Consider the following 72,089-nt stretch of genomic DNA (forward strand, 5'->3'; position numbering starts at 1 on the left):
AATCAACGACTAAATACCCAAAAGTTCACTAGTCAACAAAAATCGACCATTTTGAGTTGATTCCAACAAAGTTCCACCGAAAAATAACAATAACTTTTATTTCAGTCGACTCCTGCCGGAAAAATAACAACAACTAGTTGACCACTACTCATCTCCTTCCACCTCGCCAAAAAACACAACCCAACTAATCTTCTTCATTTCTATCTCTAACAAAATTCATCGAAAAACGACTTCAATTTCAATTTCATTCTAATTTTTCAAATCTATAAAGATAGTTTTAAGTTTTTCAAATTCAATTTCATTCCTTTTAAACTAATCTCAATGACACGACCCGAACTAGGGCCTAGTAGTGTCGGGTACCTCAAGCCCCATCGGGGACCGGAGACCACCCCTAACCATTACCGCCCTACACCTTATGTCGGATGAATTTCAAATATATATAAAACAAGACAGAATGGAACAATCATAAATCAAATACATCCAAACGGTGTTAGCCTCAATACCAATACCAATGCCAAGGCTGACACCAATACCGACACCGTCTATGCCCATAGTAATCACACAAAGCCTTTATCCAAAAGTAAAATAATATTCGGTCAGGACATGCCCCCGACTATAGCCAAAACCAGTGTCCAAGTAATAACAAAAGTATGTAGAGAAATCCATAACATGAAATGGAACCTTTCAGAGTGTGGATGCATACCACTTCAATCTAACACAAGTTGTCTCCAAGTCCAATCAATGAGCAGGAGGAGTAGTATGTCCGGTTCCTGCATCGTATAGAGATACAACACCTGAAGACGGGTTAGTGGATAAATGCTAGCATGTACTCAGGAGTAAGGATAAAATAATGCCAACATTTAAAACCAAGCAGATATCCAAATGCAATTACATTCATACATATATATATGTATATATATATATATCAGTCGGGAAAGGGAACCGGTTTATTATGCATTTAAAACCTTTAACCTGGGATTGTGTAACTTGATCGTCCTAAAACCACTCATGGGCTATATGGGTTCATCTCCCCTTGCTGAAAGGGACCCGACGCGTGTTAGCCACACAAACCAAAAAAAACCCTGAGATGACTAGTACATCTCAAAAATATAAGTGTGACATCATACACATGGTCACTATGACCAAACCTCATATCGACAAATATGAATTTCTTATTTTAGTTCCCCCGGGACTGCCTCCTTTCACGATTTTACTAACACATCCCTGTTTAAGCCCATATTAAAACCATTCACACACAACCAAATAATTACCAAGGAGTTTTATTTATGAGGCATTAATCGTCGGTATCGTCATACCAACACTAGATTTTCAAAGTTTATCCATTTATGCCATACCAAAGCCATTAAACCAATATGACTCCAAAATTCCTAATTAACCATTATAATGGCCACCAAGGCCTTTCAAATCTATTTAAAACCAACCAAACCAATTTAAGTTTCATTACCATATTATACAATGCAATAGTTTCAATAATATTCAAACTATGTGATAAGAACATTCATATAAGCATTTTAACAAACATGTTGAGGGCATAAGATTTTCAATACCAAAACCAAGTACCAATTGACCATTCCCATGCAATCACAAGTCCAAACCATAAATATAACATGAAAAACTATAAGTAAACCATGAGAAAACATTATCCAACCATTAGTAACAAAAACCCCCAACAAATATTTCAAAACCCAAACAATACAACAATAAAACCATGAAAACATTCCATGAAAGCATGATTTTTATTTGAACTAACAATGAGGGAGGAGTAATATGCGTTTGATAACAAAGAAAACGGAGAGAAACCACCCTTTAGAGTCTTAATTGCTTGACTTGAAGAAAACCCTAGCCTTTTTGAACCAAGAACTTGAAAGAGATTTGAGAGTGTTTTTGATTGCGAATAATAGGGTAAATGAAGTCCCAATAGTGTTTTAAGTCTTGGGGTCCAAAGAAGTTAAGAGGGAAAATATCCAAAATACCCTTAGCTTAAAAACAAAAAAATGAACGCAGGTGGGTATGGTTTGGGTACCTCACTCGTACTGATCATACGAGTAGTACCCCTAAATCATACCCTAGACAGTATCTCAAGGGATTGAGCTGTTAATCATATGACTTGCCCTACTTTTCTCGTACCATATTTATACAACTTATATGGAGCCTAGTCGTACCTTGGATAGTGAATGACCTACCATACCCTGATTATCATACGACTTGGGCTACTAAGTTGTACCCACATCATACGACTAGTAAGCTTGAGTCGTATGATGGCCAGAGAGTTCAAAACCCAGGAAATTTCTAAGGGTCAAACTCAAAGTGTTTCAATTATCCCCCACTTGGATCATTCATCCCTGAATGATGGAACAAGACAGTACAAGCATGATTTACGTCCCTACACGTCTCTACTCTTACCTGCAAGACAAAAAACAAAGATGCACGCATATTAATTTTTTCTTTAACTTAGTTAGAAGAAAAAGATGCTATGAAGAACACATACCTTCCGCATGAATTTTTGAAGCAGAAAATAGGAACGGATACTTGGGCTTCATATCCTCTTCCGCTTTCCATGTAGCCTCTTCCACCTTGTGGTTCCTTGTGATTCCTCTATAGAACCTTTATCGAGGCCACATCCTTGGTCCGCTATCGATGAATCTGACGATCCAAGATCTCAAATAGGATCTTATATAAGATAGAAAATCTGAGATACCAATATTCTTGATATGCATAACTTGCGACGGATCAGTAATGCACTTCCTCAACATCGAAATATGGAATACCAGGTGAATGGTGCTCAAACTAGAAAGCAATTCCAACTCACAAGCCACATTTTCAACCCTTATCATTATCACATAAGGACCCATATATCGGGGACTGAGCTTCTTCTTCTTCCCAAACCACATCACTCCCTTCATGGGAGACACCTTTAGGAACACCCTATCTCTCATCTCAAACCCCAAATGCTTTTGCCTAATATCCGCATAGGACTTTTAGCGACTTTGGGAAGCCTTAAGCCTATTTCGAATCACTTTCACCTTCTTCATAGGTTGGTGAACCATGTCTGGGCCAAATATATCCGCCTAACCAACGTCGAACCACCCAATCAGATACCTACAGCTCCTATCGTACAAGGCCTCAAACTGAGACATATCAATGCTGGAGTGGTAGCTATTATATTAAGAAAACTCCACAAGGGGAAAATGCTCAATCCAACTACCAACATAGTCAATCACACACACACAAAACATATCTTCCGATGTTTGAATAGTCTTTTCTGTTTGCCCATCCATCTGCGGGTAAAAAATAGTACTCAAACTCACCTTATTCGTCAACCCTTTCTGAAATGACCATCAAAAGTAAGATAAAAAATGCATAACACGATCGAAGATGATAGAAACAAGTACCCATGCAACTTCAAAATCACTTGGAGGTACAACTTTGTATAATCCTCAGTCGAGAAGTTAGTTCTAACTGGCCAAAAATAAGCTGAATTTATCATTCGATCCACGATGAACCAAATTGAATCAAATTAGTTCTGAGACCGAGAAAGACCGGTAATAAAATCCATGTTGATTACCTCCCACTTCTATTTAGGTAGCTTAATTTCTTGACACAGTCCTCCTGGCCTCAGGTGCTCAAACTTTACTTGTTGTCACATTATGCACTTGCCAACAAAATTAGCCACATCTCTCTTAATATTATTCCACCAATACATCTCCTTAAGGTTATGATATATTTTTGTCAAACCAGGATAACAATATAGCGTAAGTTATGTGACTCATGAGCCTCAGCCAAGATCCTCTCTCGCAAAGTATCTACATCAGGAACGCCTAATCTTCCTTGATACTTCAAGGTACCATCACCACTAATATCAAAAGTCATCACCTTCTTCCCACCTACATCACCCTTGATTTTTATCAAGATAAGATCTAACATCTGCTTCTCCTTGATCTCAGTACCAAGAGATGACTGTACCACTTCCTGCACAAATACTTCACCATTCTTGGAGTCCAATAGTCGAACTCCAAGGTTAGATAAATGGTGAATGTCCTTCACCAACTCCCGTTTCTCCTTATACACATGAGCTAGACTTCTTATAGATAACCTGCTTTGAGCATCAACAGCCATGTTAGCTTTACCTCGATGGCAGTGAAGACTCGTGTTGTAATCCTTGAGAAGCTCAAGCCACCTACTTTGACTGAGGTTAAGATCTTTCTAAGTAAATACATACAACAGGCTCTTATGATCGAAAAAAATATCCATATGTATTCCATACAAATAGTGACGCCAGTTTTTAACACAAAAACCACAGCTAGCAAGTACAAATCATGAGTCGGATAATTCTTCTTATGCACCTTCAACTGTCTGGAAGTATAAGCTATCACCTTTCTATATTTCATCAAAACACAACCAAGCCCCATACGGGACGCTTCACAGTAGACCACAAACCCATCAGTGCCTTCAGGCAAAGTCAAAACTGGAGCCGAAGTTAGCTTATCCTTCAACTTTTCAAAACTCCCCTCACAGGCATCAAACCACAAAAACTTTACCTTCTTTCGAGTCAACTTAGTCAAAGGGGAAACTATAGTAAAAAAACTTTCCATAAACCTCCTGTAGTAGCCAGCTAAGCCCATGAAGCTCTGAATATCAGTTGGAGTCGTGGGTCTAGGTCATTTCTTCACCAATGCAACCTTCTGTGAATCCACCATGATCTCTTCACTAGAAATGATATGACCCAAAAAAGTGACAGCTTTTAACCAAAACTAACACTTCGAGAACTTGGCATACAACTATTGCTCCTTCAAGGTCTACAACATAATATAGAGGTGATCGGCATGATCCACCTCACTCTTAGAATACACCACAATATCACTAATGAAGACACTGACAAACAGGTCTAGAAACTAATGGAAGACCCTATTCATCAAATCCATAAATACCACAGTGACATTGGTCAATCCAAAAGACATAACCAAAAACACAAAGTGCCATACCGAGTACGAAAGGTAGTCTTAGGAATATCAACCTCCCTAATCTTAAGCTGATGATACCCGAATCGAAGATTAATTTTGGAGAAGAACTTAGTACCCTACAACTGATCAAATAAATTATCTATCCTTGGAAGAGAATACTTGTTTTTAACCGTCACCTCATTCAACTGTCGATAATCAATACACATCCGAAGGAAAACATCCTTCTTACGCACGAATAACATTGGTGCACCCCAAAGGGGCACACTAGGACTAATAAAACCTCTATCTAAAAGATTCTTGAGTTTCTCCTTAAGCTCCTTCAACTTAGCTAGAGCCATTCTATACGAGGGAATAGAAATTGGAAGTGTAATACCCCGAGAGTATATCCTGGGTGCTACACGGTGCTTACGGTCACAAGTGACCACAAGCTAACCCATGAGGTAGTACCTGCTGAGAGCACAGAATAAAACTGATGACAATAAAAACATATGCGAAAGAATAACTGATTAGCCATAAGGTTTTAAATACAAAAATAATACTGAATCGAATTACTGAAACATCTATCTGAAAATAATATTGTAAGACTGTCAATAATAACTGATAACTGAATGACTAACTGAGAGTGTCTAAAAGCCTCTAATTGACTAACTGTAGAGTTGATGGGACAAGTCTCCAACTAGCTCCGACTGACTACTAAACTAAACTGAAATAAGCATAAATAGTCCTCGGTATATGAGGACTAACCACTGTTGCTGCCGATGATGCTTTGGAATGTCTAACCATGATCAGGAACCTAAGCGTCCAAACCTATGATATGAGACAACATAGCACAAGAAACGAGTATGGGGTCAGTACTTTGAATGTACTAGTATGCTAAATGAGTTTAGGCTAATATATATGGGTTCATGAGCATGAGTGATAACTGACTAAATGCATAACATGAAGTACTGAGTAAAAATACATGAAATTTGTAAATACTGAGAATGCATGACCATGCATAATAACATGAGTCTGAAATAGTTTGTAGACTAAAATACTGAAGTACTAATGACTAGAAAATTGATATCTGTATGCTATGGTCAAGAAAACCTAAGACTGAATACTAAATTGGATACTGGATTGAAACTATGGGAGTTATCATCTAACCGACATGCCCTAATAAGGTGAATTAGGGTCCAACCTGTAACCCTAGTTAGATGAGTGTTAGTACCGTGCCATGGGTACTAACACTAGCTGTGTGGATTCACTAAAATGTTGTTCCGAAGTACTAAGGGTCACCCTCAACTCGAAGTGCCCTAACAGATATGTGTCAACCCTTAATTGACAGGTTAACGTCTCAACCTATGCTAGCTACATAGTTTTGGAACACAGGGACTGCTGCTAAAGGTCTCACCCTCAACTGGCAGGTGAGCCTCCGTCCCTAGGTTCGCTCGGTGCTAAATTCTACTCCCAATTAAAAGGCACTAGATACTGGACTGAACTATGTTTACTGTTTATGGTCACTAATTAAAATGATAGGACTTGTACCTATTTTGAAATTATTCAGTAGATATTGAAAACTAGGTAAGCAACTAATTTTTGGGTATTCAAACTCCACGACTCGAAGGCAATAATAGCAAGATCATAATAAAACTCTAAGGACATGATGTGTAAACATTTATTCAAAACTCATTCTCGTAGGCATTTCATCAAACACTTAAAATTCATAGTATAAGCTAAGCATGGAAATAGTTTAAAGCTTGCGGTAAAAGCATTATTTCACTTCTAAAATCACCAATTAAAGTTAAACTCAGCGAACAACACCATTCAGCGTGTGGGATTAATAATAACAACAATTTTATGTAAACATAGTATAGAATGACAATTCATGGGGATTCATGGTTAAAATCACAATAATTTGTAAAAATCATAACTTTGAATTTGAAATTGGATTCTTGGACTCCATGGGTGAAAAAGGGCCCATGGATGAACATCTAACATACCTCAATTGAAGAATTGTTGAAAGTTCTTGGTGGAATTTGGGAATTGATCTTGAAAGGTGAAGCTTTAGGGTTTTCTTGGAGAGATATTTTGGTGAATAATGAGCGTACTAGCTTAGAATAGGTTAAATCTTTAGTTTTACAAATTAGGGCGGGGGTAATTAACTTAAATACCCTTCCGAAACATAAAACCACGATTGGAATCCCGATTTTATGCCTTGGCGCGATGCGGTGCTATCACATTGCGTCATTGGAAAATGGATGAGTGCGAATTTACACTTCAGTGCAATGCGGTGCTATTGCATTGCATCACTAAAAACGGACGAGTGCGAATTTCCACTCCAATGCAATACGATGCTATCGCATTACATCACTAGAAAACGAACAAGTGTGAATTTTCACTCCGACGCGATGCGGTGCTATCGATTGCATCACTAGAAAATGAACGAGTGCGAATTTTCACTCCGGCGCGATGTGGTACCTGCTCCACTGTAATTTCTAACACGATACTGTCCAATTACGGTGAGCTACTGGAAAGGGACGAATGTGATTTTGGGGATCACCGTGACACGTCATAATCGCGGTGAGCTACTGCTCACATAAAAAGTGTCATAACTTCTCACTCGGGTATCGGATTAAGGCAAATTGGTACCGTTGGAAAGCTGACTCAATTATCTACAATTTAGTGGGTCTTGAGTTAGATAATTCTATATACATCAAAAGTTATACACTTTTAGAGTTAACCCTTGTGGAATCGAGCATCAAACTTTGGATGAATTCAAGGTTGTTAGCTCAACTTGGCTCTAGGTGATTTCGATGACATTATTTACCTAAACACACTTCACACACTAGGAATGAACTGAACTAAGAAAAGTATGGGGTATTACAATATCTCTCCCTTAGAAACATTCGTCCTCAAATGAGCCTAGTTAAGCTGAGGATACTCAGAACTGAGGTTATACCCTGAATATGCATAATCGAGATATGATCGCATGACTGAGGTTAGAATATAATACATGACTGATCTGATTCGTGAATACATGAAATGACATGATACTGATTACATATATGGGATCGAGAATAAAAAAGGAATAATCTGGGGAAGAATGTTACCTTAGAAGGAGTCTGAGTTTGTGGAGAAAAGATGAGGGTACTTGGTTCGCTTACCTATTTCTGTTTTCCAAGTGGCTCCCTCCACAAACTGATTCTGCCAAAGATCCTTGACTAGGGGAACTTCTTTATTCCTTAGTCTACAAATCTGACGATCAAGGATCTTGACTGGAATTTCTTCGCAAGAAAGGCTGTTCTGAACATCCACACTTTCTAAGGGAACAACTACAGCTGGGTCACTAATGCACTTTTTCAACAAAGAGATATGGAATACTGGGTGCACTGATGCTAAGTCTGCAGGCAACTCAAGCTCATAAGCCATCTTTTCGAAATAGCTCAGAATTCTGTAAGGGCCAACATATCGGGGACTAAGCTTCCCCTTCTTACCAAACCTCTTTACCCCTTTATGGGAGAGATTTTTAGAAATACAAAATCACCAATCTCAAATTTGAGATCCTTTCTCCTCATATTTGCATAAGATTTCTGTCGGCTTTGAGCTACCTTAAGCCGCTCCCTGATTAGCTGAACTTTCTCCAAAGCATCAAACACCAAATCAGGCCTTATCAAATCGGTCTCACCGTCTCAAACCAACCAATTGGAGATCTGAATGTCCTTCCATATAGAGCCTCAAATGGAGCCATCTAAATACTAGAATGATAGTTGTTATTATACACAAACTCAATCAAAGGCAAGTGGTCATCCCAAATGCCCTTAAAGTTAATGACACGCGCTCTCAACATGTCCTCAAGGGTCTGAATGGTCTTTCTTCCTGATCATCTCTCTGGGGGTGAAAGGTTGTACTGAGGTAAACTTAAATAACAAGACCCTTCTAGAAAGCTTTCCAAAAATGAGAGGTAAACTGAGTACCGCTATCTGAGATGATAGATAGAGAAATACCGTGCAACCTAACCAACGCTCTAATGTAGAGCTTGGCATAGTCCTAGGCTAAATAAGAAGTATGGACTGACAAGAAATAGGCTGATTTGGTCATCCTTTCTACAATGACCCAAATCAAATCATGTTGATGATGAGTACGAGGCAAACTAGTCATAAAATCCATGTTCACTTCATCCCACTTTCAAGTGAGAATACTGAACTCCTTCTTAGACCCACTGGGCTTTTGATGTTTAATCTTAACCTATTGACAAGTAAAGCACTTAGCTACAAACTCTGTAATGTCCCTTTTCATTCCACTCTACCAATAGATCTCTCACAAATCATGATACATCTTAGTGGCCCCTAGATGAATAAAGTAACGCGCCCCATGTGCTTCTACCAGAATTACTATCTCAAGTCGTCTACACATGGCACAAATAGCCTAACCTGGCAACGTAACACACCATCTCCCCCTTGGGAGAAAACTTCTACTTTCTGATCTCTGATTAAATCCTTCAGCTTCACTAGACTGGGATCCCTATCCTACTTTTCTTTTACTTTGGCAACCAAAGAAGATTCCAAACTATTCTGCACCCATACACTACCCTTAGCTGAGTCAACCAAACGAACGCCTAATCTATCCAACTGATGAATTTCCCAAACTAACTCATTCTATCATTCTCAAAGTGAGCAACACTACCCATAGACAGTCTACTAAGGGCATCCGTTACTATATTGGCCTTGCCCAGATGATACAGAACCCTCATGTCATAATCTTTTAACAACTCCAACTACCTCTTCTGGCGCAAGTTCAAATCTTTTTGCGAAAATACATACTGCAAGCTTTTATGGTCCGTGAACACATCAATATGCACCCCATACAACTAACTCCATATCTTTAAAGTGAACACAACAGCTGCTAGTTCAAGATCGTGGGTAGGGTAATTCTTTTCATGGGGCTTAAGCTGTCTAGAGGCATAGGCTACAACCTTACCCTTCTACATTAAAACACACCCCAAACCAACTCTGGAAGCATCACAGTACACAACAAACCCATCTGGTAACGTCAAAACTGAGGTTATGGTAAGTCGAGTCTTCAACTCCTAAAAACTCTTTTCACAAAAATCTGACACTAAAACTTGACTTTTTTCTGAGTCAATCTGGACATGGGAGATGAAATAGACGAAAACCCTTCAACAAATCATTAGTAATAGCCATCCAAACCCAAGAAACTCCTAATATCTGATGGAGAAATAGGTCTAGTCCAGTTTCTCACCGCTTTGGTCTTTTGAGGATTAAATCTAATACCATCACCATAAATAATGCAACTAAGGAAAGCTACTGATCTAAGGCAGAATTCGCACTTACTGAATTTGGTAAACAACTGATGGGCTCTAAGAGTCTGTAATACTATTCTGAGGTGATATACATGATCATTTTTGTTACGGGAGTAGATAAGAATGTCATCGATGAAAACTATGACGAACATGTCCAAGTACTGCTTGAACACTCGGTTCATCAAGTCCATGAAGGCTACCAGGGCATTTGTGAGACCAAAGGACATGACTAGAAACTCAAAATGGCCATACCGGGCCCGAAAAGCTGTTTTTGGAATGTCACATTCTCTGACTCTGAGATGATGATAACCGAATCTGAGGTCTATTTTGGAGAAGTAAATTCGCCCTGAAGTTTGTCAAACAAGTCTTCAATTCTGGAAAGTGGATATTTATTCTTGATTGTGACTTTGTTCAACTAACGGTAGTTTATGCACATCCTAAGAGAACCATTTTTCTTGTGCACGAATAGGACTGGTGCTCCCCATGGGGAAATGCTGGGCTTGATGAATCCCTTGGATAGGAGGTCTTTCAATTGTTCTTTCAACTCCTTGAGTTCTGTTGGAGCCATTCTGTATGGCAAAATAAAAATAGGTTGAGTATTCGGAAAAAGGACTATTCCAAAGTCAATTTTCCTTTCGGGAGAAACTCTGGGAAGATCTTCAGGGAACACATCCGGGAATTTCCTTGCTACTGGAATTGACTCAAGATTGGGAGCCCCGAAACTAAAGTCTTTGACTCATACAAGATGATAGACACACCTCTTGGATATCATTTTCCTCGCTCTAAGGTATGAAACAAGTTGGCCCGTAAGCGTTGTGGTACTACTCCTGCATTCGAGGATAGGATTATTTGGAAACTTAAAATGGATAACCCTAATTTTACAATCAACTGAAGCATAACATGAATGGATCCAATCTATGCCAAGGATGACGTCCAAATTCATCATCTCTGATTCTACAAGATCTACTAATATAACTTTCTGAGATATTATAATTGGACAGTTCCTGTATACCCACTGGGTTGTGATGGACTTACCCACTGGGGTAAATACTGAAAAAGGATTTGTTAAGGTTTTGAGGTTGACTTCGAAGTTGACAGCTATGTAAGGAGTTACAAAAGAAAGAAAGACTTTGGGATCTAGCAAGGCATAAACATGTAAATGAAAGAGGTGTAACATACCAGTAACCACATCAAGAGAATTTTCCTTATTCTGTCGGGTCTAAAGTGAAAAAAATCTATTCTGACGTTGACCACTAGTAGCGTTGGAAGTGGTACCCTACTGCATTAGGCGACTGAACTGAGCTGGGGAACGACTGGACTGACCCTACTGACCACTCTTTGGGCAATCCCTGACTCTATGGCCTGGCTTGACACACCCAAAATACAAGTCGCTGCCGGCTCTACAAACACCCTTATAGTTTCTACCATATTTCTGGAAAAGAGGATTTGTCCGAGCACTGTTCATATTACTCTGAGACTTAGAGCCTGGCGCTTTATCCCTATTGTCATTTTTGAATTTGGGTACTGGTGTACTAGCCCAAGACGGAGCTGGGACTGAATATTTCTGATGAAATTGAGGACGGTTACCACTCTCTGACCTTGGCTGAGTAAAATTAAAGCTAACTGTCCTAGCCCTCTTGTTCTCCCTCTCTCTCTCCTAGGTCTTATGCTTCTCAATCTATTGAGCATGGACCATCAGCATAGACAAGTCTATCTCCTTAATAAATATTGTGGTCCTACACTCCTTGACCACACTATCAGATACACTAGACACGAACTTGCTCATCCCATATCTATTATCAGCCACCACATGAGGAGCATACTTAGCTAGCTGAGTAAATTTAAAAGAATACTCATTCACAGTCATGTTGCCCTGTCTCAACTTTATAAACTCTAACACTTTGGCTTCTCTCAGCTCCAATGGGAAGAATCTATCTAAGAAGGCTATAGCGAACTCCTCTTATTCTATAGGCCCTGTATTTACGCCTCTATCCCTTTTCCACTGCTTAAACCAGGAATGGACTACATCTTACAACTGGCAAGCAGCCAATTTAACACTCTCACTAGAAGTCACCCCCATAATATCTGTTACCTTCTGGACCATGTCGAGAAATTTCTGCGGATCTTCTTCAGATTTGGATCCCAAAAATAGAGGAGGATTAATTCGAGTAAAGTCCCGAATCCTAGCTGAGACGGCATTGGCCACTTGGTTAGCCGGAACAGCAGCTAGCCGAACATTTTGAACCGCTACAGAGTGAGCTAGAGTAGTGAATACAGCTTTAAATTCTGCATGAGAAACATAGTCATTCAGGGGATCTACCTAAATGGGCAGAAGTGCTGGATGGTTTATATTTCTTCTTTCGTTTGTATTTTTGGGAGGCATATTCTGTAAGCGGAAAGAAGAATAGATTAGATAGAGAGTTTAACATGAGCTCATACTCAGTCACACGACATGAATATTGAAAGATAAGAATTTTTTTTAAAAAAAATGCATCGTAGCCTCTTGTCCATAAGTGTGGCATGCTTCACACCCATGCACAAGACCCTACTTGACGTAGATTATAGACTCACAAAGGAGACTTCAAAACCTTAGACTCTGATTCCAAGTTTGTAACACCCCTAGAGTATATCCTGGGTGCTACACTGTGCTTACGGTCATAAGTGACCACAAGCTAACTCATGAGCTGGTACCTGCTGAGAGCATAAAATAAAATTGATGACAATAAAAACATATGCGAAAGAACAACTAATAAGCCATAAGGTTTTAAATACGAAAATAATACTGAATCAAATTACTGAAAACATCTATCTGAAGATAATACTATAAGACTGTCAATAATAATTGATAACTGAATGACTAACTGAGAGTGTCAGAAAGCCTCTAACTGACTAACTATAGAGTTGATAGGACAAGTCCCCAACTAGCTCTGACTGACTACTAAACTAAACTGAAATAAGCATAAACGGTCCTCGGTATATAAGGACTTACCACTGCTGCTGCTGCTGATGTGCTGGAATGTCTAACCACGGTCAGGAACCTGGGCGCTCGAACCTATGATATGAGACATCATAACGTAAGAAATGAGTATGCAGTCAGTACTTTAAATGTACTGGTATGCTAAATGAGGATAGGCTAATTTGCATGGGTTCTTATGCATGAGTGATAACCGACTGAATGCATAACATGAAGTACTAAGTAAGATACATGAAATCTGTAAATACTGAGGATGCATGGCCAAGCATAAAACATGAGTCTGAAATAGTTTGTAGATTGAAATACTGATGACAGGAAAATTAATAACTGTATGCTATGGTTAAGCAAACCTGAGACTGAATACTGAACTGGATACTGGACTGAAACTGTAGGAGCTATCATCTAACCGACATGCCCTAATAAGGTGAATTGGGGTCCAACCTGTAACCCCAGTTGGATGGGTGTCAGTACCGTGCTACGGGTACTAACACTGGCTGTGTGGATCCACTAAAATATTGTCCCAAATGACTAAGGGTCACCCTCAACTGGCAGGGCCCTAACGAGATATGTGCCAACCCTCAACTGGAAGGTTAGCGTCTCAACCTACACTGGCTACGTAGTTCTGGAATGCAGGGATTGCTGCTAAAGGTCTCACCCTCAACTGGCAGGTGAGCCCCCATCCCTAGGTTTGCTCGATGCTAAATCCTACACCCAACTGAAAGACACTAGATACTAGACTGAACTATGTTTACTGTTTATGGTCACTAACTAAAATGATAGGACTCGTAACTATTTTGAAGTCATTCTGTAGATATTGAAAACTAGGTAAGCAGCTAAATTTTGGGTATTCAAACCCCCAGGACTCGATAGCAATAATAGCAAGTCATAATAAAACTCTAAGGATATAAATTCAAAACTCGTTCTCATAGGCATTTCATCAAACACTTAAAATTCATAGTTTAAGCTAAACATGGAAATAGTTTAAAGCTTCAGGTAATAGCATGATTTCACTTCTAAAATCACCAATTAAAGTTTAACTCAGCGAACAACACCATTCAACGTATGGGAATTAATAACAACAATAATTTCATGTAAACATAGTACAGAATGACAATTCATGGAGATTCAAGGTTAAAATCACAATAACTTGTAAAAATCATAACTTTGAATTTGAAATTGGTTCTTGGACTCCATGGGTGGAAAGGGGCCTATGGATGAACATCTAACATATCTCAATTGAAGAATCCTTGAAAGTCCTTGGTGTATTTTCGTTGGAATTGATCTTGAAAGGTAAATCTTTAGGGTTTTCTTGGAGAGAAATTTTGGTGAATAATGAATGTACTAGGCTTAGAATAGGTTAAATCTTCTATTTCACGAATTAGGGCGGGGTAATTAACTTAAATGCCCTTCTAAAACTTAAAATTGCGATTGGAATCCCGATTTCACACCTTGGTGCGATGCGGTGCTATCATGTTGCATCACTGGAAAATGGGCGAATGTGAATTTGTACTTCAGTGCAATACGGTGCTATCGCATTACGTCACTAGAAAACGGACGAGTGCGAATTTACACTCCGGTGCGATGCAGTACCTGCTTCATCGCAATTTCTGGCGCGATACTGGCTAATAGCGGTGAACTACTGGAAAGGGACGAATGTGATTTTGGAGATCACCGTAATGTGGCATAATTTCTGTGTGCTACTGCTCACACGAAAAGTGTCATAACTTCTCACCTGGTATTGAATTAAGGCGAAATTGGTACCGGTGAAAAGCTGACTCAATTATCTATAATTTGGTGGGTCTTGAGCTGGAAAACTCTACATACATCAAAAGTTATACACTTTCAAAGTTGACCCTTGTGGAATCGAACACCAAACTTTGGACGAATCCAAGGATCTTAGCTCAACTTGGCTCTAAGTGATTTCTATGAAATTATTCACCTAAACGCACTTCACGCACTAGGAAATGAACTGAACTAAGAAAAGTACGGGGTATTACAGGAAGAGTGTCCAGAACAAGATCAATCCTAAACTCAATCTCTCTATCAGGAGGAACACCAGGTAGGTCATCAGGGAAGACCTTAGGAAATTCATTCACTATCGAGATAGAATCTTTAACTTGGGCTAGATGATAGAGACACCTCTTGGAGATTAATATCTGAGCTCTAATATATGACATGAGCCTACCCTTAGGAGCTAGGGGACCACCCTCCCACTCAATAACTAGCTCATTAGGGAATTTAAAGACAACCTTATGGGTCCGACAGTCTAGAGACGCGTAGCACGAGTGTAACCAATCCATCCCCAAAATGACATCAAAATCTACCAAATCTAATTCAAACAAATCCACCAAAGTTTCTTTGCTACCAACAGATACCACATACACCTTATAAATACCACATACCCCCTATAGACCCTTCTAGTAATAACAGAGTCACCAATTGGGGTAGAAATAGAAAAAAGGGTCCGAAATAACCTCGGGACCAAAACCAAAATGCACAACCACAAATAGAGTCACATAAGATAGAGTGGACCCCGAATCAAGTTAATAGTACACATCACTAGAAAGGAGTTTCAACATACCAATCGCGACATCAGGCGATGCCTCAGACTCCTATCTGGTAATGAAGGTATAAAGATGGTTTCGGACAGTGCTAGAACTAGATGGTGCACCCTTTGGTGCTGGAGCTAATGTTGAAGCAACCGGAACCTTATTCACCCCCAAAGCAAACTTGGACATCGGACAATTCTTAATCATGTGCCTTGGCTGACCACAGCTAAAAAACTTATCCCTTTCTTCTTCATAAAACCCCCGATGCAATCTACCACAGAACCTGCAAAGAGGATATAATGGAGCTGAATGGACCCTACTAGCATGATATTGGGCAACTTGTTCCTTGAAGTTATCGCTATCTTGGAAACGCCTATCACCTGATGGCTTTGGGTAGGGAGCACTAGCCGCTGAGTAAGACCCAGAGTTTTCCCACCTCTTGTTGGGCTACTTCCTACCATCCCTGCCACTCTGCTGCTGGCCACTACCCTGATTAGTGAACCTGAACTTCTTACCTTGTCTCTCCCTTATTTCAACCTGCTTCTTCTTCTCTTCCTCTACCTGGTGCATGTATACCACCAACTTGGAAATATCCATGTCCTTGATCAACAAGGCAGCCTTACTCTCCAAAATCAACTCACGAGACAATTTTGAAGAGAACTTTCTCATTCGAGCCCTCATACTAGAAACCATCTCCGGAGCATACCGAGATAGCTGGTGAAACTTCAAGGCATACTCTTTGACAAATATTTTTCCTTGTCTCAGATTAACAAACTCCTCCGCTTTTGCTTCCCCTACTTCTGAGGAAAGAAGCGGTCCAGGAAAGCATTAGAGAAATTCTCTCATAGGGCTGACTCATCACCATCACCCGTCGCCTGATCTCATTCTTCGTATCATTGGTACGCTACGTCCTTCAGCTGATAGGCGGCAAACTCCACGCCTTCTACATTAGTGGAATGCATAATATAAAAGATCTTTTACATCTCATTCATAAAACCTTGAGGATTCTCCTCCACCTTAACACCAGTAAAGGTCTGAGGACTCAACCTCATAAACTGGCAAACCCTTGTGGCCTCAGAAAATGGAGTAGCGGGAACACCACGCTCAGACTGAGTAGCTACCAACTGTGCCAACATGTGAATGGACTGACGAAACTAAGCATTCATCACTTCAGCCTGAGGAGTCTGAGATAGACTAGAGGGAACCGATGGAACTCTAGGAGGACAATCAGGAACTGGACCCCTAGACCGATATGGATCCCATGAGTAGAGTGTGTCCCCATCAACATTATCCCCAGTTGGGACAGGAGAGTTTTCGTGAACATCAGATCGTTGAGGTATGATCTGAAGCGAACAAATAAGAAATAAGGACCTTAAACTCTACAACTTGAAAACAAAACACAAGAAAGAGAAACATTCCTAAATTCCTCATAGTCTCTCCCTTATGAGTGTTGCGCGCTACATACCCTTAAAAGAGACTCTACTCGACACGGCTTTATGGACTCCCATGTGGCCATGAACCTGGGGCTCTGATACCAATTTGACATGACCCAAACCAGGGCCTAGTCGTGTAGGGTGCCTCAAGCCTCACCCGAGACCCGTGACCAGCCCCAACCCATAACCATTACCGCCCTACACCTTATGTCAAATAAATTTTGAATATATATGTATATATAACAAGATAGAATGGAACAATCATAAATCAAATACATCCAAACGGTGTCAGCCCCAATACCAATACCAATGCCAATGCTGATACCAATACCGATATCACTCATGCTCATAGTAGTCACACAAAACCTCTATCCCAAAGAAAAATAATATCCAATCGGGATATGCCCCCGACCATAGCCAAATCAATGTCCAAGAAATAACAAATATATGTAGAGAAATCCATAACATGAAATAGAGCCTTCCAAAGTATAGAAGCTCACCACTTCAATCTGACACAAGTTATCCCCGAGACCAATCAATAAGCAGGAGGAGTAGTATGGCCGGTTCCTGCATTGCATAGGGATACAATGCCCGAAGACGGGCTAGTGGGTGAATGCTAGCATGTACTTAGGAGTAAGGATAAAATAATGCCAACACTTAAAACTAAGTAGATATCCAAATAGAATCACATTCATATATATATATATATATATATCATGCCGGAAAAGGGAACCGGTTTTAACATGCATTTAGAACCTTTAACCTGGGATTGTGTAGCTTGGCCTTCCTAAAATCACCCATGGATATATGAGTTCAGCCCCCCCTGCTAAAAGGGCCCTGACATGTGTTAGCCGCACGAACCGGAGAAAAACCTGAGATGACTAGTACATGTCAAAAATATAAATGTGACATCATGCATACGGTCACCATGACCAAACCTCATATTGGCAAATATGAGTTTCCAATTTTGGTCCTCCTAGGACCGCCACCTTCCACCACTTTGCTAACACATCCCTCTTTAAGTCCATATTAAAACCATTCACACACAACTAACCAATTTCCAAGGAGTCTTATTTATTAGGCATTAATCGTCGGTATCGTCATATCAACACTAGAGCTTGCAAGTCTATCCATTTATGCCATACCAAAGCTATTATACCAATTTGACTCTAAAGTTTCTAATTAAACCATTATAATGGCCACCAAGGCCTTTCAAATCCATTTACAATCAGCCAAACCAGTTTAATTTTCATTACTATATTATACAATTCAAAAGTTTCAATAATAGTCAAACTATGTGAAAAGAACATTCTCATAGGCATTTTAACAAACATGTTGAGGGTATAAAATTTTTAAAACAAAAACCAAGTACCAATTGACCATTACAATGAAACCACAAGTTTAAACCACAAATATAACATGAAAAACCATAAGTAAATCATAGGAAAACATTATCCAACCAGTAGTAACCAAAAACCCCAACACATATTTCATAACTCAAACAATACAACAATAAAACCATGAAAATCATCCATGAAAACATGATTTTTATTTGAACTAACAATGAGTGGGGAGTAATATGCGTTAGATAACGAAGAAGATGGAGAGAAACCACCCTTTAGAGCCTTAATTGCTTGACTTGAAGAAAACCCTAGTCTTTCTTGAACCAAGAGCTTGAAAGAGATTTGAGAGTGTTTAGAGTGTTTTTGATTGAGAATAATAGGATAAATGAAGTCCCAATAGTGTTTTAAATCGTGGGATCAAAAGAAGTTTAGAAAAGAAATGTCCAAAATATCCTCAACTTAAAAGCTGAAAAATGAACGCAGGTGGGTACGGTTTGGGTACCTCGTACCCCTTCATATGAGTAGTACCCCCAAATCGTACCCTAGACAGTATTTCAAGGGCTTGACACTGTTAATCATACGACTTGCCCTACTCTTCTCGTACCATCTCCATACGACTCGTATGGAAGGAGGAGAAATTAGGGGGGGGGGGGGGGTGAAGGGGGGGGGAAGGGAAAGAGGAAAGGGAGGCTTTTTTTCTTTCTCTATATATATTTATAAATATTAGTGGGTCATTTTTGCACAAAAAATCAGATTCATGCTTTTTTCTTTTCTTTTTATAAATGTCACGTCAGCCATTAGGGTTGAAATTAATTCACTATATAACTATTAAGGAGGGAAATAAATGAAAGTTTAGTTTAAGTGTTAAAGTAAGTTGAGCGGACAAGTTTAGGGGCGAAAATATGTCTTTCTCTATTATATTTGTGATTGTCATATAATGAAAAAAAAACATTTGATTATCATTATTTATGAAAGAAAGAAAAATAAAAGGAAAAGTCTTAAAAAGAAAAGAAGACAAAATAAACAACAGTAGTCTTCCTGCTTGTAAATCTGCATTAAAGTGACTTGTATGCATAGACATGACCGTTGCCTCAAATTTCAATCTCTCACTTCATTTTTTTTCCTTCGGACCAAATCATAAAAACCCAATTTCCAAATCATAGAAATCAATTTAAGTACAGTAAGTAAATTCCACAAAGATGAAGAAAACTTTACTATAAGTACAGTACAAAAAGTAGCTCCAAGATTCAACTTTTAGCGTGAATTTTGCAATAAAATTGAATTTTCATTACTAAAATCACATCAAAAAGTCAATCAACAACAATAAAATAAAGATGAATTGACTATAAATTTCTTCTTCTTTTTCTTCTTAATAATAGATTTTGAAAAGTATATTAAAATTCACAACTTTTTACACACACATTTTTTTCTTGAAGAAATTGATGACGTGTAATAGAAGTGGAGATGGAGAGTTAAAAAAAGGAGAAAGAAGATTGAAATGGGGGTGTAAGAAGAAATACAGAAAGAAAGAGTGAGGGGTGAGAGGTGAGGGGGTAGTGCATCATGAAGAAGACGGGGTTCGGGGTGGGCTATATGAAGAAGATGAAGAAGACGAGTATGGGGGGTGAGGGGTGAGGGTGGGAGGTAAAGGGGTGGGCTGATGAGGAAGATGAGTGTTTTTTAATTTTTATATATATATATATATATATATATATATATATATATATATTTGAAATAAAAGTGGGACCATGTCTATTTTCAAAAAAAGATACACATTTTTTTTTAAAATAAAAATGTCACAACAACTTTAAGGGTAATATTAATTCACTTTAAAATGTTAAGGGGGTAAATAAATGAAAGTTTAGTGTAAGTGTTAAAGTAAGTTGTGGCGACAAGTTAAAGGGTGAAATGATGTCTTTTCTCTAATTACAAACTAAAAGGAAAAATTCATCTAAGTAAGAACTATAAAAATGCAAAAATCCCATGATTCACGCGCCTTAATTAATGCAGCACTCTTCTTTTCCCTTTATAAATGTTGTGAGATGCTTCTTCCTTTTGAGTATTTGAAAAGGGATTCTTTTGAATATTCGTTTTCCTAAATTTCCACAATAAAATCAAACTCGTGATCATTCATTAAAACTTAACATTATAACCTACAACCACCACACCCTGATCTCACCTCACACCTATATTGTTTGCCTAAATTATACATAAATCCTCTTAAACAATATACATATTTTTTTGCTTACTTACTAAGCACCAGATCCCTTTGTGAGAATACACTGGGAATGTTATTTATTGTACTAAACACTAGAAAATAAGTGAAAAAGACTTTATTTCCTAGCTATGTATCCATATGATTCCCATAGATTTAACTCTATCTATATCCAAAGCTACTCTCCTAATGATCCAACCAGCTATCACTATGTGTCAGACCCTCAGCTTGATGGTTCGAACGACTCGGCTTTGACTAGAGATTTACATGATCAACCTAACCAAGACTAAATGATTCAGGCCAAAGTTAGATTCGCTTGAGACTAGTCTGTCGACATGGGCATGACAAGACTTTGGCAGTGGTGTGGTTAAGACATGCAAGGCATGTCAAGGCTGGCAAGCTAAGGTAGATCAAGGCTAAGACTGATTTAAGCTAAGGCAAGTCATGTTGCGGAGATGTAGCTAAACCAAGGCAAGTTGGGCTAGACATGACTGGGATCAAATGACTGGGGTGCTAACAAGGCAGTGGCATGGGGAGTGCACAGACGCCCAAGGCCCTGATGCAAAATTTGCACAAGTGTTGTCATGGATGTGCTGGCATTGGGTATGTGCCTTGCACATGCCAACAGTTGGACAGTTACAATCACTTTTGACATGTGATAAGCTTTGTTTGCTTTGTAATTTGAATATTGTATTTGAATTCAAATTAATCCTATCTGTTGGGATGACAACTGAAATAAGATAGGGTCATGTACTGAACATGTGTTGGGCATGTGACAGAATTCGTGACCTATAAATAGGTACAAACAGGCCATCTCAAGTCAGATTTGACCGTATTGATCAGATTTTTGTAAGACCTTTTGTCTGTTGCTTTTTTGTGGCACAAGTTAAATATAAAGTTAGGGATTCGTTTCTATTTATGCTTATGTCTGTTTCATTTCTTAAGCCTAGACAAACTAAGTGTTGAGTGGAAAAAATAAGGGTTAAAGTCATAGTAGTGTGGCTGCCGTATTGGGTTCGATCTAGAAAGTTAACCCTGTGCACTATGCCACATAATGGAAGCTCGTTTGAAACCTTTTATTCTGACATAACAACGGTAGAACTTAACAAAATATTACGACCACTTAACATACATGACAAAACTACCGACCCAACCACACCCTAAATTTTTGGATTATTTTTATTATTAAATGACATATTAGCTTCCCCCTCCCCTCCCCACATAATAGAAGCTCATTTGAAACCTTTTATTCTGACATAACCACCGACCCAAACACACCCTAAATTTTTGAATTATTTTTATTATTAAATGACATATTAGCCCTACCCCCACCCACATAATGAAAGCTCGTTGGAAACCTTTTATTTTGACATAACAATGGTAGATATTAATAAAATATTACGACCACTTAACATACACGACAAAACTACCGACCCAAACACACCCTAAATTTTTGGATTATTTTTATTATTAAATGACATATTAGCCCCCACACCCTTGCCCCGCCCCCGCCCCCGCCCCCTCCCAACCTTTAAAAAAAAAAAAGGGACAGCTCATCAAAACACCTAAAATGACCTATACTAACCACCATGAAGATCTGTTCCAAACTTCTTCATTTGGGAAAGTACAGTAAGAGAATCAGACACAAATTCATTCATTCACATTTCTGATTCAAAACAAACATAAAAAGAAAAATTGGACAAAAAAAAAAGAAAAAAGAAAAAAATGTCAATGGCTGTATTTATTAAGCTGGAAGATTCTCCTATGTTCCAAAAACAAGTTAGATTTTATTTCTTGATCCCCTTGTAATTTTTTTTTTTGAAAAATTAATTTCTGGTTATTTTTCTTTAATGAATTTTGCATCAAGTTTGATTTTTTAAGAATCTTTTTTGATTTTTTTTAGTAAAACTGCTTTCTGGGTTTTTTTCTTTGATGAATTTTGCATCAAGATTTATTTTTTGTTATTATTATTTTTTTGAATATTTGTGGAAAATTAATTTCTGGGTATTTTTCTTTGATGAATTTTGCATCAAGTTTGATTTTTTTTTTTTAATATTTTTTCTGTTGGTTTGTAGGTGAGGTCTCTTGAACAGACTACAGATGACCTAAGAGATCGATGTCAGAAGTTATATAAAGGCTGTAGGAAGTATATGTGAGTACCGAATTTTATCATTTTATTTGGTATAGTATCTTATGTTTACTGTAATAATCTTTATTGAGTTAAAAAGATGGAATCTTTGGTGTAGTTTAGTACATTTGTATTCAAATTAATGTAGTTGGCTATATGAATATTGAATCATTTGTATGCATTCTGTTCTTTTATTGGCGTAATACATAAATGTGCCCTTTTAATTGGCCTCAGTTGGCATTTATGCGTAAACCTTTAGGGCTTGTTTGGTTGGGAAACAAGTTATACCGAAATTAGTGATCCCACCCTCAATGTGAGATAACAATTACACTACAATCCTGGGATAACTAATCCCGCCATAAGTTATTATGCTGTGATTTTATTATCCCGACCAAACATGAGTAGAGTCATTCTAAAATCATCCCGTAATTAGTTATCTCTTATCCTTCATACCAAACAAACCCTTAAACTATCATAAATTGAACAAGTAAACACACGTCCTACATGGCATCTATGTGGCAATTCGTGTGAGATTTCCATGTAGATTCTACGTAGGATGTGTGTGTTTACTTGTTCAACTTTATATAAGTTCAAGTGCCTACTTGTGCATACCCAATTTGAAGGCAATAGATGTCTGGGGCCAAGTTAAAGGGCGCATTTATGTATGATGCCTTTTTTTTTTTTAATACTGTGGTGTCCTGGTCTGCTTGCGCACACCTCGACTAATTCCACGGTATACCTTCCACCTTCTGCCAACAACATGTACCCACGCTACTCAATCCACCAAGGCTAGCATAGATGAAAAGAAATCACCTGGTGCATTTTGTCTCTTTTATGAGGTTGTGTACAACAACCTTACAAGCATGGGCTGGGCCTACCTTCATCCCTAGAGGAGCCATATGAGGCTGAAGTTCCATGTACGGTTTTGAAGGCTAGCCTTTCTAGCAATGGGTCCTAGGGACCGTATGATGATTGGTTTAGAAGCCGAGCCTTTCTAGCAATGGGGCCTAGGGACTAGTATGATGATTGGTTTAGGTAGGTCGGCCGGGGATTTGAATTTGAGACCTCATGGTTCTCAACTCACTTCATTGACCATTAGGCCACACCCTTGGGTGTCATTCTTCTCTCTATAGGTCAATTTGGTTCTAATACTAAGTAATTTTCTTTCCTGGAAAATTCAGAGGTTCTCTAAAAACTATAGGTCTGCAGTCAATGATCATTTCATCTCTCTCTCTCTCTCTCTCTCACACACACACACACACACTCTCTCTGAGACGTTATTCCCCTTTCTATGTTGTTGCCAATTTTGTTGTTCTGCAAAAACTCTCATTCACTTGTTCTTTTTGAAAGTTCTGGTTTCTTCATCAGCATTTATTGGTTTAGTTAGAGGCTTTTCTTGATACTTAGTTATTTCAGGGAAGTTCTTGGAGAATCACAGAATGGAGACATCATGTTTGCGGAATCATTAGAGGCATTTGGTGGTGGTCTAGACGACCCTCTCAGTGTGTCCCTAGGAGGTTGGTTAGTTTTACTCAGTCAAACAATTACAAAGCTCTCATTTTTGCTAATTTTCTTTGCAATTGTCAATTAGTGCATCATGCGCACAGTTTGTTTTCTTGAAGAAGGTGTTTTTTTTTCTCTTCAATGTTAATGCTGGATTTTGGAATTCTCATACAAATGATCACCCTGAAGATCACATTAAGTTTGGAATTCCCGTATAAATGTTCTTCTCTAAGGTAGCATGTTCCCTAAAAGAATTCACAGCCTTCTTTATTGCTTTATGGGTAATCTCTCATTCTCTTAGGGAGCTGCTGAGTCAATATTGAGGTCAGGCTAGATACTTAAAGCCTAAGAGTTGTCAGCTTTGTAGAGAAGGTAACATTCAAAGGCAGCCTGATAGTTGTCACGTTGTGCTCATGGATGTTGAGAAGGCAACATTGTAAGGCCTTTCACGTTGTTGAAAATTCTCCATACGATGTCTCCGAGAAGCAATATTTGTTTCTCTTTGTTCCCCTCACTGGTTTGTTTTTGGTTTTCCTCTTTGGTTCCTTTCCATGGGTACGGTATGGGATGGAAGTGTTCAAAACTTAGACAACTTATATAGATGATTGGATGAAGTTTTACCTGGCTTGTATTTGTGTAGACTGCTTGTTGGTATGTCATGGAATGGAAGTTGAAACATGTTTTCAAAACATATTATGCAAGGGCAAAACCATTACATGCTAGTTTAGGGGAAACGAGCAATCAGGGGTTAAGGTCTCCTATTACCTTAATTACAAGCTAAGCACTCAGCTTCTTAACTCATTATTGTGCTTAAACTCTGTCAAATGCCTCCTATCTACATAAAAATATCCATTTTATTCACCCCTCAAAATTGAGTCTTGGCCAAAGTCAAAAGTCATCCGTTGTGCCGTCAAACCAATGGACCAAATACATTTTCAGATTATCCGTAACTTTCTAAAATACAAATATATAATTATTTTTCTAATCGAAGTACTTAAAGTGGATCAAATGCTCAACTTACCAATTTGAGGGTTTACGGCTCAATCCATGAATTTCTAAGTTCAGTCCTTCAAATCAAATCCAATTCATGTTGTAATATCATCATCTAGACAAAAATACTTACATTTAAAATCATAAATATTGATGTCCATATCTCACTTTTCAAATGGTAGTAAAAACCTCAAAGAGAACACATAGGTACTTAAACAAGAGCTAATAGTGAAGTGTCAGTAATTCTAGATTCTAAACCAGTAGGAAAATCTCTCCACCAGCCCAAGACTTATCTCACGTGGCTGTAGCAAAAGCATAGGTTTGCTCTTCTTTCATATTGTGTAAAGAGCCCAAGCAATAGCTTTTCTAGAATCTTCTCATTGGCCGTTGTCATTACTACATGGGTTTTGCCCCATTTTATTATTCTCATTCATTACTTGAAATCTCAAAACTTAGCAGCCCGGTTTAGAGAATAGGATAAGTTTGGTTACTGCTTAAAATTCACTGTATACCCACATTATTAATATCCAATAAGCTGTCGCCTATACCACCTTCTTCGGGACTTGGATTCATAAATCAGTACTTCATGTAAAATCTCACCAAATGCATATTGTTGTTGGGGAAGTGCAGCAATGCTGCATTCTAACACCAAACCAAGTCATCTAAATAGGCTATTATAGACGCAAATCGTCACATTGAGTTTCATTTATTTGCTCAATCCATCATCAAAGTCCATATAGTTCGTCGCCTAAAGTCCAAGCACAACTATTGTTACTCGTCATTATTGTAATTCCACTAGATCTCAATTCAAATCTTCAATTCCTATATCCCATACACATGTACATACATATAACTTGTCGAAGTAAGAGCTACTACACTTAAAAAAATAGTTCAAAGTCAATTCTAAATTTCTTAGGATAATTTATGGGTCTGCATAACATCAGAGAACATCAAGGGTTAACGAAAAAATTGTGTGGTCTAACCCGAAACCACTATGCAGTGATATTACACTCTAATAAATTCCCCATTGCTTGTTCGTCTTCCTATGTTCTAATTTCAATTGTTAGTTTATCTTAATTCCTTGAATCCTTGATTAAAAATGATCATAATTCCATGAAGTGTTTGTAGTTCTATTTGCAAAATATGCATGCTGATATGTGAAACTTCAAGCTGTAGTTCTGTTGTCACGTGATGGAGTTGATATGGGCAGTTGATCTGTTTTTTTCAGGAAGACAGCAGTTTGTCTGTTACTTACTCCATTTATATTTCCAAAGTATGATTGCCTAATGTAATTTGCTAATGCTGTCTCCATGCCCACATTGTGAAGCTTATAATTACTAGAATCAAACATTAAGATTATATAACACTCTTAAATGCATCCGTATGTTAGGTCCAATCATAACAAAGTTCATCTCTGCATTGCGTGAGCTTGCTACATACAAGGAACTTATCCGCTCCCAAGTAAGTGAATGTGTTGTAAATATTCACTATAGTTTACACGTGAACCTTTTGTTAGAAAATTTGAACTCTTCTATAAAGCCTATTGCTCTGTGTATGGCACCCTGTTCTGTTTTATTTACTTGAATACACCCATAAAAGTCATTTTGGTGCACTAAACCTGTGCCAACAACTCATGGAGTGGGATCATGAACGTAGATAAGTAATTAATGGGATGAGTTCCATATTGAGAACAATTCAAGGTGTGTGGTAGTGGAAAGATTACATTCTGATACGATACATGGCTGAGACGTACAGTAGTACACCCTTGAGGAATCGCCAGGTTTATACAACTTTGTCTCATATCCTGAATCAATCATAGCTCGGTGAAAATCTACTAGTGGTTGGAATATTAGATTCATGAGGAATTGTTAGGGACTGGGGGAATGACTGGCTATTATCATAAACATGACGAAAAGAAAAGATTCCCTGATGAACTGAGATAAAAGGGCATTCTTCACAGCGAAGGCCTGCTATTACACATTCTTGAATATTTGGAAATGCTCAAATCGGTGGTCTTGGCAAATTCCCTAGAAAATCATAGCAGTCCTTAAAGTTGTTTGTTTTGGATGGATCACAAGCTTGTATCCCTCAGAATAATCTGGAAAAATGGAATGTCATTTTTGTGTAACACGTGTCATATTGTGAAAAACAGTTGGAATATCCTAAAAATCTCTTTTTGAATCCATACCATTGAATGGTGGAATACATTTCTAAATTCATTTGGTGGTCTGGTAATGTCTAAGACACTAAGGGGTCGTTTGGTAGAGTGTGTTAAAAATATAATGCATGCATTAATTTTTGTGTGTTAGTATTACCTTGTATTGTCCCATTTTTCAAACTATGCATAACTAATACTTGTATTAATTATACACTCCATTGTGTATTGAGGTGTGTATTAGTAATGCACACCATTTTATATGTATTAGTAATGCAAGACTTTGAACACATGTATTAATTTGTTAAATGACATTATTATCCCTAAAATTATTTTCCTACTTTCTTTTTTCCACCATATCACATGGATTATAGTAAGAAACCTTTAACAATCGACCCCATTTTCAGACGTCCTCTTGTTCAGAGGCTTGGTGCTATTGGTTTTTACCTAGAGCGCAAGTTTGGTTCTCTGTTCCTTTCCCACTATATCACCATTTCAGAGTTGCTTCTTTCAGATCTATAATGGGTATTCACAAAATTTCTCAAATAATGAAGTTTTTATCTCTAGGCATATTTATCGGCTTATTTGGCCTAAAGATTATGTTTTTCATAGAGATGATATTTGGTAACAGTGATTGAGTTGGCAATTTGGAGTGGAGTATCGGGAGTAGCATGTCTACTCCATATGTTTTTCTCCTCATTGCCGCCTCTTTTATCTCCTTGTCTGATGTTGTGGTTAACAGTGATTGAGTTAGCAATTTGAAGTGGAGGATCGGAGCTGCTGCTAGTTTCATCTCTGTTTTGAAAACAAATTGTACAAGGGTTAAAGGAGGGTAATTCGGTAAATGAGTATTTCTTTTTAAAAATTATATAAAATATATATTATCTTTAATACATCAAACCAAACAATGTGCAAAATTAATGTATGTGTAACTAATACCAGCATTATTAATACTTGCATTAATAATACAAGCATTACTAATACACCTTATTCAACATTATTCTTATACACTCTACCAAACGACCCCTAAAAGACACTCTTCTGTGGAGTGGAAAGAATGTTTGCTCATAAATACATCAGAAGATCTGGAGTCCAGCGTGAATTTGGAGGGTAATATGGGGAGATAAATCATAGGTGCTCTGAATGAAGATCCCAGACTCTACACTGGTTGAAGTCCAAGTGAGATTATGAGATTTGAGACGCTTCACTGGCTGAAGTTCAAATGTGTACTTTATTAACTATTAACTTTGGTGTAATTTAAACCCCGTGGATGCTATAGATGCTCTGATGGATTGCATTAGCTTCCTACAAAGGACAAAATGGGAAGTGATCCGTTTTCTTGTTTGATAACATTTGCACTTAGTTGGTTCTTTTTCATACATGAAGATCCCTAAATTCCCAATTTAAGGAAGCTGACATAGGTCGTTTGGTCTCAAGAACGCTGGTGCAACATACATGAGGGCTATGACGACGATTTTTCATGATATGATTCATAAAGAAATTGAGGTGTACATGGATGCTGTAATTATCAAATCCTGCAAGAGTTCAGATCATCTGACACATCTGGAAAAGTTCTTCAACAGACTAAGAAAGTACAACCTGAAGTTGAATCCTGCTAAGTGTGCTTTTGGTGTGCCTGCTAGGAAATTACTGGGGTTCATAGTCAGCAGAAAGGGCATCGAGCTAGACCCATCCAAGATCAGATAATTCAGGATTTGCTGCCGCCAAGGACCAAGAAAGAGGTTATGAGTTTCCTGGGTCGTTTGAATTACATTAGCAGGTCCATTACCCAATTAACAGTCATATGTGAGCCAATTCTCAAGATGTTGAAGAAAGATGCATTGAATGAGTGGACAGAAGAATGACAGAAAGATTTTGACCGAATCAAGGAATATCTGTCTGCTCCACCTATTTTGGTTCCACCAAGGGAAGGAAGTCCATTGTTGCTTTACCTGTCAGTTTCAGAAAATGTTTTCAGGTATGTCCTTGGGCAACATGATGAGACCGGTAAGAAAGAGAAAGCAATCTACTACTTTAGAGTTTAGTAAAAAAGTTTATGCCATATGAGGCTACACTCTTGTAGAAAGGACGTGTTGTGCTTTGACCTGGGTCGCACAAAAGTTGAGGCATTATCTATCATTGTACACAACGTATCTCAGTTCCAGAATGGATCCATTGAAGTATATATTCTAGAAAGTCATGCCTATGAGAAAGTTAGCCAAGTGGCAAATGTTGCTGAGTGAGTTCGACATCGTGTATGTGACTCAAAAGGCAATCAAGGGACAAGTCTTGGTGGATTATTTAGCTGAGAATCCGGTTGATAATGAGTATGAGCCACTTCGAACTTACTTCCCAGATGAGGAGATTTTATTCATGGGAGAGGACATTGCAGAGATCTACCTCGGATGGAGATTGTTCTTTGATGAAACGGTCAACTTCAAAGGCTCAGGAATCGGAGTAGTTTTGGTGTCAGAAACAGGCCAACACTATCAAACAACCGCTAAGTTGCGCTTTCCGTGTACCAATAGCATGGCTGAATATGAGGCTTACGCCCTAGGCCTCAAGTTAGCACTTGACATGGGTGTTTGAGAATTGTTGGTCATTGGAAACTCAGATTTGCTAGTTCACCAAGGAGAATAATCCCTGAAGAACTCCAAGATTACCCCTTATGTAGAACCGATACAGGATTTGCGTGGAAAATTTAGGGAAGTTGATTTCAAACGTATCCCAAGGATGCCAAACGAGTTTGCTGATGCTTTGGATACTATATCCTCCATGATTCACAGATCAGAGTTACATCGATCCTTTGGAAATGAGTTTGGGAGAACAACCAACACATTGTGCGTATGTCGAAGAGGAACCTGATGGAAAGCCATGGTACTTTGATATTAAAAGGGATTGATGAGAAGAGAATGGTTGGCGTGTGTCATGGTCAGCTGTATCAACACAGGATAATTCGTGCATGCCTTCAACAATAAAGTGAGATCTCGAGCATTTGAAGTAGGGCCATTGGTTCTCAAACGCATATTTCCTCACTAAGAAGAGTACAAAGACAAGTTCGCTCCGAATTGGCAAGGACCATACATAGTTCGCAAGGTACTATAAGGTACTATCTGGAGGAGCTCTGATTCTATTTGAAATGGATGGTCAGGAGTGGACTAAACGGAGTAAATGAAGTATTAATTTGTATTGAATTTTAATTTAATTTAGCCAATCTATTAGATTTGACCATAATTGAAATCAAATTGGCCATAATTGCAAAACATTCGACCAATTGATTTTTAATTTGGTCAAAATTAAATAAAATTTGGCCAAAATTTAAATTCCAATTAGGCTTATGTTTTAAATAGCCCTAAATTCTCAAAAACTCTGATAATTTCTACCCAATTCCCACCAAATCAAATTCAAATTTTGAAATTCAAAAATTGTACTACATTGTACAATTCCCCCTTAACCTTGTCCTTTTTTCAAATTCAAATTTTGAAATTCAAAAATTGTACTACATTGTATAATTCCCCCCTCAACCTTATCCTTTTTTCAATTTTGAAATTCAAAAATTATACTCCCTCCATTTAAAAAAGAATGACCTACTTTCCTTTTTAGTCCGTTTAAAAAAAATGACCCTTTCCTTTTTTGACAATACTTTAATTTCAACTTTCCATATGGCATGTTTAGGACCACAAGATTAAAGGGCATTTTGATACATTTGACACAACTTTAATTTAAGGCCACAAGATTCAAAAGTCTTCTTTATTTTCTTAAACTTTGTGCCAAGTCAAAATAGGTCATTCTTTTTTAAACGAAGGGAGTACTACATTGTATAATTTTCCCCACCTTATCTTTCACCTCACCTTATCTTTAATTTTTAAATTCCAAAAACACCCCTAAATACTTTCTCCCACATTGATGGATTAATAGAATTGGATCTCCATCCTTTTCTATAAATACTACCACTATTTTGGTAGAAAAAGTGATGGAAAAAGTCTCAAAGAGTGGGAAAAACTTTTGAGCAAATAGTTAAATTTCTTTTCTTTAGTAGTAAAATTTTTCAAGCGGTAGTCTAATTGGGGTTCTCGAAAGATTGCTTTCCGATGGTGATCAAGACTCCGAAGAAAGCTTGAAGTCTCGTTTTGCTGCCCCAAACAGGGTAAACACACCTTTTCCTTTTTAGTTTTATTCTTCATCTTCGTAGTTGTAATTATGTTTGCTATAGACGGCCTTGAAAGCCATAGGACGTTGTGGTATCGATATTATGGTTATTTTCACATTCATGGTATAAAAATGAGCTAGCAATCGTTGAACGTGTTTCTTTGGCTTTATTCTTTGATTATTATGAATAAAGTTTCAATCTTTGCTTAAAAAACGTGTTCATGCCTTGTTTAAACTTATTGTTGGTGGATATGTTTGTTTTAGCATGTAAAGTTATTTTCTTTATGTTGAAAAGAATAGTTAATATTGATTGTTTCACCTTTTGACCTTATTATTTGATTATTATGGATAAAGTTTCAATCTTTGCTTAAAAAACATACTCATGTCTTGTTTAAACTCATTGTTGGTGGATATGTTTGTTTTTAGCATGTAAAGTCATTTCTTTTATGTTGAAAAGAATAGTTAATATTGATTGTTTTGCCTTTTGGTGTTATTCTTTGATTATTATGTATAAAGTTTTGATCTTTGCTCAAAGACGTACTCATGCGTTGTTTAAATTCATTGTTGGCGGATATATTTGTTTTTAGTATGTAAAATTGTTTCTTTTATGTTGGAAAAATAGTTATTATTGTTTATTTCGCCTTAATAAAATAGTAATTGGTTAAGTCAAGAATTTGTCATTTGCTTGCTAATTATTTTAATGGATTTCAAAATTCTCATATAAGAGATGAAGTGTTAGCTTTATTTCCATCCAAGATGTGATTCCTCTTTTGTTCGCATGTTGTCTTGTCAAAATGATGAGAAAGTTCAGACTTTTGTTGCTAAATAGATTTATTTAGATATTTTCGAGTCATGCATAGTATGATTGTTGAGTGATATTTTACTTTTAGAGATGCTAAATTTTTATTTTAATTTTCTTGCTCCAGATTGTTATATGTGCTCTTTGTGTGTGTAAAGACTTGATTCATGTCTCTCTTTGATTCATAATATCAAAAAAGAATCAACAATGTCTTAGTAAGACAAGTCATACGTCATTACATGTTTTCCCTAAAGTTGGCAATGATTTGGATGTATGAATCATTGTTAATGTCGCTTAGTTTAGCATCTCTAAAAGTAAAATATTGTTCAACGATCATACTATGCATGACTCGAAAATATCTAAATAATTCTATTTAGCCACAAAAGTTCGAACTTTTTCATCATTTTGACAAGACAACATGCGAACAAAAGAGGAATAAACATCTTGGATGGAAAATAAAGCTAGCATTTCATCTCTTATATGAGAATTTTGAAATCCATTAAAATAATTAGCAAACAAATAAAAAATTCTTGACTTAACCAATTACTCCCTCCATTTCGGAATAAGTGAATTGTTAGGGTATTTATTGGTGTTTCAAAATAAGTGAATCATTGAATTTTTTTTCAAATTTACCCTTATGATTTGACAATCAATCAACTTTTGAAAAGGTATTACAAGGTCAATTTTTTCTTTTTTTGGGGTAAAAATGGAAAGTTGTGTTAAATTTATGTCTTTAATGCTTTTTCCTTAATCTGTGTGTCAAAATTCAACAATTCATTTATTATAAAACGGAGGGAGTACTATTTTATTAAGGCGAAACAAACAATAATAACTATTTTTCCAACATAAAAAAACAACTTTACATGCTAAAAACAAATATATCCGCCAACAATGAATTTAAACAAGGCATGAGTACGTCTTTTGAGCAAAGATCAAAACTTTATACATAATAATCAAAGAATAACGCCAAAAGGCAAAACAATGAATATTAACTATTCTTTTCAACATAAAAAAATGACTTTACATGCTAAAAACAAAGACATGAGTATGTTTTTTAAGCAAAGATTGAAACTTTATCCATAATAATCAAAGAATAAGTTCAAAAGGTGAAACAATCAATATTAACTATTCTTTTCAACATAAAGGAAATAACTTTACATGCTAAAACAAACATATCCACCAACAATAAGTTTAAACAAGGCATGAACACGTTTTTTATGCAAAGATTGAAACTTTATCCGTAATAATCAAAGAATAAAGCCAAAGAAACACGTTCAATGATTGCTAGCTCATTTTTATACCATGAACGTGAAAATAACCATAATATCGATACCACAACGTCCTATGGCCGTCTACAGCAAACACAATTACAACTACGAAGATGAAGATTAAAAGGAAAAGGTGTGTTTACCCTTTTTTGGGTCAGCAAAACGGGACTTCAAGCTTTCTTCGGAGTCTTGATCACCATCGAAAAGCAATCTTTCGAGAACCCCAATTAGACTATCGCTTGAAAAATTTTACTACTAAAGAAAAGAAATTTAACTATTTGCTCAAAAGTTTTTCCCCTTCTTTGAGACTTTTTCTACCAAAATAGTGATAGTATTTATAAGAAAGGATGGGGATCCAATTCTATTAATCCATCAATGTAGAAGAATTTAAAAATTAAAGATAACGTGATGTGGGGGAAATTGTACAATGTAGTATAATTTTTGAATTTCAATATTGGAAAAAGGACAAGGTTTGGCGCGGGGGAGGGGGGGGGGGGATTGTACAATGTAGTACAATTTTTTAATTTGAGAAAAGAATAAGGGTTAAGGGGAAATTGTGCAATGTAGTACAACTTTTGAATTTCAAAAATTGAATTTGATTTGGTAGGAATTGGGTTTAAATTATGAGAGTTTTTGAGAATTTAGGGTTATTTAAAATATAACCCCAATTGGGATTTAAAATTTAGTCAAATTTTATTTAATTTTGACCAAATTGAAAATTAATTGGCCGATTGCATTGCAATTATGGCCAATTTGATTTCAATTATGGTCAAATCTAATAGATTGGCTAAATTAAATTAAAATTCAATACAAATTAATACTTCCTTTAATTCTGAGCTTCTTGATTTAATAAATATTTCTCCAATTAAATTAATTTTGAGAACAAATTTTATTAAATCAAGACTTTATCTGTTTAGATTAATTTTCAAACTTAATTAGTAAAATTCCAATTTTGATAAAAATGTTCATTTAAGTAACAAAATTTATACAATTTCACATATGTAAGTACGAAAATGTATAATCGTAAATAAAATGACAAAATTAACCCAAATAAATATTTTAGAGCGCATTTATCCAGATGAAATAAACATTTCAATTTTATTAAAAATTGAAGAAATCCAAGGTTAAATTTAATCGTGGAGGGCAAAAAAAAAAGGTAATATGGAGAACATCAGAAGAATTCTGAGAATTAAAAACAATTTCCCTCAATTACTTAGAATAGCAAAGTTTTGGAAATTGCTGTCTTCAGCTCCATGAACATAGCAACATTGCAATCACAATCTTTCTCATCAAGCACCAATCTTTCTGTTTTGTAACTACACCAACCTTATACACAATTGAGCTTTTTCATAAATACAAGTATTACTTGTTAACTAACCAAATTGATACTTTTGAGATGTTCATTAATTATGTTTCATTTAAATGCCGTGGAAGTGGAGATACATAAGTTGAAAATTTGACTTGCAATTTTAGAACAAGCCATTAGGAGTTTTCTCTGGGATTGCAAAATGAGTTTCGGTACCTAATGTAATTGGATGGGCTAAGCTTCTGATTATGTCGCTCAATTTTATGTCAAGGATTTGTCAATGTTTATTCTGATATAATTGTTTGAAAAAGTAAGACAAGCTATAACTTTTGCAGGTAGAACATGTGCTGGTGGATCGTGTAAGCCAGTTTTTGTCTGTTGATTTGCGGGATGTAAAGGTTGTCACATTTGGCTTTATTTCAATATTGTTGTGGAAATCTAGATTAAGCTTTCTCTATGTCTGCTTTATAGAATTAGGGACCTGTTATAAAATGTTGCTCCATTTAGATGTTAGGTTTTGCTTACTATTTGATATATATGCCAATCAACGAGAAAATTGCTTCTATTTCATAGGATGAGTATATATCTAATGAATTAGTTCTATTTTATGTGACATTCATTCCCATGAGTGGCTCTTAAGTCCTACAGCTGTTGTTTGTGAGTGTGAGAAAATAAGAAAAGGGAAGATAGGTATTGATTTGCTTGATAATCTATAGAATAAAATTCTCCTATTTATGTGTGTCATTCACTCAAAACAAGAATACCTTGGCTAGATCGATGGTCGACGGAAGCTTGGGCGAGGAAATTTCTCATCGAAGTTCTGATACAACCGCTTCCGCAACAACCATTATGCTGATGCTGTAACTCCACACTAATTACCTCTACTGCAACAACAAATTATGCTGTAACTCCGAACTAATTGGGTTAACAGTCAACTACAAAAATCCTCAATATCCATATATATAGCTACAGTTAGAGTTGTTTCATTTTAATACCCAATGTTGAAGTATCCCACATTGGTTGAGGAAATTAGTTATTGTATATTTTATTTTCTCGAGCTATACTCACCTCATGAACTGAGTTTTGCAGATGAGTTAGGCCCAATGTCTATTTTCTTAATATGGTATTAGAGGTAGATCTATTTTGGGTTTACCAAATGTTGTTTTTGCTAAAAATAACTCTCTTAAATACGGTAATAGGAAGATACTGACAAAAGAATGAGGTGATGTTTCTATTCTACTTTCCATTGGTTTCATGAAATGTATGTGTGGCAGTTGTACTCAAACAAGAAAAAAAGTCAAACCTTATGGTGCTAGAATAAGTCATGTTCATTGTAGATCAGTGCATGGATTTTCTCGAGTTATCTAGAAAAGAGTAGCAGATTGTCTGTCTGGTCCGTCTCTGTTTTGTGTCTTGTATCCTTCTATACCTTCTTGGTACTGTTTCAATGATACCTTATCAGAAAAAAAAAGCCATGTTCATTAGTAGATTGAAATCCCAACAAGTGATTACTACTGTGCTATATATGGAACAGGCAACATATCTTGTAGTTCTAGACATAAAAGATGTATATAATAGAGAGGCTTTATATTGTTGGTAACTTGATGTAAACCTCTTCCCATCTTTATTCATCTCCAAGGTTACCCTCTAAATATGGTTCCATTATCAATTGTAGTTCATCCTTTCTCCATTTAACCCAAAGTGATGGTTTCTTTTCACTTTTTTGGGGGTGAGGAGATGGCTGTTTTAGTTAGTAATTATTTCCATATTGTTGCCAAATCCTACATTTTGGATAGCTATTTCTGGCATCAATGAACTATTATCAATTTCAGCATCAGTTCATTTCTCCAAAAAAAAAAAGTAATTTGGCCATCAGTTTGGTGAACTTTTTTAGCCAGCCTAACTTTAGGTGATATTCTGTCAAATAGATTCCTCTAAGTAGGTTTTAGCATAAAAATATTTGTACTTAGATGTCAATGTGGTTGATAACTCGTCTCTAATTTTGCAGGAATCCCGTCGCCGGTTTGATAAAGCTGCATCCACTTATGACCAGGTAATGGAGATGTCTCAGTAGAAACAGGCGGAAAGCTGCTTTTGTAAATGTTAAGAGGATTTCATGTGCAAAGTTCTATGATCGTAGAAGATAACATTTCCTGTTCTTTTTGTTATTAATTTCACTCTTGATTGCTAAACTGCCAGGCACGTGAAAGGTTTTCTTCTCTGAAGAAAAATGCACGGGATGAAGTTATTACTGAACTAGAAGAAGTAAGCCTGTTCTCTGAAAAAGATTATCTTTGTCGATTGTTCATCCTCATGTGTCTGTCTCTCTTTTTTCTCTGCCTAACTTGATAAGGTGCAACCCAACACAAATTAATAAATGTTGCAAAAATTACCAACCAAAGGTGATTCCTGATTAAAGAATCTCAGAGATTGGTTGGCAATAGGTCTTGTAAAAGAATTCATCCTCATGAACATGATCACGGATGGGATGAGTACCTTTGTACAACCACATCATCCATAGGACCACCGTTTTTATTTTTGTGTGGATATAACAAGGCACAGGATGAGAAACTCATTTCTGTCATGCTTTTGGTGAATAGCTCAAGCTCAACTTTTTTCTAAAAGAAAGGAGCTCAACCTCATGCTTTTGGCAAACACATCTTTCCTCCTTTCTTTTCTGTCTCTCTTTGTTTTCCAGTTGTTGTAAATGACCTGCACAAAGGGAATAAAGTTTATACATATTTGGGTAAAGCTCCCCGAGGCCATTTATTGGTAGAGCCTTTTGCATGAAACATTTCTCAGAGATTTTACATATATATATATATATATATATATGTAAACGAATTGTGATAAATCAATGTTGAAGCATTTAACTTATATCTCCTTGCTGTTTTGATGCTAACGATATCCTATTCAGTTTTTTAAACATATCCAACTTTCTGTATTCCCTTAGTTTTTATCTGTCAAAGAAAATGTTTGAAGTTATTAGGAGTCAAACTGGGAATTGGAATTTTGCCATGCTTAATTAAATAAACTGAGGAGTGTCAGCTTTTTCTGTGACAGGAGCTACATAACTCAAAGTCCACTTTTGAGAAAAGCCGTTTCAATCTAGTATGTATAATGGAGACAAGAATCTCTTCTACACTTTTTAGCAAAGGCTCGTGCCTCAAGGTTCTAATTTATAGCCTTGTCGCCTCAAGGATTTCAGGTAAACGCTATCACGAATGTTGAAGCCAAAAAGAAGTACGAGTTCTTAGAATCCTTTAGTGCTATTATGGATGCACATCTTAGATACTTCAAGCTGGTATGGTTTTTTCAGATCTTCTGTTTGATGCACTAATGTTTTCGTCATTAAATTTACTAATTCAATACTCGTTGAATGTAGGGTTATGACTTATTGAACCAGATGGAGCCGTTCATCCATCAGGTACCTATCATATGTGTTATTCTTTTCCTTATATGGGGATTGACAAGCTACTGACTGGAAAGATGTAGTATCTGCATGCTGCCATTTACTCATTTTGGGTTTGAAAGACTACTGGTCCTCTTAGGCTGCAATTTTATTCTTGTTCCTTCTTTCTTGAGGATCTTTCATTGTTTTTCTGGTTCTTGGTTGGAATGTGTGTAAATCACATTTAAGGAGATTGATCTTTGCATAAAATAGCTCACTCATAGCTCTTAAGCGCATCTTTGTTGTGTGCTTGCTTGCTATTAAGATACTGCTGCCTCATTTAAAAGTTGCTGCTGAGAAGATCGGGAGATGGCTATATTTATTTTTACTTCTTAAATTTTTGATAAGGAGGGAGATGTGTATTTTATTTTAGAAAATAGGTTACCTTCAAACTGAGAGCGAGAGAGAGAAGGGGGTGGGGGTGGGGGGGTTACTGATGATGTCAATCTTGACCCCTTCTTGGATGATTAAACCTTGTTCACCAAAGTTGACAAAGTCAAGCATATGTGAGGATTGGGCTGGTCGAGGATTTGGTGTTTATTTGCTTTGTTTTTCTCACTTTTTTTGCGCCCCCTCCCCCCCCCCCCCCCTTTTCTTCCGATCCAATCACCTGCAAAGGTCCAGGAGAACTGAGTATATACAGATAGCTGTTCGGGAAGTGTATGTGTATATTGGTGGAAGCTTATTTAGGATGAATTTTGGATGACTTGGGTCACTTCTCACGACAGGTACTCAGCCAATTGTGGTCTAACCGTTGTTGACCAGCATTGGATGGGTTGATCCAGGGGCGGCTCAAGTAAATTCGTGGCTTAAAGGCAAAAATCAAATGGAGGCCTTTAAGTTTTTAAGAAAAATTAATTATTTTTTGTAAAACCTATTTGTAAAATTTTATAATCGGTTTCTTCTAATAATTTTTTTTTATTAATAATATAGTCAATGTATTAAAGTTTTCTTGAGACATAGTACTCTAGACTAGATAGATCAACTCCTTCTAAATTCCTTTAAATAAAATGTTTATTTTTTTCTACAAATAGTATTTACTATGTTTTTTTAAATCTGTAATTTATTATTATACAAAAAATGAGGCCCCTCAAATTTGAGGGCATTAGGCGACCGCCTTTTTTCCGAAAGGGTGGAGTCATGACCGATTTGTCTACCTAACGTTCTTCAACTCACACAAATGTTACCCAGCTTTCTCATTTTCTGTCTCTGCTGATAACTTTCAGACCAATATGTCTTGCACTACTGTTTTTGCTGCATTTATAAACATTAAATGAGTGATTTTTGCAGCATGTGTGATTGATAACATTGATTAGAAATTTGAGTTTGTGTTTGAATCTTCTTTTTTCATATTTTTGGTGCTAATGTTAACTCCATAAATCAGGTTTTGACATATGCCCAGCAGTCGAAGGAACAGGCCAGCATAGAACAAGATAAACTCGCCAAAAGAATCCAAGAGTTCAGGACGCAAGCTGAGCTTAATCATTTGCGGGGATCCAGTAACCTTGGTACTTCAACTAGTTCTATAGCCTCAAACGGCGTTGGTATGAATTCAGACAAAAATATAGATGCAATTATGCAGTCCAGTGCTGAAGGAGCGGTAAGTAATATAACAACCATTACCATGTTTTAAAAAAAGAAATATAACAATGACATTTCTGTACTTCTGCCTGCTATCTGTCTGTGTTGGGGTTGAGCGCTCTACAATAAATATAGCACTTGATTTAAATATAAGAACACCTAAATTGTCTCCTGATGTCCTAGATAATTTTTTTCCAGATGCTTGATGTTAAACTATGGATTTTTTTTTGAATGTCCTTCCAGGTCCAAACAATTAAGCAGGGATATCTTTTGAAAAGATCTTCTAGTTTAAGGGCAGATTGGAAGAGGCGGTTCTTTGTACTTGACAGTCTTGGCAATTTATATTATTACAGGATCAAGGGTCCGCAGATGGTATTGTTAATTATTTTCACCTTCCTACATTAGTCATTGCCGTGCCTCTATTTTGCTTTATACTTCTTCTTTCAAAGTTTTCCATAGACACCTTGCGCAATCAATCCCTGGTTGTTTAATTTAATTTTTGATTGTGTATTAACATGAAAGTCAAAGTTGAATAATTTATCTTTAAGGGGTCGTTTGGTAGAGTGTATAAGAACAATGTAAAATATAGTATATTAATAATGCTTGCACTAGTAATACTTGTATTAGTTATACATGTATTATTTCTTATACATTGTTTGGTTTGATGTATAAGAACTCCCACATCCAAAAAATGAAGGTGGCAGAAATGCGGATGTTGCGCTGGATGTGTGGACTGACTAGAGGGGATAGAGTTTGGAATGAGACTATCCGGGAGAAGGTTGGTGTGACTTCAGTGGAGTGCAAGATGCGGGAAGCACGATTGAGATGGTTCGGACACGTGAAGAGGAGGGGCATGGATGCCCCGGTCCGTAGGTGTGAGAGGCTAGCGTTGGATGGTTTTAGGCGGGGTAGGGGTAGGCCGAAGAAGTACTGGGGTGAGGTGATTAGGCGGGACATGGAACAGTTACAGCTCACCGAGGACATGACCCTAGATAGGAAGGTCTGGAGGACGCGAATTACGGCAGAGGATTAGGGCCAGTTTGGGTCGCTAGTGTAGGGAATTACTTGGTGGGGGTTTTTATTCTTGTTATGATTCCGTGTTCCATGTTTTATTACGAATCTGTGTGCTTTCCTCTGCTTTCCTCTGTTTTATATTACTTATAGGTGCCGTATTTATGTTATGTAATCTGCTTCTGTGCTTTACTATGTGTTTGTGTGGTATCTCGTGCCTTGAGCCGGGGGTCTATCGGAAACAGCCTTTCTACTTCATCAGAGGTAGAGGTATGGACTGCGTACATCTTACCCTCCCAGACCCCATTAGGTGGGAATACACTAGGTTTGTTGTTGTTATATAATTTCTATAAAAGAAATGTTTGTTTACAAAAATACCCTTTCTTGATTTTGTACACTTTTTTGCAACAAAATTATTTTGCCATCTCAAACATAATTAGTATTGTTGAACACTATATAGAGGTTTAGGATTAATTGCAAGGCCTTCGTCTTCACGCAAAAATGTTACGCCGACGGATTAATATAGTCGAAACAAAAATAAAATACAAGACGTAAAATTAAGAAGTAGTCTCAATTTTTTTTTTAATCTTTTGAAAGACCCTTGAAGCAACGCAAAAATATGTTATAGTTATTTAAATCAACTATTCATTGTTGTAAATTAAAATGGTGGGAAAAGAAATTGTGAAATGTTTTGAAAAGATTCACTATTGCAAATTAAAATAGCGGGAAAAGGAATGGTGAAATATTTTGGGAGGGAAATTGAGGGATATTAAGGTCATTTAATAAGTTAATGCATATGTTTAAAGTCTTTGTATTACTTATACATAGGAAATAGAGTGTATTACTAATACACACTTCAATACACAATAAAATATATAACTAATGTTTGCATTAATTATACATAGGTAAAAAAACGTACCAAACAAGGTACTAGTAATACACATTAACTAATGCATGCATTATATTTTACAATACATTCTACCAAACGACCCCTAAGTGTAATGATTAGTATAATAAAGTATATCTGTAAAGTATAATGATTTAGTGGAAAATTTGGAGTGATATGGAGAAAAATTTAAAGGTCAGGCGTATGAAGTTGCAAAACTTTAACTTTTTGTGATATAGCATCACAGCAGGGAAAATTTTCTTTTGGAAAATGAGGCATCTGATTTTTTGGTTCAGAAGTAACCTCTATATGCAAAACTGTAAAGTACTTTAAGCTCTAAGCTTGAGCTTTTGGAAAGAAAATTTGACACAAAGTTACACAAACTAAAGGTACTTTATGGTAATTCCGAGTACTTTGGAAAGCACTTCTATTTAGTGAAGAAAAGTATGCATTTATGCTTTTCTCAACTCGGACGGATTTTGACTTCCAGAGTGCTAGAGTATTTTACGCATGAATTTTTTCCAGGAAACTCTTTTGCTTACTCCATCAAATTTTTATCTTATTGACAGGGCTCCCCATCATCTCACCCTTCTGGTGTTGATAACCACAGTAGTGTGTTTGGCAGATTCCGGACAAGATATAGGTCGTCATCCGTTGGAGAGGAGAATTTAGGTTGTCGTACTGTTGATCTTCATACTTCTACAATAAAACTGGATGCAGAGGATACAGACCTGAGGCTTTGCTTCAGAATTATTTCGCCATTAAAATCTTATACATTGCAGGTAAATTAAAGAAAAGTTGATCTTTGTACTCAATACTTAAATTGATATATCAATTCTAGGAGGGAAGAGCATCTCGAAGAAGACGAAGAGTTAATATATTGAACTTTTTTACTGGATCTTCTTTTGTTGTCTATAATAGAAGCTTAAATTTATTCGTATACTAGTGCTTTGATGCATTAGATCTGTATCAGATTAATGAAAGGAGGAAATTTCAAGGTTAAGCTAGTTTCAAGAAGTGTTTGACTTGATATAAAGTAATTGTCTCATGTAGCCACTTCTTTTTTACTCATTTGCTTCAGTTTATTACTTTCTAAGTTTATGCACATTTTATTTAGACTTCGTCTAGCAAATAGAAGTTCTGGCAACTGGCTTCTTTATTTGCTTCAGTAGAAAGAACCATGAATAGTACAAACTCTTTTGCAGATGGACTAATGTGTTACCAGATTTGCCAACACTTTAGCAAGGGCTGATCCACCATGTATAATGACTGACCTTTATTTTCCATTTGCAGGCTGAAAGTGAAGCTGAGCGAGCTGACTGGATGAATAAAATCACCGGAGTAATTGCATCCCTTCTGAATTCTCATATACAGAAGGTTGAACCCTGAAATCTAGTTTTATGTACAAAATGATTTTCTGAAAGTCACTTGAGCATCATCTTGTCTTTGCAGTTTGATGCTAGTAAAAATGACATTGATAGTAGCAACGATACCTATGCTGCTTCTTTGAATGTTCAAGGGGTTGCTAGTGATGAAAATGCACTAGCTTCCTTAAGAGTCAATCAGGCAGATTCTGTTTCTAAGATTCTCAGGGAAGTTTCTGGAAATGACAAGTGCGCTGACTGTGGTGCTTCAGAACCTGATTGGGCTTCTCTAAATCTTGGCATCCTAATTTGCATAGAATGCTCAGGCATTCATCGCAACCTTGGTGTTCATATCTCAAAGGTACATCTTTATCCATGTTGATATTTCTTTTGCAACGTCTGCCTTTTTAAATAAAAAATAAATAAATAGATTAATTCAGTTTTAGTTCATGCTGTTTGTTCAATTTTGTACTGGTCCACACGCATCTATATTTGAGAATGAGTTTTCCATTACTTTCATGACAATCAATTATTCGCTCTGGAAGGTTAGTAGCTATTGGATCGTTTTGGGAAATGTATTTTGAAGTATAACTTGTTTTCATTTGCTGCTCCCAGCTAGCAACAAAATGGAAGATCTATGGGCCTGTTGATTTGATTGATATTTGATACTTATCATTTGCAGGTAAGATCCATAACGTTAGATGTCAGAGTTTGGGAGCCTACCATTTTGGATCTATTCCGCACATTGGGGAATTCTTATTCTAACTCAGTGTGGGAGGAGCTGCTTCTACTTCCAAGTGACGGGTATGTACCCTTAGTTGATAACATACAAAGAAAGGCATTCTTGCATGGGTATAAATTTCTATAGATCTTCTATGTTTATTGATCTGCGGGTTCAAATTTAATGTGAAAAGTCCTCCACCCTGCCAAGAAAAGATGAAATGTTGAGAGATATCAAAGATAATAAAATTCTCACTTTACAATTCCTAGGATCATGTCTACATTTCTATTCATTCTTCAGTTGAACTAGTTAATATACAATCTATTTTTCCATTACAATTTGACATTCTATCTGGGTCAGAATGCCTATCTATTCAGTACATATTGTCAGATAGAAAATGTCCCACGTGCCATGATGATATAACATGCATTTAGCTTAACATTTTTATAAACTATGTTTTACTGGTGTTAACTCATGTTGAATGATCAATTCATTCAGATTAACAAATGTTGATTCTAGTCAATCTACTTCCAAGCCAAGCCCCAAAGATGCCTTTCATGAAAAGGAGAAGTTCATTTTGGCAAAGGTATGCTCTTTTGCATGTTTTAAGGGCTTTCCTTCTCCATGTCATGCATTTTACCCGTTGTGCTAAGCCTGATCATCCATCAACTCAGCCTTCTTGTTTGTTTAAAAAATGAAATTCTACAAAGAGAATCTCATGATCATTTGTCTGCTCTTTCATTTGTAGTGGAGGTCCAATGGAGAAACAATGTGTATTCCCACTTATTGTGAACGAACTATTTAAAGAAATTCGAGTTTAAGTAATTAAGTTGGTATGAGGAAGTTGAGCATATAGAGCTGGGTGGACACACTAGTATGTGCTGTTTCATATTAAGGATTACCTGTTTTCTACTATTGTGACGGAAAACTCCGTAAGAACGAACATTAAGTTGCCTGATTGACTTCTATAGTAAAAGAACCAGTCTCTAAATGTGTCAGGTTCAAATCCCAGCAGAGACAAAAAAATACTAGGTGATTCTTCCAATCTGTCCAATCCTTGGTGGACAAAGTTACGTGATATCTATTGCTATGGGAGGTGGCAGATATCCTGTGGATTTAAGTCAAGCTGCTTGAAAGTTGGCCCGGACACCACAGTTATTATAAAAAAAAAAGAAGAAAAAATTAAAGTTAATCGACACAATGAAGAAAGAAGCCGAAATTATTCTTTTTTTGATTGGATGGAATGAATGAAAAAATGTTAAATCATCTCATATTTAATCTGGATATTTTGCTGAAACACTGAATTTCTTATCTCATGTCTGCTTTTATTAAAATTACCAATCACACCATCTATCCTCCTGTGGAGGATTTTTGGTTCCAAACCCTGGTACGAACAGGAGTATGCATTGCGGGAATTCAAAACATTGGTTTGAACAGGAGTATGCATTTGGTGGACTATTTGGAGGGAAAGAAATCTGAGATACTTTGAAGGCAAGGGTAGTCCAATTAAGAAGAACTTATGAAATCTCTTTTGTTATTTCAAATTGGTGTAAAGAAGAGTTCTCAGTGAGTACTTAATTTATTCTAGAGATTTTAGAATCTTTGTAAACAGTATAGAACAGCATTTTGCCAGCTGATGTATGTGGCTTTTGCTCAGCTTTTATTAACTGTTATATAAAATTCGTAGTCAATCTTAAAATTAAAAAACTGAGGCATAAAGTTACAATGGATCATATAGAATGAATATCATGAAAGACTCACTATGCTAACATTGTCTTTTACTTTTCCCTTGCTTTGTAAATTATGCATCTTCTTGATGCCTTCTATAAAATCCATTATATTATCAGGAAAAATATAATCAATGTATCACTACTTGAATTGAGAATACATGCAAACTGCAAAGATTATGTGAATATATGTGATATTAACTTGCTTCATGCTATCCAGTATGTTGACAAGCAGATTGTGAATAAAGAAGCTTTTGGACCTTACAACAATCGTGCCGCCCTCATTTGGGAAGCAGTTAAGAGTAATAACGTGAAGGAAGTCTACCGAATTATTGTAGTGTCAGATGTGAATATAATCAACACTACCTATGATGAGGTCGAGGGTGCTACAATGTACCATGAAATTCATGAAAATGATTCAAAACTAGGCTTTCAGGATTCCCAAAAGAAACATCAAAACCCAGCAGCCTGTCAGGAAATCAAGCTTTGCCTTCAAGGCTGTTCTTTGTTACATCTAGCCTGCAACGGGGAAACTCCAGTGATGCTTGAACTTCTGCTGCAATTTGGTGCAGATATAAATAGGCGTGACTTTCATGGAAGGACTCCTCTACAACATTGCATCGGCAATGGGAGGCATCACATGGCTAAATTTCTGCTTAGAAGGTGATATATTCAATACAGTATCAATTTAATGCAGCATGAACTTCTGCTATTTCATATATCCATTAAAATAACAATTTAGATTCAGATCTAATTCTAAGGAACTTGTTTATCCTTTGGACATATGTGGTAAAGATGTCTTAGAGTCTTGACATATGATATCCTATGTCGAACTGAACCAAGTATTGGCTGAGCGTGATGGTGCTTGCTGGTGTCAAGTACTTTCAGCCAATCGAGTTTGTGTCACTAGTTTACTAGCATCCTTTTTTTCTTTGGACATAAGCTTCCTAATCATCTATATTAGTCAGACTGGGCTACGGTAGCAGACATGGGTGCATGTCGAGGTGTCAGAGTAGCCATAACTCTTATATCTAGGTTGCCTGTGTGTGAATAAAACACCAGATGCAGGTGATAGGATACATATAGCTAATACTCATGGAAGTTTAGGTTATAATTAATGTGTATATACCTATCTGGCCTCTTGACGAAATAATGAACATTCCTTTGGTTTTAAGGATGGATGCCATTATTTGAAGTTTAGATTAGGGGAAAATTCTGTTTCTTAAATAAGTTTGTATTGAACTATTCAATGTGGACTTGATGACAATCTAGAACTTTAGACTCTTCTGATTTTACAAATATGTAGTGGTTTACAAAACAAAATTTCATCATACAGGAACTATATTACCTTGATTCTTTTCTTGCTTACCCATGCTGACATGACATAACATAAGCACTGGTCAAAGTTTTTTTTTTTTTTTTTTCTGAAACCGGTAACTTTGCACCAGTTAAAGTTTCTGATTTCATGGGAAGTAGCCGAGTTCCATGTTTGATTTTACGTTCTCAACTAGCTCTCTTTTGTTTCTGGAAGTACTAGTGGCTTCCAATTTCAAAGGGATTCATGTTGAGCCTATGCTTTGTAAATGAAACACCAAACTCTTTTTAAGTTTTTCTGATTCTCTTATGCTTTGCCTCTCTGTACGTGTTCAGAGGTGCTCGTGCATCAGTCAAGGATTATGGTGGACTCAGCGCCCTGGATAGGGCGATGGAGATGGGTGCAATCAAAGATGAAGAGCTATTCGTCCTGCTTACCAAGAGTGAGTGAAATAGGCAGGTGTTTTTAACTGGTAGCTCTCTTAACTTTCCAACTTGTTCATTTTGTGAAGCATGTTGTTGTCTAGAAATGCTTAGAGTTTTCTCCTCTGACGCGTTGAAATTCAATTCTGTCTCTCTCCCCCGCCCCCGTATTCCTTGTTGATGTTTGGTGAGGTTCCTTAAAGAATCAAGAAGCAGTGCACGGTTTTTACGGTTACTCTTTGGCATTCATAGTTTTTGAAAGAGCCACTGTTATCTTGAGTAAATTTGTAAAAGTTTAATGATCAGAGGTAGCAAATCTGCATATTCTGATTTATAACTTATTGGAGCTTGTTTAATTCCCTTCTTGTTAGGGGTTGTCAACTTGAGTTTTTTTGCCTTTCTTGTTTCTCTTTCTTCTTATTTTCCAATGTGAGAGTTGGAATTAATAAGTACACCTTAGTTGCAAACAAGTTCAAGTCGGCTATATGAATTTGCAATGACGACGTCAGTTTAAAATATATGCATAACTTTATTTAAATCCAACTTATCATGCACATATAGGAAAGTTTCATTCTGCAAGTCTACGTCTTGATTTAAAGAAAAATAACATAAATATACACCTTTAACTTATCATATTTACACAAATCTTCACTCTTACAAAGTAACTAGTATTCGTATCTGCGCGATGCGCAGAAAATTTTAAACTTAAAAGAGTTTTATTGAGAAATTGTAATTTAGTAACTTATCTCGGTAGTGTAGAACTTTATAGTACAAAAACTAACAAAATGACTGCATCTTTGAGATTTAGCACAAATTTAAAAGAAATTCATATGTAGAATCGCTCTAAAATTTATTGTAGTTTTTCCTTATAGTAATACAGATATTGTTCAATATATGTATAATTTCATGATATAGTAAAAGTTACTAAGTCCTCTATTTTTTATTCAACTCGCAAAAAATAATCCTTATATATACTATACATATGTATATGCTCATAATGTAATCAAGATCGAGTTTAACTATAATTCTATGTGTTACGGGCATGATGGGAAGTTTTAAATTTTCTACATCTGGTGATCAACTTTATTAGTTCTTTCCATTGAGAAAAAGGTATTGACATATTCGGTCAAGTTTGCTTCTGGAATGCTCAGTTTAGACGCAAAAAGGCACAAATTGAATCTCCCAGAGATCTCGATATTCTTTTTTTTGACAGATTTAGTTGTTAAAGATATTTCCTCGTCTATTTGGTTCTGTTTTGAGTATTTTGAAGCAAAAAGTTAGAAACCAAATCTAAACTAGACATCCCGGCAATTTTTTTTTTTCTAAATGGTCTGACAGATAAAGATATTCTCTAGATTATTACTTCTTAATTCCTCAATATTGACTCATAAGGCACAAATCGAATCTCCAATAGATATCTCGACAATCTACTTTTAGAAACTACGCATTTCATTTATGTTTCCATTTGATTCTATTTTTTTGTCGGAAGTGCTGCTATTTATAAATGACAACAATTTATCTCTTGAATCACCTATTATTCTAGTAATTTCATGGCCGAGATGGTACAGCCTTCCACAGTGTTTAAATTCCTCCTCACCAACCATATAAAAACATGGCTTCGTCGAGATATTATTCATGTCCCAAAGATTATGTCTATGCTAATCTTATGGACACTGTATATTTTTAGCTATTAATATATTTCAAACATCTATTGTGTCCGAATTTTCTAGCACCTCAACAACATTGGAAGAAGGCAACAGCAAGATGAAAATTGATACATTTTCAGTGATAATGTGAAAAGAAGTAAGGAGAAGACTGAGACACGTGCCTCATGTCCGAGAGCCCAATTACACAACATGTCCAATAAATGAGAAGGTTGAAAGGGTCTTGGCTCATATCTCATAATGAAGAATAAAATAAATATTTAAATTTCAAAATAGACAATTACAAAAGTGTCATCTCTTTTAATTTTATAGAGAAAGATCATGTAACTTTAATGTGTTGTTCAAAAAGAGAATGCACTGCAACTACGAATGAAGAACGATAAATCGAGCCTGAAATAAATCTCTTCTTTTTCTTCATTATCCAATTGTTATTATTTTGCATTTGTTATTGTGTCTATCTCAAATTCGTCTTTTCGATATTTGTAACCATCAAAAATAGAGAAGAAACTGTTAATCTGTAGTAGTTATATTCAATAGTTAACTGATAATCAAATAGAGTCAACCTTTTGAATTTTCACTCCTTCTGAAGAAATATATAAAATTGTAATAATAATTCTGAGTAAAATGTTATATTCATGTCGAATAAACTTAAAAATGAAGTAAAAAAAAAAACTAAAAATAATGAAGGAAAATAAGATCTTCCCTGTTAAATTGAAGAAAATGGATTAGAAAAAAGAATTGAATCTTTTAACCAAAAGAATTACAACAAAGTGGAAAAACCTCTTTCGTAATGTCCTCTCGGAATCTCTATTGTATTCTCTTTATATCCCATCAATTGAATCCTACTACTGATAAACAACAATGAAATTTTGAAATGAATTATTAACAAATTTATCAACATATATATTCTAAAAAGAAATTAAAAAGGGAACATTATATACATGGAGATGAAGATTTACTTTCTATTTGTACATGGAGATGGAGATTTGCTTTCACTTTGAAGAAAACTATTATATGAAAGATGCGGACTTCTACCAGTATTTAAATCCATTTTTTATCAAGGTTAATTGAGAAGTTATCAAATTCAAATTTAAACATTTAAATTCAAAATTTTTATTGGAAAGACAATTATTTAAGTCTTAATTCGTGAGAATCTAGATATGTCATTATTAAATCTTATATATTTTAACTGTTTAAAATTTATTCAATTTTTAAAGTACTAAATAATATAACTAACTAATAACTAACCTACCTAATTTGTTGTCCTAAGATGCCAAATGGCTTATTCATAAAATGTCACTTGGCTCAACGTGGAGGCTTTATCCTCTCCTATTAATAATATATAGATATAGATATAGATTTCAAAAATCTCAACTAATTATGTATCTTCGTTGGATGTATGAGAGAGCTAATTATGTATCTCGACAGACCCAAAATTGAAAAAAAAATATCGGGAGCTAATTATGTATCTTTACAAAGGAAAAAATGCATCTTTGTTGGATGTATTCTGTATCTAGACAAATTCAAAATTAAAAAAAAAATATATCATGAGTTAATTATGTATGTTTACAAAGGACAAAATGTATCTTTGTTGGATGTATTGAGAAATGATGTATTTTGACATACTAAAAATTGAGATTTTTAGTAATTATGTAAAATGATGAGATTTTCTGCAACTAGGCTTCGAACTATCAGGATTTGTGTTGTTTTGTCCATTTATTTAATTTGGTGTTACAAGATTAAGATGCAAGCCATTCTTGATGTTCGGTATCAGGAGTCCATCCAAATAGTAGCCATGTACACATTTTTATAGTTTCTCACTCGGTGTTCAGGCCTCGATTGATTTAAATTTTCGTCGTGTAAAGGAATCCTTTGCTACCTACCAGTACCATGTTCTTTTCATTTGATTATGAGATTCCTAATTAAGGTGGATTTTATCCATCCTACTACAATCTTTGAGATAATTTTTCTCACAATTCTTCCTCTTTTAATTTGAACTCGGTTGATCCAGCCATGAGTAGGTTAGGTTAAGAAAAACTCTAATGATCTTTAAAGAATCGAATTCACCTAAATTTTATTGAATACGTAAAAACGTTTCACACAAATATGTGGAACTAAGTTATTGGATAATATTTGTAGTACTTCAATCAACATGCACGAATTACATGCAACTCGAAATGCATGATGTAATATAATTACTTTTTTACTCAAATAATTTTAAGTATTTTAGCAAACTCTTCTCAAAATTTCGCTCAAGATGTGTTGAGTTAAACTTTATTCTGAAGATTATCACGATTCTGGATGATCTAACCATGTGAAAATTGAAAAGTTTTCCTTCTTTTTGTCGAACGCATTACTTTTTAAAAATTAATTATCCTTTCTGTCCTTGACTGTCCAATCTGAGAGTGATCGACTAATAAAGAAACAGAGGCGGAGCCAGCATATAGATGTTGAACCCTCTTCGGTTAGTTTGTGTATGCACTTTTAAATCCCTCAATAAAAATTCTGGATCCGCCACTCGAACGAAAGGTTCCAAAACAAGATCTATGACAATGAAAAGAGGCACCTAACTCAATGATATGTACAGATGAACTACCTAAGTGTTAATATTATAACACAATAAAATAATTTTAATATCCAAGTGATTCCTATTTGAAAAGAGGGGACCTAAATGAAATCATGTATAACTTCATGCCTTTTGCCGCCCAAAATTATATATTTAGGGCCCTCAATTTAGACATTGACTTTATGTACTATGAGATTCTAATGTTTTTGTCCGTCGTCTTCACTAAACATAATTATATTAGTTGATTATTTAACAACTAATATTAATTAGTATTATACAAAGGAGTCCATAAAGTTCTCTTTTAGCTACACTTAATTGATGCAAATTTTGAAATTGCTTATTCTATTGGCATGTATTCCCAAAAGGACATGACAGGATGTTCCTCCAAAAGAATTAAGTAGGTTCTTCCCTTCCATATCTTTTATATGTATAGTTAACATCATGTCTGTGGATTTACTATATTTGAAATTGAATATTTGGCTATTTTATTAGAGTATATTGTTTGGCAAATGGAATATGTTGTTTCTTAATTAAGAGTTGTTATGATCAAGATTCTAAAGTAAGATTAGACTATGAACCATACATAAAATAATGTAGATATAACAGATCAATGCAAAGTTACGTAATGGCATAATATTTGTGTGAGCTTTTTCATTTACACTCTTTTTTCCATCTTTCATTTATTTCCTGTATCTTTGCCTATACTAGTACATATTGATTTCACTATCAACATTTGCCCCTGATGATCTAGATATTTCACTTAAGAGTATTTTCCCCCCTTTTCTAGAAAGATGTACTTCCCAATTGCTTGAGATAGTCTATTTGCATAGACTTACAATTTGTTTGTTCATTGGTAGTTTTTTTTTTTTCTCAACCGATGTTCAGTATCTGTTTTAGAATCCGACTAATTCAGATATGTGTTATGATATCTCACTTTGGGAGTGATGTGCTTCGTACTAAAGACGAGTACTCTATTTTTAAGATTCAAACTCCAGACATCTGATTCATAATTCCTATCGGAGAATGGGAGACCTAAATGAAATTATGCACAATTTCGTGCCTTTTGGCCCCCTAAATAATATATTTGGGGCCCTCAAATTAAAACCTCATAAAAAGCCAAGTTTAGACATATTGACTTTATGTATTAATGAGATTCTAATGTTTTTGTCTTTCATCTTCATTAAATATTAGTTGATTATTTAACTATAAATCCTAACTATTATATGAAAAGAGTCCATAAAGTTCTCTTTTAGCTCCACTTGGATGCAATTTTTTAAATAGCCCATTCTATTGGAATGTATTCCCAAGGGACAAGACAAGATTCCTCAAAAGAAATAGGTTCCTCTCTTACCTATCCTTCGTATATATGCTTGAGGATTTACTATATTTGTGTATTTGGTTATTCTATTAGAGTATATTATTTGGCAAATGGGAATATGTTGTTACTTATCATTGTGATCAAGATTTTAAAGTAAGATTAGAATATAATTATACACAATATAATGCATATACAATCGATCGATCTAAAATCATGGTGTCGTTAAATTCGTGTGAGCTTTTTTTATTTTGTATTCTTTTCATCCTATCTTTCATTTCCTTGATGTATCTCAGCAGTTATGAGTGTGTACTAATTGTTAGGGTTTTTGCCAAATTTTTTTACCAATTTTTTTTTTATTTTTTCTTTCAAGGAAAATAAAAGTAATTATAAATACTTTTACTTTTTCTAAAGAAAAATATAAAATTTTTTCATATTTGACAAACCTCTTTCTTTAAAGAAAGGTTTTGGACATCTATAAATAAAAGATCCCTTCTCATACAATAACACAGTAGCATCCACAATGTAGTCATCAAAGAGTCTTGCTTAGGGGGAGATTTCTCCCAACATGTTTTATGCTTTTTCAATATGTTTTAAGTTTTTTTCAATATTATTTTTAATATGTAGGTCGTTTGGTCAAACCATATTAATAATATGATTTTACTATTATTTTTCGTTGTCATCTGAATTATCACCGTCTTGGTTTGCAAACTTTAAGCTTCTGCATGATGCCCTCTCGATTTCGAAACCGACAAGTGGTATCAGAGCCTATTGTTCAAAGATCCGATGATTCGATTGAAGACAATTTAAGATCAAAGTTGCAATCAACTTGGCGATGATGAAGTTTTTTGTCAAAAAAAAAATTAAAAAAAAAACTACATGTGGAGAAAAAGTTTCAAACAAAATTTCAACAATCCTGCTATTAATCCATCTTTAAAACCAAAATCAATTTTCATCTCATGTTTATGGGTTTCAACTTTCAACCCCTGCTTACTTTTATGCTAGGACTCCTTTCAACTCGTGCATATACTTTTAATTCATAAGTTTCACTCTTAACTTGTGCTCACTTTTAATGCACAAGGCTCCAATTTCAACTCTGTACACTTATAAAACAGGGCTCCAATAATATAACTCATGCTTTTATTTTTAATGCATACGACTTCAATTTTCAACCCATATCAACTTTTAACCATGGTAAGCAACAGTGATATATAAAGATCGTTGATATATGAAGATCGTGTGAAGAAGGAAGATCAAGTCAAGAAAATCAAGTCAAAAAGGGGAGATTTGTTAGGGTTTTTGTTCGATTTTCTTACCAAAATTAAGTTTTATTTTTCTTATAAGGAAAATAAATAAATTAATTTTTTCATATTTGAAAAACCTCTTTCTTGAAAGAAAGGTTTTGAACATTTATAAACAGAAAACCCCCTTCTCATACCATAACATAGTAGCATCCACATTGTAGTCATCAAAGAGTCTTGTTTAGGAAAAAATTTCTATCAACATGTTTTATGCTTTTTCAATATGTTTTAAGTTTTTTTCAATATTATTTTTAATGTAGGTCGTTTGACCAAACAGGGGCGGCTCAATGACATTTGTGGACTAAAGCCAAACTTTACAAGGGGTCTTGAGTTTTTTTAGAATAAAAATATTATAATAATAAGTTAAAACAATAAACTTGCTTTTGAAAGTATAATATTCTATTAGTTGAATTTACTTACTGCAATGTTTGAAAAAAATTAAAGAAACGTGTAATTTAATTTTTCAATGTTATCATGATATTTTTTCAAGAATAATACAAACTTCATTACAAGAAAAATAAAAAGAAGAGAACATCATTTATATGGAATTAAATTACCTAACTGTAATCATTAATCACATAATTAATAAGTAGTCTCTTTCCTGTATAGACTTTGTTCTTTATTTTTCTTAAGAATGCAAATATACTTTGAAATAAAAAAAACCTAAAATTAATTAGAAAACAAACAAAAAAAGGGGCCTCAAAATGTGAGAGGCCTAAAGCCTATGCTTTACTGGCTTTGGCCTCCAGCTGGCCTTGTGATCAAACCATATTAATTTATTTTTCGTTATAATCTAAATTATCACCGCCTTGATTTGTAAAGTTTAAACTTCCGCATGACGCCATCTCGATTTCGAATCCAACACTGATTTCAATATTCGAATCTTATCCTTATTGATCGACATATTTCACCTCAGAATGTCTTTTTTCCCCTTTTCAACATAAAATGTACTCCCCAACAACTCGAAATAATTTTTTCGCTTTGACTTAAAATTTTCTATTCATCGATAGGTTTTTTTTTTCATTTTTAGGATCCAATTAATCTGAATTCATGTCATCATGAATCAGAGATGGACCCACATGGAATAGTGCGGATGCACGCGCACTCGTTAATTTCAGAAAAAAATTATATATATATCTATAATCTATATCTATATCTATAATATATTAAAAGTGTAAAGGGCCTTAGAAATATTGTTTGAACTTTTTGCCCTTCATTAAAAGTTTTTGCTTTAGACAAAATCGTCTTTTCACTATTTTTTTTAATATTTGAGAGTTGAAAATTAATTGAATATATATATGGTAAAACCTTTCCTTATTAGAAGTCATCAGGATTAATGACGACTAATATTTTTTTCATTAGTTTTAGGAATTTTAAATCAACTAAATTTGATTTTAAGAAAATTTAAAAATTTAAAAAATAAATATAAAAGCGTTAGAATAAGAAAAAATTAAGAAGTACCAAATTTTTTAAAATTTCAAGTATGTAATAAGAATGTAATCAATGATTTTGTAAAGATTTGACTTTAAAAAACAAGAAAAGATTTTTTAAAAAAATAATCATACCACAAATATGGTTCAAATTGATGCATCTCTCTTAGCCTCTGACAGTAAGGGAAAGAGGTACTGCTAGCAAAAGCAAAAGTGATGATGATCAACCACTTGAAACTTCTAGTGGTAAAATATATATATGTGTGTGTGTGTGCTTTCACTAAAATATACGTTTATGTTTGTATTACAACAACAACAACTTACCAGTCTATTCCCACATAGGGAGGTCTAGGGAGGGTAAAATGTACGCAGTCCATACCACTACCTCCGAAGAAGTAGAGAGGTTATTTCCGATAAACCCCCGGCTCAGGACAAAAGACAGAAAACAAAATCAAAATAAAACATGAAACATGATGTAGTAATGTATTAAAACCACATAGTAATACCTACACTATTAAACCGGGTGCACACCCCTCACCACAATCCTCCGACAACTAAAAGCACGGCTACCTCAAAGCACTCCTATCTACTAGCTACGTCCTACCCACCTGCACTAACCCTCTAACCTAATTCGCGTCTTCCACAACTTCCTATCTAGGGTCATGTCCTCAGTAAGCTGTAACTGATCCATATCACGTCTAATCACCCCCCTCCAATATTTCTTCGGCCTACGTCTACCCCGCCTGAAACCATCCAAAGCTAACCTCTCACACCTACACGTTTATGTTTATATTATTATACTAAAATGTGAAGGATCTTTAAAAAGTGAGTTAAATATTTTACACTTCACTAAAAATCTCCACAATAAATAAAATTATTTAACTTTAAATAATCAAATATTATATGTGCGAGGCACGTGCGGTCAAGCTATATATATAGCAGAGAAGAAAACGTCCTTCGCACAAGTTTCTTTGCTTCCTGCGTCCTTACTAGTAAAAAAGGGGCTCTTCAATCAATAAGGCATTTGGTAGGAAGGTCGACCACTACATAAGTCACCATCTGCCCAGGAGAGAAGCAAACTACCCTTTTTTTATCCCTCTTCCTGGGCAGGGAAGAGAATGAAAATGGACCTTAGATGGTAGTCATGATTGATTTTGATTCGAGGATCTTACACGGTGGAGCAAACTTTTCTATTGTGTTGTATTGGCAAACCCCCCGGGGAACCATCATACCGGAGTGATCCAAGAAGAGCAATTAGGCGCCCATTCAATCCTTTCTACAATGCCTATAAACAAAGTGCTTCATTTCAGATCAATTCTTTGTTGCAATCGCTTCGATCCACCCCCTCGGTGAAAATCGTAATACACCCTGAAGAATTCCTACGATATATATATATATATATACACGCGCGCGCCTTGAAGCACAAAAACAGATTTGGTCCATTCCTCTTGTCAACTTTTCAAAAACATCCATATAAAACACATAACAATGAGATTTGAAATGGAACCTCAATGCAAAACATGAGGTCTAGGACAATCAAACCACACAGTAAATTGTGTTATTTTTTCTCGTTTAATTTATATTTATTCAAGTACATTAAGTTTTATGTGTGTTTAACAATATTTTCCGATGAAGCAGTGTCGATGTCGAGCAACATTGCTTCGACTAACATGGATCTATACCTCTGATAATGTCCCAGTTTTTTTCAAATTTTAGACCCACCTCTGATTATACTTTGATGAGGGACGGTGGAACACTGTCTACCTAATGCATGCGACTTAATTTTTAAAGATCAAACATGAGACATCTGATTGATAATGAAGAAATACTTACTATCCGACCTAACCTTCCCTTGGTGGTTGTTCAACCACGGTTAGTGTAACACATAAAATAACACTTATAATATGTTCATTAAGACATAATAGGGGTCCTATATTAAATAATTCACAACTTTGTGTCTGTTCTTGCCGCCCTGCAAGTAAAGTTTAAGCTCATATATTTTGGGCCCTAGAATCAATACCTTAATTAGACAATGTCTTTCCTTAATCAAAGATTAATGATGGTTTGTCTCTAACTCTTAATTATTAAATATTTTGTATTTGACCATAAAGAGTCTTAATTATTAAATATTTTGTATTTGACTATAAAGGGTCGTTTGGTAGTTGATTAGAATTATGCAAGTATTAATAATGTACTCCCTCCGTCCCATTTTACTCGTCCCAAATTGGGATGACACAGCTATTAAGAAAAATAATAAATAACATGGCAAGTTTACCATAGTATCCCTATTAAATAATGTTTACATTTTAATTTAAAGAAAAAATAATTAATGCAAAGGGTAAAATATGAAAAAAAAAATTGTCTTGTCTTGATAAGTAAAAAATGACAAGTAAAATGGGACACCAAATTAGAAAATTTGGGACGGGTAAATGGGTCGGAGGGAGTAACCGTTAGTTATGTGGACTATTCCACCTTGAACCTTCTACCCTCATAAAATAATGCATCGATTCTTGCATAACTTTTATATATATATATATATATATATATATATATATATATATATATATATATATATATATATATATATAGTTATGCGTGTTTCTAAATTACAAATCAAATACCACATTAATTTTATACATGAATAATTTACTTCCTAACTAACTACTAAACATTATATATAATTTATACATAAATTAATACATGAATAAGTTAACTCTTTACTAGCTACCAAACGACTAATAGCCTAAAATCTAATATAGAGGTACATAAAGTTATTTTCAGCTGCACGCGTGAATGCTTTTTAAAAATAATCTTAATTAAGTTGAAATGACAATTTCCATATCAATAAAATAGAAAATAATCCTAATGATTATTACTCCTCTATTTTTTATTTCTTGTTTTCCTCTTTTATTCTTTGGAGCATCAGATGCTTTTCTCCTATTGATAACCCACACTTGGTTGCTTCTCTTTTTTTAAGAAAGATGGTCATAATCTTCAATTTTCTCATGTAATAATTTTGGGTAAAAACATGTTTTTAGTTAATATATAATCTTTCAAAAAAAAAATGATAAAAAAGATACAAGAGATTCACATCAATTGTAATATTAACTTCTTTGAAGCTGCGAGTGAAAGAGAAATGACCAAATTAGCTTAGGAATTGAATTGAATCTGTTTAATACTTTATCCGTTCATCTTTATTTATTTACTTTTTTATTTTTAAAATGTCAAATAATATGTGTTCAGTTTAAAAAATCAATACATAATTTTCTCCTTTTTTTTTCATTTTATACTTGATGTTAAATACTATCCATCCTTCATTGCATTTTTCAAAGTAAAATATTTATTATATTCAAATAGTGATATAATAAAAATCTCCCTATATTTATTATTTCCTAAAACATATAAGTCAAAAATAGAGAAGTAAAGATGGTTATTGTTATTGAGTCTACCATGTCATAGTTAAACAAGTGGAGTTGGATTAGATTGAAAAGTAAAATTGATTGGCCTTGGCATGAAATTTTGATTAATTAGCACAATTGCATCCAAGTCAAATCGTGATGAAATTCAACACACTTCAGTTGCAATAATTGATCATATAATATGATTGATGAGCAGTAGAGATATATAACAATGAATCTTAAATTGAATGACACTCTGATAAGTAGTGACACACATGACCCAACAAATTTTTTGGATTAATTAGCACATGAGAGTTGCATCCAAGTCAAATTGTGATGAAATTCAACAGTCATTTAAGTTGTAATAATTGATTGTGAAATATGATTGGTGAGCGATGGAGAGAAACAACGATCAATCCTAAATCGGTCATTTCAAAAAATAGTGACAGACAACAACCAATTTTCAAAAATCATTGTTACATTGAAAACATGTTTTGGATCATTGAGTTGTCATCCTCCACTATAGATACATGTACATCGAGGGATGGTTTATATAAGGTAGGTTGAACATATACCAAGATATTTAAATTGACATAATTTTTTATTTAGACATTTCTGTTAGAAAAATTCACTACTAAAAAAACACAAAAATCAACCACACGTGGTCGGCTTTTCTCAATTTCCTATCACAAAACAGACCAAAATGCATGATCGGTAAAACTGTGGTAACTTTTTAAAAACCGACCACGTATGGTCGGTTTTTTAAAAAATATATTTAAAATTCATTATTATTTTATTAAAATAGAAAAAATGATTTTAAAAATAAAAAAATTCAAAATAAGCTGACCACATGTGGTCGATTTTATTTTAGAATTAATTAATTAATTTTATTAAAACCAACCACATGTGGTCGGTTTTTCTGGAAATTTTTTTAAAAAATAAAAAGGAACAAATGAAACAACATATAATACAACAACAACAAACCATACAAAATTCCCACACAACATACAAAATTTCACTACAACACCTATAAAATGTCCAACAAAAGTGTAAAAACTACAACAAAACGTACAAAAGTGTAAAAACTACAACAAAATATCCAAATCCAAAGTACAACACAAACAAAAGTCAAAAAACTACCACTAATTTTCATCGTCTTCGTCTTTCGCATCCTCATCTGTGCTGATATCATCCAGTAGGCCTAAACCTTTTGCAGCCCAAACTGCATCACCAGGACATGGAGGAATAATCCCGACAGATCGAATAAAAGAGTTGAACTGCTCCTATTTGTGATGTTGTTTCCTCCTCCTTCTGCGCCCCCTCTCTCTATTCAACAAGCTCTTTAGTGAGTTTAGAAATCGTATTTTTTAGTGATTCAATGGTTTCTCTATCAACTGAAGAGGTATAGGATGTAGGACCGGACGAAGACCTGACACTCTCGCCAAAATAATTTCTGTGGTATCCCTAGTAATGGCCTCTAACTGCAGGACCCACAGTTTGTCCCCATAACTCCTCCTCTACATGTTGGGGTATTGGGTCACCCTGACTTTCAGGAGGCTGGCTACTACGAAAATCACTAAGGAGCTTCATATATTTGTCCTATATTTAAAGTAAAGTTAAAATTAATAGTCAAAAAATATTAAAATACTTATACTTGAATAAAATCAACTTTGAGAAAAAGATTCATAAATTCAAAATTTGATTCTTACATGGGCATCTTTTGTATGAGGCTCAACCCAGACATCTTTATCAGTCGGGGTTCTTTTTTTTCTTCACATACGTCTTCTCGAATAGCTCATCGAAGGGTATCTTCCTACCCATTTCTTTTTCTTGCATATGAAAAAAATATTAGTCTTCAAATAATTAAAAACTTAAATAGAAACAAATAATTAAAACTATAAAAGATACATACCATTTTTTCCTCCACAGCAATCATACTAACTGCACCCGTAGTATGTAGGGAGTCACATTTGGATGATGCCTGGGCTTTCTTTCCTTTGTCCCTCAACAATTGGTATTATTTGCTATTCCAATAGCGAATATACTGTTGCCATAAGGATTCACTTATCTAGTCAGGTCGTACCAAGTTAGTTCTGACATAATCCAACAAACCGTTAAATCTGGATCTAGCTCTTTTGTAAAAAAAAATTTTTATAGCACATTAATTCGCATCATCCCACCAATAATATTTCTTCAACAAAAATAAAAATATAATATTCAATCTATTGTTCTAATAATGTGTTAAGTAGTCGATAAGTTAAATCTTTACATGAAATTCTGTAAACACTCTTTCTCTGTCATTTTCTGGAACCTTTTGCCAACTGGTCCAGTAGCCGTTGAAGTGCCGACAGATGTATTTACTCACAATTTTTTTAACTCCAGCATCCGGCTTAAACCTACAACACAAGATCAAACAGTAATTTCATATATAATAATAAAAAATAAATAATGTTATTATATTTAGAAATCTTATCCTATTCTATATTGAATAAGATAACGCCTCCCATAATTATCTCTGTCTCTAGGCAACGAGCAAGTGCTGGTGGATGCACTGACATGGGTGGATCTGAAGCATCGGATAGAGTACCTCCAAGATGAAGATTCGACAACCCAATAGGTCCAGCAGAATCACTGTACGGACTTGGGTGACTGCTACAGGAGGGTACTGACGATGGTAGACATCAGGATATGCCAGCGATCCTCCGATAGTACTATGATGGCGGTGGCACGGTGATAGAAGCAAAATGAGTCATTGTATACCCATGAAGTGGCCCTACATGAATAGGATCAGGAACTGAATGTTGAGACGACCTAGAATATAAGGGTCATGCTGGTGCGTCAGCAAACCGACCCTCAGATATATGAATACCTGTCGGTCGTCTATAAGGCGGAGGGTATTTTTTCTTTTTTGTTTTTGTAGGATCAACTTTTCCCTTACCTTTATCACCTCTACCTGATATCTAAATTATGTAAAAGTTAACAGGTAGTTAGTTCCTACAAAATGAATATATAAGAAAATATTTCAAGTACCTAATTTCAAGTTACTAATTCACATTTCAAATCGCTCCAACAACACGAGATAGACAAGAATATTTTTATTATTATGTAAATTATGGAAAAGTGAAAACAACAATCTTAAACAGTACATTACATATCAATCTTAAACAAGAAACATAAAGGTAAATATATAGTACAAAGCATAAAGATATCAATACATAATAAATACAACCTACACAAACTAATCCTCCTCTTCTGAAAACTCTCCACTAAACCCTTCACCCTCTTCGGAAGTTTTCTCATCCTACCCACTTAGCCTCTTTTTTCGCAATATTAACTTCTTCAAATATATTTTTCGGGTGATTCAAACTATCCACTAAGCCAATGTCCACTAGCTAGTGATCAATCTGCATTTCATTTTGATATACAGTCTCCAGCACATTCTCAACTTTCACCCATCCTGTAGGCTTTGTTTTGATTACAGCCCGCCAATCAGACTTATCACTGCGCAACGGATAAGGAGCATAATACACTTGTTTAGTATTTTGCGCTAGAATAAATGGATCGTAAATAGGATACAACCTATTGTGGTTCACTTTAATAATGTTATACTCCTTAGGTACTTTTGTGCCTCTTGTGCTTGGATCAAACCACTTACACCGAAAAAAGATAATTTTTTTACTGAAAAATCAGCATACTCCAGTTCTAAGATCTCGTGTATGATGCCAAAGTAATCAACATCATCATCACCCTTAACTCAAACACCACTATTATTTGTTTTCCTTGTTCTGGAGTGTTCTTTGGTGGAAAATTTAAATCCATTTACTGTGTAATGAGACATTGCATGAGCTTCAACTGGACCCAAAGAAATATCTCTCAAGAACTGATCGTATGCGGCTTCATTTGGTGACTGGTGTACCTAAAAATATTATATATATATATATATATATATGTTAGTTGAGGAATGTGTAAATGTTTAAAGTTTGTAGAAATATTAATACACTTACGAACCTCATATGTAAACCATGTTGCAAAGGATGCATACATTTAATTCCGAGCAATTCAGCAAAACATACAAAGTTGTTGATTTGCTCTCCGTGGGAGTGAGCCAGTGAAATATGGTCCTTTTATCCTTACAACCAAATTGATTGAAAATTGATATCGATTGCAAATAAGGCTCATTCTCATCGTTCTAATGACGATTCAGTCGGTTTCTTGAACAAGCAACTTCATCACGAAAGTAATATGAACAAAATTGAGACGTTTCTCTTGCAAGATATGCCTCAACTATAGAGTCTTCCACCCTATGTTTTTTTTTGGGACCCCTTTTTAATTTTCCAATTGCCCTACACAATCTTAAGATTAGATGTTTACTATATTAAAAAAAATATGTATGAATTTAAATATGTTGCAATTGTTTACCGTTCGAATGGATACATCTGCCTTGTTTGAACTGGACCGCCTAGCCGAACTTCGTGTACAAGGTGAATGGAAAGATGTTCCATCACATCGAAGAACGCTGGCGGAAAATTCTTCTCCAACTTTTTGGTGATATCGCGCCAGATTTTCTTCTTTTAATGTGGTGGCACTTAAGTCTTTAAAGAACAAACTAATCTCTGCTATTGATTTTCGTGTGTTTTCAGGTAAACCAATAAAAGTAATTGAAAGTAATTGTTCCATGAAAATATGACAATCATGGCTTTTCATTCCATGCAAGATTTCTTGTGCCATATCAACCCTCTTTTCCAAATTTGAGGCATATCCATCGGGCATCTTCAAACTTTGGACCCACTCACATATTTAACGTTTTTTGTCCAACTTGAATGTAAAACTAGCCTTGGGCTTAAGAACATTGTCATTGGGCCCCTCCTGTAAGTGTAATTCTCTGCATTTGTAATATTTTGGTAAGTCAAGTCTGGCCTTAAGATTATCCTTTGTTTTGCCGGTGACATCCATAACTGTGTTGAACAAGTTGTCAAAATTGTTCTTCTCAGTATGCATGACATCAAAATTATTTCTAAGTAAATTATCTGGCCAATATTTTAACTCCCAAAATATACTTTGCTTGGTCCGGTTATGCGAAATGTCATATCCATCAAGCCTGTACAATGGTTTCTCGCTGACTTTAGGCAAATCCTGAACTATCTCCCAGATGTCATAACTAGACAGCCTTGGAGGTGGACCATCATGTTCCCTTCTATTCATTCTGAATGCATTATTGAGTCTTCTAAATTCATGATCAGGTGGCAAGAAACAACGATGACAATCAAACCATGAATTTTTCCTGTCATGTCTCAATATGAAAGATTGTGTTTTTCCCATCCAGTATGGACAAGCCAACTTTCCAGCTGTCATCCACCCAGACAATATTCCATAAGCAGAAAAATCATTAACAGTTCACATTAGATATGCATACAGATTGAAATTTTATTTAAGTGAGATGTCCCAAGTTTCAATCCATTCATGCCATAAAATTTGAAGTTCATCGATCAAAGGTTGCAAGTAGACATCTATTCCACTTTTTGGATTGCGCGGGTCAAGAACAACATAATTCAGAAATATATAGGGACTAGTTATCAATATTTCAGGAGGAAGATTATACAGGGTGATAAATACAAGCCAACATGAATATAGCGCAGCACCAACTAAAAAAAGAGAGAAGTCATCTGCACATAATCCCAAACGAATATTTTGTGGCTCAACTGTAAAATCTGAATAAGTTGCATTAAAATTCTTCCAGGCCTCTCCATCAGATGGATGACACATAACACCAGTGGGCCTTCTATTTTCACTGTGTCATCTCATATGAGAAGTTGAGCTGTTTGAATCATACAACCTCTTCAACCTTGGTATTAGAGGTAAATAATGCATCGCCTTAATAGCAATTTTATTTACACTACAGCCATGCTTATATCGAAGGTGCTGATAAAACTTATAAGACTTTAGGTTAGCATCTTCCTTAAAGTATAACATGCAGCCATTTTTACAACAATCAATTCTAACCAAGGAGAGACCTACCTTTGACACCAATCTTTTTGCCTTATAAAAAGAATCAGGAACCTCCAAGTCGGGGTTAACTAACTCTTTAATAAGGTCTATCATTGAGTCCATTCCTCCTTCAGCAATATTCTAGTCAGATTTAATACTTAATAATATAACATCAACAGACAAACGAGAGTGTGAACACCCGTCAAACAAAGGATGACTAGCAACATGCAATTGTTTATAGAATTTGTCCGCTTCTCTATTAGGAACGTCTTCGACATTTTTCCTAAAGTCGCCCCCGTGTTGTATCCCAAAAGCATCGTGCACCATTTCTATTATCCTAGTATCTTGATACTCATTATGCCCTGCAGACCTATGACTTTCTTCAACAACAAAGTTATTTTGCCCAACATCACCATCAATAGCACGCAATCTTAAAAAGTCCTCGTGAAACCCCCTTCTATAAAGATGTTCATTCACAACTTCTTCTTTTAAAAGATTTATACCATCACATCTAACACAAGACAACGAATAGCCCAAAAACGTGACCAAACATCAAGTGTCTTAGCATGTTCAACAAATCGGCCGACACCTTCAACAAATTCCTCCCTAAGACCCATTTTATTTTCATTATTCCATTGATATAAATAATCAGGTTCCATCTACACAATCAATCAAATACAACTAATTAGATCAAGTCACAAAAAGTTCAGCAAGTGATGACTACACTTTATCAAAACAAAAAATCCACCTTTAAAGTACCTACACTTTATCAATTTAAAGTGACTAAGTCCCCTACCAAGTCACCAAACTTAACTACATTCAAAACAAAAAATTCACCTTTAAAGTACCTACACTTAGTAAATTTCAACTCACTAAGTCATCACCCAAGTCATCAAACTAAACTACATTCAAAACAAAAATTCACCTTTAAAGTACCTACACTTAATCAATTTCAAGCGACTAAGTGACCTACCAAGTCACCAAACTTAACTACATTCAAAATAAAAAATTCACCTTTAAAGTACCTACACTTTATCAATTTCAAGTGACTAAGTCCCCTACCAAGTCACCAAGCTTAACTACATTCAAAATAAAAAATTTGCCTTTAAAGTACCTACACTTACTAAATTTCAAGTGACTAAGTAACCTACCAAGTCACCAAAGTTAACTACATTCAAAACAAAAATTCACATTTCAAGTACCTAAACTTCAACATTTTCAACTCACTGAGTCATCACCCAAGTCATCAAACTAAACCACATTCAAAATAAAAATTCACCTTTAAAGTACCTAAACTTAGTAAATTTTAACTCACTAAGTTACCTACCAAGTCACCAAACTTAACTACATTCGAAACAAAAAATTCACCTTTAAAGTACCTAAATTTAGTAAATTTCAACTCACTGAGTTATCACCCAAGTCACCAAACTAACCCATATTTAAAATAAAAAATCACCTTTAAAGTGCCTACATTTAGTAAATTTCAACTCACTAAGTCATCACCCCAGTCACCAAACTAAACCACATTCAAAATAAAAATTCACCTTTAAAGTACCCACACTTAATCAATTTCAAGTGACTAAGTGACCTACTAAGTCACCAAACTTAACTATATTCAAAACAAAAAATTTACCTTTAAAGTACCTACACTTTATCAATTTCAAGTGACTAAGTCACCAAACTTAACTACATTCAAAATAAAAAATTCATCTTTAAAGTACCTACACTAAATTTCAAGTGACTAAGTAACCTGCCAAGTCACTAAACTTAACTACATTCAAAGCAAAAATTTATATTTCAAGTACCTAAACTTCAACATTTTCAACTCACTAAGTCATCACCCAACTCACCAAACTAAACCACATTCAAAACAAAAATTCATCTTTAAAGTGCCTAAACTTAGTAAATTTCAACTCACTAAGTCACCAAACTTCACTACATTCAAAACAAAAAATTCACCTTTAAAGTACCTAAACTTAGTAAATTTTAACTCACTAAGTCATCACCCAAGTCACCAAACTAAACCACATTCAAAACAAAAATTCACCTTTAAAGTACCTAAACTTAGTAAATTTCATCTCACTAAGTCACCTACCAAGTCACCAAACTTAACTACATTCAAAACAAAAAATTCACCCTTAAAGTACCTACACTTGTAAATTGAAAGTTACTAAGTGACCTACCAAGTCACCAAATTTAATTACATTCAAAACAAAAATTCACCTTTAAAGTACCGACACTTAGTAGAGAATCAAGTGACTAAGTCACCTACCAAGTCACCAAACTAACTACACTTAATCAATTTTATGTGACTAAGTCACCCCATATGTTACCAAATTCCATCACATTCAAAACAAAAATTCACATTTCAAGTACCTACACTTAATCAATTTCAAGTGAATAAGTCACCTCAGATGTTACCAAACAAAATCACATTCAAAATAAAAAGTTCAGATTTCAAGTACCTAAACTTCAACATTTTCAAGTCACTAAGTCACCTACCAAAAAAACAAACTAAATACCTTCAAAATGATAAATTCACCTTTCAAGCACCTACACATAATCAATTTCAAGTGACTAAGTCACCTCCCATGTTACCAAACTAAACCACATTCAAAATTAAAATTCACATTTCAAGTACCTAAAACAACAAACTAAACTACCTTCAAAATGATAAATTCACATTTCAAGTACCTACACATAATCGATTTCAAGTGACTAAGTCACCACCCAAGTCACAAAACTAAACCACATTCAAAATTAACAAGCATAGCAAAATTCACAATAAAAAGTTCACATTTCAAGTACCTACGCTTCAACAAAATTCAAAATAAAAGTTCACCTTCAAGTAACTACACATTCACTTTCAAGTAACATATTCATTTGTAGAATAATAAGTCAAACAATTGAACAAGTGTAATAAAGCAAATAAATAGAGACGTCGCATGTCCCTCTCACACTATATAATCATCACAAAATTTTTATAGCTTTCAAAGCCTTCTACAGTGAACAATTCCAAACTAAACTACATTTAAAGACTTTATTATAAGAAAATAAAGAGAAATCAACTTACCTTTGCTTGGTCTAAATTAAAGAAAAAGAGATAAGTGGTCACTTGTAAAATAGCAAAGCAATCCTTTTCCCGAATTCGGATTCTGTCAAACAATAAAATTATTAGAAAAAATAATCTTTGGCTTAAACAATTGCAACAACAATTTAGTAAAAGCTAACACATTTATGACTTCCATTTCGACTAACAACAACAATTACATACCCAACAAAATCACATTCAATTTTTAACCTCAAACAAGTAAAAAAGACACAAAAACAATAATTAAGAAGAAAGTAACTATCAAGTCATCACTTACTTTATCACTTAGATCCACAATCTTGGATCACAATGAGTAGAATTGCAACAACAATCAAGCCAAACTCATTTAACAAAACATCTAAAATACACTTAATTTTCACCCCAAACAAGTAAAAAGACCCCAAATAAGCTCAAACCACACTTGATTTTTTAGCAAGTTTAACCAAAATTACTCAAAACCCACAAAAAAACACCTTCAAGACCCAAAACAAGGTGAATCAAACAAAAAAAAAGGCCAAAAAATAATAATTAACTCACACACACATTTTTAAAACTTCAAATTGCAACTAGAATTGTGTGTCATTTAGTAACTAAGAGGAAAATGGGTAGTTAAGAGAAGAAGAGAACAACGTACTTGTGTGTGTGGAGTCGCTGGAGGCCGATTTACCGTTGCCAGAGGAGCTGCCGACGCTGGAGGAGCCGTGTGTGTGTGTCGCACGCACTGCCTTTGTGTGTTTTGTGGGTTGTTTGTGTGTGTGTTGGGGTTGTTTGTGTGTGTTTTGTTGTGTTTTGGGTGTAATATTTAGATGGGTATAGGGTCGGGTCGGGTCGAATTGAAATTAATTTTTTTTTCTGTGGTCGGTTTTATAAAATTATTTCCGAAATAAAATATGTGTTCGATTTAGTTTTAAAAAAATTACTATCGAAAAACTATTAATGCGCATAAATTAAAATTAATTTTTAACAAATTAAAATTTTTGGTTAATTAACTTTGTTTACGATATTATGTGTATATATATACACCTGATAATACAGTGTGTTAATCAGATAAATTATCGATTACTTGTCTTACGTTATTATAACTTCAACAATATACGCGTGTCTACATTGACACAAAATAGTATATCCATTTCCTCAATAGTATGTTATCAACGTATTATTCAAGGTATTTTGATATATCGATTCAGTTATCTAACTTTTGATTGCTGCATACGTCACTACACGAGATATACGTATATATAAATATATTCGATTGGCTACCAGCTTTCAAATATGTACTATATACATCACATACACGATTTTACTACCCTGTAATAATATACAATGTATTTCACATATACTCAGATGAATTATCGGTTAGTTTAATATCTTATGTCATTATAATACCTTCACTATATAATATATATATACACTATATATATACTTATGCATACACACATATATAAACACTATCGACTACATAGTGTTCTAAATACGTACTATATACATCACATACGTACATGAGTATATTACCCCGTAATATAATGCGACGTATTTCGTATACATACTTTGACGAGTTATCGATTAATTTGACTAGCTTGCATTAATATCACATCAACGTACAGTATATTATTACTTCAATCGTTTCAAATCAAGGTATTCATTATTTTTTGGTAGATTCTGCTAGTTTTTTATTACGTCACTCATCGATCGATCAGTATATCATATATATATGTATATATATATATATATATCAACTCTCGAATACGTATTATATACTTCACATACACAATTTTACTACCCCATAATAATACATAATGTATTTCACATATACTCATATGAATTATCGATTAGTTTATCTTATGTCATTATACCTTCACTACATAATATGTATATATACTATATATATACCTATACATACACACACATATACACACTATCTACTATATATATCAAATTCTAAATACGTACTATATATATACATCACATACGTACACGAGTATATTACCCCGTAATATAATGCGACGTATTTCGTATACATACTTTGATGAGTTATCGATTATTTTGACTACCTTACATTAATATCACATCAACGTACAGTATATTATTACTTCAATCCTCAATAGTATCATATATATGAACGTATCATTCAAAATATTTTGATATATAGATTCAGTTATCTAGCTTTCGATTACTGCATACGTCACTACATGAGATATACGTATATATACATATATTCAATTAGATATATATATATACACATATTCATTATACACATATATACATATAGGTATAATATATATATATATATATATACACACATATTCATTATACAAAGATTCTACATGTACATAAGTAAAGAATAAATATTACGTTTAACGTAATTTGTATATTATATTTGATATATTTTTTAGTGTAAGTTTTTTCACAAAATCTAAGATTGGTTGATTTTTACTATTATTATATTGATTATTGACTATGTGTAATCAGTATAATTCTAAAAAATAATATATTAAATTATTTTTTAATAAAGTAGATATATTAGATTATATATATAATCTAATAAATTATTTTTACTAATAATAATAATAAGATTACATAAATAAAATATTAAATTATATAATTATTTTTTAAAATAATTATTTATTTATTTTTTAAAAATATTTTCTTCTTTTTTTAAAATTAAAAATCGACCACTAATGGTCGGTATTTTTAAAAATTAATTAAAAAATATTTTTAAAAACTGAGGTCGGTTTTGTTATTTTTTGTTAATTTTTATTTGTAAAAGAAATAATAACTAATATAAAACTTATTGAAATTATTATTTTAAAATTTTAAAATATAAAAGTGATCACATGTGGTTGCTTTTAAAAATATATATATAAAACCGACCACTTGTGGTCGGTTTTTTCGATTTTTTTAGTAGTGATTACTACAATATTGATATGAAATTAGAATTAATAATAGTAAGAGAATAGTCACAAAAACTGGGTCGTGGCAAGCCACTGCCTTGAAGCGATTTTAGCCCGACTCCGGTACAAATTCTTCTAGCCGATCGTTCCTCAAGGTTCCACAGCTACTTCCAAACACATGCACTCATGGCTGGAAGTTTGGAGATTGCCCGAACCAATTGTCCAAAACAATTCAAGAGGAAGAGGAAAGGAGGAAAATGATTTCTTTCTTTTCGTGGTGTGTTATTTTTATTCTCCATAGGTGCTCTTTATATAGATGTAGAAAGTCATGTTAAGGGGAGTAAATTAGAGAAACGGAGATGTAAATTTAAGAAGCATTAAAGTACTATTGAATCACCAACTCATAAAGGAACAAAGTACGTTCATCTCCCACATAACGTATATTTCATGTTCAACTCATCTAAAACATACTCTCTTTATTTATTTTTCTTTATTCATTGCATTATACAAATACTTTAAGGTAGAATTAACTCCACAATCCCCCACTAATGCAATGATAAAGAATAAGAATAAATTTTGGGCAAAAGAAAGGAACATGTACTTAAGTGTCAAAATCTTTCGATTTGAATTGACACGTAGTGATATGAGGCAACAACAAATATCCAAAAAGTGAAGTACTCTTGAACTAGATGGACATAAGTTGAGACCCCACAACACATACCATATCCTTGATTTTAAGTAACCTCCGCGATACTACAAAGTGCTTTTATGGTCATGCACAAAAACCTTGGGTCTCTTGAGTGCTCTAGAAAGACAACCCAAGCATTTCATAAAAAGGTGACCAACCTTTTACACTCACGTAGGTTATCCATCA

General features: G+C 34.9%; 1 protein-coding gene across 2 annotated transcripts; it reads left to right on the forward strand.

The window, feature by feature from the left end:
• Positions 1 to 22,364: 22,364 nt before the first annotated feature.
• Positions 22,365 to 47,955, forward strand: LOC107870436 (ADP-ribosylation factor GTPase-activating protein AGD4). Of its 2 annotated transcripts, none has more exons than XM_016716971.2 (19): positions 22,365 to 22,577; positions 22,874 to 22,950; positions 24,343 to 24,443; positions 26,810 to 26,880; positions 35,432 to 35,494; positions 37,105 to 37,149; positions 37,296 to 37,361; positions 38,160 to 38,207; positions 38,305 to 38,400; positions 38,482 to 38,523; positions 39,932 to 40,147; positions 40,372 to 40,500; positions 42,595 to 42,807; positions 43,319 to 43,402; positions 43,478 to 43,750; positions 44,072 to 44,193; positions 44,609 to 44,696; positions 46,058 to 46,500; positions 47,488 to 47,955. In XM_016716971.2, the coding sequence occupies exons 1-19, from the start codon at positions 22,524 to 22,526 to the stop codon at positions 47,600 to 47,602; spliced, it is 2,346 nt and encodes a 781-aa protein (XP_016572457.1). In that variant the 5' UTR covers positions 22,365 to 22,523; the 3' UTR covers positions 47,603 to 47,955. The 2 variants fall into 2 exon arrangements, with proteins under 2 accessions (XP_016572457.1, XP_047268580.1); XM_047412624.1 differs by having other exon boundaries at positions 22,398 to 22,427.
• The last annotated feature ends 24,134 nt before the right edge of the window (positions 47,956 to 72,089 follow it).

This window comes from Capsicum annuum, chromosome 5 (genome assembly GCF_002878395.1).
Source record: "Capsicum annuum cultivar UCD-10X-F1 chromosome 5, UCD10Xv1.1, whole genome shotgun sequence".
Taxonomy (NCBI): Eukaryota; Viridiplantae; Streptophyta; class Magnoliopsida; order Solanales; family Solanaceae; genus Capsicum; species Capsicum annuum.

What these genes read in the sequence shown, in the direction of transcription:
- LOC107870436 (XM_016716971.2), top strand. Translation starts at nt 22,524, where the DNA reads ATGTCAATGGCTGTATTTATTAAGCTGGAAGATTCTCCTATGTTCCAA. An exon ending in CTCCTATGTTCCAAAAACAA is followed by an intron (nt 22,578 to 22,873) that starts GTTAGATTTTAT and finishes GTTGGTTTGTAG; the next exon opens with GTGAGGTCTCTTGAACAGAC. An exon ending in ATCTTAGATACTTCAAGCTG is followed by an intron (nt 38,401 to 38,481) that starts GTATGGTTTTTT and finishes CGTTGAATGTAG; the next exon opens with GGTTATGACTTATTGAACCA.